The sequence below is a fragment of the Lynx canadensis genome, chromosome B4 (genome assembly GCF_007474595.2).
Source record: "Lynx canadensis isolate LIC74 chromosome B4, mLynCan4.pri.v2, whole genome shotgun sequence".
Lineage (NCBI taxonomy): Eukaryota > Metazoa > Chordata > Mammalia > Carnivora > Felidae > Lynx > Lynx canadensis.
In genome coordinates this window covers 93,875,671-93,947,759 of record NC_044309.1, presented here as the reverse complement: position 1 = coordinate 93,947,759, position 72,089 = coordinate 93,875,671, and the positions used below count along the sequence as shown (strand labels likewise).

Here is a 72,089-nt window from a genome sequence, read left to right as displayed (position 1 = left end):
TGCTATTCCCTGACATTTGCAGAGTGCTTTTGTATTAGCAGAGCATTTTCAAGTACAGAAACCATTTGGGTCACATTACTACCCCAAGGAATAGGCAGGGCAGGATTTATTTCTCTCTTTTTACTGCTGAAGAGACTAAGCCTCAGGAAAGTTGAGTCCTTGGTCCAGGGTCATTCCACTGGAAAGAGCAGAGTTGGTTTGAGGATCCTTCCAATTCCTTGACTGCACTGTTTTCTCCCCGGTTCTTTTGCGCTGTTCTCTCCAGATGATAATTTGAATTATTTTGGTAACATTGTGTTATAATTCTAAAGGTGGACATGCCAAGCACCAGAGTGGGCTGACAGAAAAGAATCCTGGAGCAGGTGTGCCTTTGGTGTCCTTAAATCAACTAGAAAGATTTTCTGGTCCACCTTCAAGTAGAGCCAATGCTGTCAGAATCAAAATCATTATCAACTGATAGATATAAGGCTGATTGGACTAATTAATACAGCCCATGGGCCAGTGTTTATGGGCAACTGGGCTGCTTTCTGTCCCTTCAAGGGCTGCTGCCTGCTCCTTCTCCTACAAGCTGGCTGTCAGGAGCCAACTGTCCCTCTCGTACACCCCCCTCCACTGAAGAGTCAGCCGCCAGATGGTACCACTCTTTCCTCCCCTCTCCCCATAAACAAAATTGCTAGGGTGATCATAGACCTTATTCTCCAAAGCAGAGCAATTTTGAGAGAAGACGAGGGCACTCTTAATAATTAAGCCAGGGTAGCGTGTAGACCAAGATTGTCCTGGATAAACCCTACCTATCGCCACCAAGTAAGTTGTTAAAACCTTTTTAAAAACACAACTGGCTGAATTAAAATTTGGTTTTTCTTTCTTGGTGTGCTTCTGATAAAGGTGCCAGTACATACAACCATATCTTCACAGGACACAAAAAGAAAATATTCCTGAGAGCTTGCATGCTGTGGAATGCATGAGAAAGCTAGTTAAGGAAACTTGTGAATTCTTTGGAAATGTAAAAAAAAAATAAAGTAAAATAAAATAAAATCCCTCCACAATGCCCTTCCCTGGTCCTCTGTAAGGGTGTAAAATTTAAATGTTCTGTAACAGTGTCTTACCAGGTAGTAATCTGTACTGGCCACAGTTACCCATAGGAGAGTATTTAACTCTCACGAGAACCCTGTGGAGCAGCGTAATCCGAGGCGCACTGACAGATTACTGCTTTGTTGAAGCATCCTCCCGGAGCAGATACTGCCGCCCATCCTAGCAACAAAATCCTTACTCATAGAGCGTTTGCTTTGTGTTTTAATACTGTAAAATAGCATACACTCATTGTGCATGAAAATATATTGAAAAACACAGACAAGTTAAAAGCAGGGAAACATCATTCAAAATCCTCACCTAGTAACTATTATTAGCATTCTGTATATTTATTTCCAGATATTTATATAAGTATTTACATACTTAAATTATATTACATGTATTTCTCCATGTCATTATACATTATTTATGATCCTTTCAAATAACTGCACCGTAATCCATCATGTAAAGAACATCTTGTTCACTTAACTATTCCCAGTTTATACAGGGGGGCATTTAGGTTGTTTCCCACTTCTTATAAATAACGCCACAATGAATACTTTATACTAAAAGCTTTTTCTATGCTTCATGTTATTTCTTGAGGCTAGATTCCAGAAACAAATTATCTTAAAATACACAAACATATTTAAGATTCTTATTATATGTTATGAAAGCCTTCTAACAGGCTTTCATCCGGTTTATATACCCATCAATAATAAATATGGCCCTCACCGGTACAGAATATATTCGTATGCAAAGCATGATATATGCCTTTTGTTTTGCATTTCTTTGGTATCTAGAGAGGCTTAGCTGTTTCCTATATGCTGGCTAACTAATTGCATTTCCTATTCCATGAATTGTTTGTTTACATCATCTATACAGCAGAATTTTTACTGATGTGACAAATTAGAAATATGTATAGTGTATGTTAAAAAGCTCTGTACGTTCAGACTTGATAAAAATAGAAAGATCCACTGAGAATTATTATACGAATTACGGAATTAGAAAAAGATACAATTTTCTATAGAGAGAATTCAAGACTTAAGTATATAAGCAACAAAATAGTGATATTCAGTGAGATCCTGATGTTAATGTCCATCTTCATCAAGAACTGACAGGGGCGCCTGGGTGGCGCAGTCGGTTAAGCGTCCGACTTCAGCCAGGTCACGATCTCGCGGTCCGTGAGTTCGAGCCCCGCGTCGGGCTCCGGGCTGATGGCTCGGAGCCTGGAGCCTGTTTCCGATTCTGTGTCTCCCTCTCACTCTGTCCCTCTCCCGTTCATGCTCTGTCTCTCTCTGTCCCAAAAATAAATAAACATTGAAAAAAAAATTAAAAAAAAAAAAAAAAAAAAAAAAACGACAAAACTCTGAGCCAGGGAGGCAGTGAAGACGATGCCATCAGTTCTAGTCGCCATGTGTCAAATTCTGTATTCACTGTCTCAGTTCTCTGCCTTCCTCCGTGTTTGAATACTTAATCATTTCATGCCTCCTGCTGTAGAATCTGAAGCAGCTGTTATTGTCATCTTTCCAGATAAGAAAACGAGTTCAGAGAGGCATGTAACTTACGCAAGGCCACACAGTAAGGAGTCAAACACTTTCTGATTCTAAACCTCATGCTCTTTTCACTAACACGCTCCTACCCAAAGTCGGATGCTTAAAGGCATTCGAGGGGGTGCCTGGGTGGCTCAGGGTTAAGCATCCGGCTTTGGCTCAGGTCATGATCTTACGATTCATGGGTTCAAGCCCCATGTTGGGCTCTGTGCTGACAGCTCAGAGCCTGGAGCCTGCTTCAGATTCTATGTCTCCCTCTCTCTCTGTTCCTCCCCTGCTCATGCTCTGTTTCTCTCTCTCAAAAATAAAATAAACATTAAAAAAAATTAACAAAGGCATTCAAGAAAACAAAAAAGCAAGGGACCTGGAAAATTTATTACAATAGCAGCTGTAAGTGTCAGAGATGCCCCAGCCAGACTACACTGAGCATTAGTAACATAAAAACATTCATTTCAGGCTCTAGATTATACTTTTCAGGTTTTATACAAAATTCCTCCCTATCCACAGCCTGGTTCTTTTAGATACTGGCTCACCTGCAAGGCAGTATGGCACTGTGGATAAGAGTACAGGCTCTGAACCCACCTGCCTGAATGTGAATCCCAGCTTTGCCATTTGCCACACTGTAACCTTGGAACATTACTCAAATGCCCAGTGACCTCAGGTTCCGTGGGTGTAAAAAACAGGGAGGAGATGGTAATAACAGGACTTAACAGAGGTCTAGGGAAGAGCAAGTGTAGCAATGCATGCAAATCACTTAAAGTGATGCCCAGCACACAGAAAATAGTCAATTAATGTCGGTTGTTGCCATCATTATATGTATTAATTCCTTAAACTCATTACAACCCTGTGATCCTACTGTGATCTCCCATCTACTGTTGAGAAAACAGAAAAACTATACCAATTATAAAAAACATAGCATCAATACCATTCAAATCTAAAAAAGGATCCCTGGCTAGAGGTGCGAGTCAGATTTGAAAAACACAGTATAAGGTATTTTCGCATTAGTGAAGTATACACAACGTTAAGGGAAACAAGTTACATTTCACATCAAAAATAAAATTAACATTAGATACTAACATAAAGCTTTTTTTGTCAACACTGAATGTGCAAAAAAAAAAAGTTTAAAAATTGAATGTGCAAGAAATATTGCAGAGATTTTTAAAGCACTTTTCTTAGAAGGCTTAAGAAAAAGACTGTCACTGACTGTCCTAGAGCAGTGACAGGGATGCTGATAGATGTAGTAATCATCCTCCGTTGTCCTATTTCAACTCTACTTATCCCTATTCTCAATAAGCTTGAATGCTTGGTTTCAGATGCCTGTGACTCACAGTTGTGAATAATAAATGTATTAAAAACATACTTTTTGCATCAACATATATTTTCACCTTGAATGAAAAGCACACACACCCAAAACACGTTTGTTTTTTTTTTAATCAGTCTTTATCCTGAGAACAACCATGCATCAAAATCCTAGGGGAAGTCAATATAACAAAATATTTTTATGAATGCTGTCCTTAAGAAATACACTGGGGGAAATGGTTACACTCCTTTCCTTCCTCCTCTTTCAAATAGAAGGGAAAACCTTAGCTGATGGATGGGCTTCTGACATGTCCTGGGAACCCCCGGCCTGACTCAGGAGGGCAGGTAAACTAGGAGAACGGAAGATGGGTTGCAAATGTAAAGTCCTAGAAGAACTTACCAATGAATGGCAATCCTCATGTGAGAAGCCTAGAGAAAGAGGAGATGCTAGTCAGTGAAGAAATAGGGAAAATACAGACAACAGAAAAAAGGAGAGGAATGGATCAAGATGAGGACTGGAATGGCATGGCTGCTCTAGCTGATAGGTGAGATTCACGGATTTCAAAAGGAAATCAAGCTACTGAAGAGATCCCTGGGCTGAGGTAAAGTTAAATGAAATGGGTTATTTCTAAGGGCACTGCGACTATTAAGTCCAAGCCAAGAGGTATAAAGTATGGCACAAAAAAACAAAAACAAAACTTTTCTTTGTGTTTACAAGATTTACACACTCCGCTGACAGCAAGCAATCTAGTTATCTATTTAAGTCTACTTATATGTAAACTTGACTTGTGGTTTCTCCTGCTTTTCATCTACTGGAGTGATTTCATAGCAAAGACATCTATATCTGCAAACGTGCAGAAGTAAATGTTATCATCAAACAGCATAGCTGCACTGCTGGTTGTAACCTGTGTTATTTCTTGAACCATTTGGCTTCCTTGATTCACTTTAGCCATCCTGGAGATTGTTGACTTTCAGGTCAGTATTGAGTCTCCCTGAGAAGTAAAATAAATATTGTGTAGAGACAAGGGAAGAACATTCAGATGCGTGGCGCTCGAGATGGGCCATATAAAGAGAGCAAGTTTGCTAACCCAACTCAGACGGAATGGTTCTTTCCTCCTGACCACTACCCTCAGTCACACGGACCCCCTAAAGTTCCCTGAGTGTGTGTTATGTCACACCTTTGTGTTAGCTGCCCAATTAGAGCAGGTTGTAATCTCTCCCCACCTGACAATGCTGTGCTTTTATGCCTGACAGCCCTTCTAGACAGTGAATCCCTTGAAGGAAAGGATGGAGTCTTACTCATCTTCGTATCTCTTAGCTCCCGGCACCAAGCCTGGCACATAGCTATTACTCAGTATCTATTTGTTGAATGAGGGAATCATTCAAATACATTTCTTTTTTACCTATGCAACTTTTTTTTTAGGAAACTTTCTTAAAGCCTGTAAGGTAAGATGGAACGCATGGTTTTATGTTCAAAATCACATTGGCCCCTGTGGCAGTCAATGGAAATTTATTTAATCTGATCATTTGTTATGTTACCAAACCTCCAGAGTTAGACACAGACTGGAGGGTAGACCCAATTAAGAAAGACAGAGACCATATGAGAACTTTGTACAACAAACAATAAATTAATAGAAATAAAATGAAAGGTTATTAAAATTCACATCTTGGAATAAAGACAGTCTCTTCAGCAAGTGGTGCTGGGAAAACTGGACAGCGACATGCAGAAGAATGAATCTGGACCACTTTCTTACACCATACACAAAAATAAACTCAAAATGGATGAAAGACCTAAATGTAAGACAGAAAGCCATCAAAATCCTCGAGGAGAAAGCAGGCAAAAACCTCTTTGATCTTGGCCACAGCAACTTCTTACTCAACACGTCCCTAGAGGCAAGGGAAACAAAAGCAAAAATGAACTACTGGGACCTCATCAAAATAAAAAGCTTCTGCACAGCGAAGGAAACAATCAGCAAAACTAAAAGGCAACCGACAGAATGGGAGAAGATATTTGCAAACGACATATCAGATAAAGGGTTAGTATCCAAAATCTGTAAAGAACTTATCAAACACCCAAAAAACAAATAATCCAGTGAAGAAATGGGCAAAAGACATGAATAGACACTTCTCCAAGGAAGACATCCAGATAGCCAACCGACACATGAAAAAATGTTCAACATCACTCATCATTAGGGAAATACAAATCAAAACCACAATGAGATACCACCTTACACCTGTCAGAATGGCTAACATTAACAACTCAGGCAACAACAGTTGTTGGCGAGGAGATGTTGGAGAAAGAGGATCTCGTCCGCATTGCTGGTGGGAATGCAAACTGGTGCAGCCACTCTGGAAAATAGTATGGAGGTTCCTCAGAAAACTAAAAATAGAACTACCCTACGACCCAGCAATTACACTACTAGGCATTTATCCACAGGATACAGGTGTGCTGTTTCAAAGGGACACATGCACCCGCATGTTTAGAGCAGCACTATCAACAATAGCCAAAGTGTGGAAAGAGCCCAAATGTCCATCGATGGATGAATGAATAAAGAAGGTGTGGCATATATATACAATGGAGTATTACTCGGCAATCAAAAAGAATGAAATCTTGCCATTTGCAACTACGTGGATGGAACTGGAGGGTATTATGCTAAGTGAAATTAGTCAGAGCAAGACAAAAATCATATGACTTCACTTATATGAGGACTTTAAGAGACAAAACAGATGAACATAAGGGAAGGGAAACAAAACTAATATAAAAACAGGGAGGGGGACAAAACAGAAGAGACTCATAAATATGGAGAACAAACTGAGGGTTGCTGGAGGGGTTGTGGGAGGGGGGATGGGCTAGATAGTTAAGGGGCATTAAGGAATCTACTCCTGAAATCATTGTTTCACTCTATGCTAACTAATTTGAATGTAAATTTTAAAAAATAAAAAATAAAATTAAAAAAATTAATTAATTTTTAAAAAGGAAAAAAAAAGAAAATTCACATCTTGGAATTAACCCTAAAGTAGGTATTCTTAACACGAGGACATGAATCTTTAGCAAGCATCCTTAGTGAGGATGAACTTCAAAGGGCGTATCTAGGAACCACACAAAAAAGTCAAAGTCAGAATGAGGTATATGAATATGTGTATTTTGCAAAGGAGGTGGTCCGTACATAGCTTTCATTAGATTCTCAAAGGTGTCCACGATCTAAAAATAATACAATCCATTAATGCAGAGACACTTGCAGAAACATGAAAAGAAATATGCACAAGGATGTTTGTCACAGCGTTGTTTGAAAGTGAAAAATCAGAAACAATCTAAATGGACTTCAATAAGAGAGTGTTGAACACATACATAAAATATACGTGATGTGCAGCATGCATATCACAGCACATCGTTCCGTGAAAGACCAGATTACCACACAGTGTGTATTATATGGTCTCACTTATGGAAAATAATGTGCATGTGTATCTAGGCACAGAGTGTGTCTGGAAAGACAGTCACCAAATGTATTATTGTTGATTGGTGGAATTTAGGATGCTTTTGTCCTTCCTTTTCACTATTCTGAATTGTTTGAATTTTTACAATGGGCATGTTGTCAGTTTAACAAAATGATAATACCATTTTCAAGAACCGGATGGGCTATTTAGAGAAATGTAAGGAAGGCGGAATCGTCATTGACCACTACTGGAAACCTGGAAATTATTAGCCTTAAAGTTGACATCCAAGAGATCAGTGCTGCTCCTCAAGTGGACAGCAGAGTAAGATAAATCATAAGGCTGACCTGGCACAAGAGTTCCTCCATCTGAGTTTAAGAGTGTTTAAAGGCGGGCACCTGGGCAGCTCAGTCCGTTAAGCGTCTGTCTCCTGATTTCAGCTCAGGTCATGATCTCGCAATTGATCTCACAATGAGATGTTAGCTGTTAGCGCAGAGCCTTCTTGAGATTCTCTCTCCCTCTGTCACTCGGGCTCTCGCTCTCTCTCAAAAAAGAAAAAAAAAGTGTCCAAGGAAGTGACAATTGTTCGTGGAAACTTCTGGCTCCATCTAGCTCACCATGAACTGGTTTTTCTGTGAAGACACAAGAACTCTGTGCAAGTATAAAACCATGTACTAAGAAGTAGAAATAATTGCATATTATCACTTGTGGTTGTGTTAGTCAGCCTGGTATGTGGCACGACCAGTTCCTGGAACAGCTCAAGCTACTCATCATCTGAATCAGAATCAGATTAGAATCTTTTTTTTTTTTTTTTGCAATGTTTTTAACAGCTTTTTCGAGGTATATTTGACACAATTTTATTTATTTAAAAAATTTTTTTTAAATGTTTATTTTTAACAGAGAGAGAGAGAAAGAGCGAGAGCAGGGGGAGGAGCAGAGAGAGAGAGGGAGACACAGAATCCAAAGCAGGCTCCAGGCTCTGAGTTGTCAGCACGGAGACCGATGGGGGCTTGAACTCACAAACTCCGAGATCATGACCTGAGCCAAAGTCAGACACTTAACTGACTGAATCACCTGCGTGCCCCTATTTTTTTATTAAAAATATTTTTCTAATTCCAATATAATTAATATACAGTGTTGTATCAGTTTTAGGCATACAATATCGTGATTCAACAATTCTATACATCACTCATGCTCATCATGGCAAATGTACTCTTAATCCCCCTCACCTATTCCACCCATTCCCCCCACCTTCCATCTGGTAACAATCAGTTTCTTCTCTATAGTTAAAAGTCTGATGTTTTTGTTTGTCTCCAGAACCTTCTTTCCTCCTAAATGGGCAAAGACCTGCTTTCCACCTTGGGTTTGAAATGTGAAATGTTTGCTTATAAGATGCAAACCCTTCTCAGAGGGACAATGTATGAATGCACATTTCTGTGAGTAACCGCTGCCCCTTTCCATAGTTCTTCATTGAAACTCTCTGGTTGGTTGTCACAGGTATGTGCCTCAAAAGCTATGCATTTTCAAAATGTCCCTTGGTCTGGTGCCCTCAAAATTTCACATCTTGGAATAATGCATCACAGTGGTATTTGAGATGCCTGAGAGGAACGCTTTCCTTTCATCAAGTAGGAGAACATTTATGAAAAGGAAAGCACATTAATTTTAGGAGAGAATACATATATATAAGGAAGTTGTGGGTCTAAAAACTGATTCACTTAAAACTCTTCATGCCCTTTTACCCCCTCAAAACCCTCATGTATACCAGACGTATGTATGAAACCATACCTCTGCTTTAGTCTACCTCATTTATTCATAGATACGGAAACTGAAGTGCAGTGTAGGGCCCAAATCAAGACTGAACGTAGGTGTTTTAATTTGCAAACCAATAGGTTTTCAGCCCGACTATACTGCCTTTTATTGTGACATGGGAAAAATTTTCCCTCTCACTGAGGCTTATTTTTCCCATCTGCAAAACAAGAGATACACTAGCTGATCTCAGTACTTGGTGCCTTTCCATTTTTTTCCCTCCAGATCCCCTTTCCAAACTTCTGTACTCTGTTATGAATCTCTAGAGGTGGAAATGTTTAAATTGACCTCCAGCTTCTGGATGGGTGCAGCCAGTGGGAGGCCCTGGCAGGAGCTGAGACGGCAGAGGAGGAGTAAGGCTGGGCCATTTATTCACCTGGAAATCTCAGATGGGTATTGTGGGCTGGTTGTGTCCTGCCCCTGAAGGCACCCACAAATCCTCTCCAGCGTTCTTTTCATTCAGCTATCCTCTCTGGGTTCCACCAACTTCTCCTTTCCCTCTCTCATTCAGGTATAGGGGTGGTGACATTTTTCCAGATCATTCCACATCATTCCACATCATTTTTCCAGATCATCCCATCCCACTGAATCCCCCCGCCCCACCATTTTCCTATTTCAGTGAAATATTTTCCCTAGGAAGGGAGAGGGACCAGAGGCAACTTAATTTAATAATCCCAATTTTCTTCCTTAATCCCTTAAATTTTTTTGAAAGGGCAAATGATGTCACTCTACACATATTTTCAAAATCTTGGCTCAGCTATATGTGACGGCAAGCAAAATAAACAAAAAGGTTTTGAGTGAGAAAGACTTTTTTGTTTTTAACTTATTCTGAAAAATTTTAGATTTAGAGGTAAGTTGCACCAATAGTACAGAGTTCCCATATTCCCTTCACTGGGTTTCCCCTAATGTTAACATCTTACCTAAGCACAGTGGTCAAAACCAGAAAGTGAGCACTGACACAATACTATTAATTAGTCTGCAGACCTTACCCAAATTTAACCAAGTTGTCCCACTCATGTCCTTTTTTCTGGTCCAGGATCCAGTTGTCATGTTTCCTTAGTCTTCTCCAGTTTATGACCATTTCTCAATCATTCTTTGTCTCTCATATCCTAGACACTGTCAAAGAGCGCTGGTCAGTTATTTTGTAGAATAGCCTTCCATTGATCATTTGTCTGATGTCTTCCTGTGATTAAATTGAGGTTATGCATTTGAGGTAAGAATACAGTGTAAGTGAGGGTGAGCTTTCTCAGCACCTCATCTCAAGGGTTCTGATGCCAATGACTTCTTACTGGAGAAGTTGACTTTCATCGCTTGGTTATACAGTTTGGCCATGTGTAATCTCTATAAAGTTACTATTTATCCTTTTGTAACTAAAACTATCTTGGGAGGAGGTACTTTGAGACTATGCAAATATCCTATTTCTCAACATTCTTACCTTCACTGCTTTTAAGTGCCCATGAACTATTCTAATCTTTGCCTTTTGGTGATTTTCTATTCCTATCATTCCTTTATTATTATTATTACTATTATTATTATTAAAGAAGAGCTGTTTCTTCTCTCCATTTGTTTATTTATTTATATCAGTATGGACTCAGGGGCGTTAATTTCACTTTCTACATCATAATCCATTACTATCATTATTTATTTTTTAGCTCAACTTGTCCCAGCTTTCATTGGAAACTCCTTCAAGTTGGTTCCTGTATCATTTTTACACACATCATCATTTTTAGTGCTTCCATACTTTCCAGTACCTTAAGATATTCCTAATTCATCTTATATTTTCCCTGGAATCAATCATTTCTCAAAGAAACCCATTACTTATTCAATCCTAGTATACATATAGAGTAGTTCCAGAATTGCTAACCCATACCCTTGAGGAAAAAAATTTGCTAACTAGAGTATAATATTTACAGACAGTTCTGTCTTTAGCCTTACATTACACAGTCCAGAGTTGGTTTGTTCTTCACCAACTTCTTTTGTATGGTTACGATAATAATCAGTAATACATTTACATCCATTTGTTACTCTCTTTGTATTCTAATTTGGGCTCCCCCTCCCCCCCCCCACCTCCTGGTTTATTTTAATTCTTTATTTTGGGGATATGTGAAACATTACTATGCTTCTAAGAGTCAGAGCCATACAAAACTACAAAATGGAATATCAGGTAAATGGCATTCTCCCAACCCTGCTACCCCATTCCTGCCTGCCTCCTCGTTCTTCCCACCCGACTCCCACTCAATCCTGAGTAACCAATTTCATGAGGTTTAATCCTTCTTGTATTTCTTTTGCATAAAGGAATAGATACATGTATATTTTATCTCACCTTTTATCTTTCATGAAAGGAGGCATACTACAGGAACTCTTTCTTTTATTATTGAAGTACAATTCACATAATATAAAACTATCCATTTTAAAGGGTACAGTTTGGGGGGCACTTGGGTAGCTCAGTAGGCTGAACGTCCGATTTTGGCTCAGGTCATGATCTCAAAGTTCATGGGTTCAAGCCTCACATCAGGCTCTGTGAAGACAGAGCCTGGAGCCTACTTCAGATTCTGGGTCTTCCTCTCTCTGCCCTCCCCCGCTCTCTCTGTCTCTCTCTCTCTCTCAAAAATAAAACCAAGATGAAAAAAATAATTAAGTGTAAAGTTTGAGGTGCCTGGGTGGTTCAGTTGTCTGACTCTTGATTTCAGCTAGGTTCATGATCTCACAGTTCATGGGATCAAGCCCCGTGTCCGACTCTGTGCTGGCAGTGCAGAGCCTGCTTGGGATTCTCTCTCTCTCCCTCTCTCTCTGATCCTCCCTCACACGTGCACACATGCTCCCTTTCTTGCTCTCTCTCTCTCTCTCAAAACTAAATAAATAAACAAACATTTAACATAAAATAAAAAAAATAAGGTGTACAACTCACTGGTGTTTAGCATATTCACATGTTGTACAGCTACCGTCTCTGTTTAGTTCCACAATATTTTCATTGCCCCTCAAAGAACACTCATACCCATTGAGAAGGTACTCCCCAGTCCTCCTTCTCCACAGCCACTGCCAGTGACTAATCTGTTTTCTGTCTCAGTGGATTTACCTATTCTGGATATTTAATCTAAATGGAATCACACAGTAGGTGTGAACTTTGTATCTGACTTCTTTCACTTAACATAATATATTTGAGGTTCATCCAGATCATAGCATGTGTCAGTACTTCACTTCTCTTTTTGGCTAAAAAGTGTTCCATTGCATGGATATACTGCATTGTGTTTATCTGTCTGTCAGCTGATGAACATTTGGGTTGTTTCCACCTTTTCGCTATTGCGAATGGTGCTGCCATGAACATTCATGTACAAATATTGGTTTGAATATCTGTTTTCAATATTTTGAATACACCTAGGAGTAGAGTTGCTGGGTCCTAAGGGTAATTTCATGCCTAACTTTTGGACAGTTTCATGCCAAACTGTTTTCCAGAGCAGCTGCATCATTTCACGTTCCCGCCAGCAATGTACAAGGGTCCCAGTCTCTCCACATCCTTGCCAACACATCCTAGTGGGTGTGAAGTGTATCTCAATGTGGTTTTGATGTGCATTTTCCTAATGACTAATGATGTAAATATCTTTCTTCCATGTGCTTATTTGCTATAGCTACTCTTTTGCATTTGCTTTTTTCACCCAATGCATCCTGGAAGTCACTCCATATCAATTTATAAAGATCATTCTTATTCCTTTTTGCATGCGTGTAGTATTCCATTTTTTGGATGACCATAGTGTATTCAACCACTTGCCTATGTGAAAGCATTTAGGTTCTTTCCAACATTTTGCAGCTACAAATAATGCTTTAATTAATTTCCTGGTACATATGCATTTTTGCATTGTTGGAGGAATACATCAGGGTGGATTCTTGGAAATGGGATTACCGGGTCAAAGGTAAGTTAATATATAATTTTGTAGCAAAAGAACAGAAGAAGCTAGCAAAGAACAATTCTAGTTCTCATAAATAGTCTAATGATAAATATAATAAAATTAAACTTTTTTAATTTTTTTTCCTTTTTTAAGTTTTTTTTAATGTTTATTTTTGAGAGAGAGACAGAGACAGAGCACGAGTTGGGGAGGGCCAGAGAGAGAGGGAGACACAGAATCCGAAGCATGTTCCAGGCTCCAAGCTGTCAGCACAGAGCCCAACACAGGACTTGAACTCATGAACTGCGAGATCATGACTTGAGCTGAAGTCGAATACTTAATCAATTGAGCCACCCAGATGCCCCAACAAAATTAAACTTTTTTTAAAAGGGTTGCAGAAGGGAAGCCCACGAGAAAGAAGCACCCACCTAGTTGTACCACGAGGAAAAGGAAACTATATATAGCTTACCTTTTTCTTTAGTCCTCTTACAGCAAGATAATACTGTGCTAAGGAAGAATCTGTAGTCTTGTCCACACACAAACAGACTTCATTTTCCTAAAGGCAAGATTTATGTTTTTATAGGATGCCATGAGGTCTGGTAGAGGCTGAGTTCTATGAGTTGGCTTTTATGCAACTCATTTTTGTGTTTTTAATTTAGTCTAATCATGAGTCTATGTGAAAAACAGATGAGAGTGAACATGAGTCATCCCCAAGCTATCAGAGTATGTAGAGGGTGGTAAGGAATGAAGACAGGAGATATACTTAATTCTCAATTTAACTCCATTTTTGTGTCACAGAAATATTGAAATATATCAGAATATGCTCTGAAATACCACCTTATCAGTGGATCTGAATATCGACACCCCTCATATTCTATTACTCTGATATTGGATTTAGTCATTATAATTACCCTAAAGGACTTTTGTAATTTAATCTTCACCAAGAATCCTATCCCCTATCCCAGAAGGGCATTCAAAGTCAAAAACCTCAAGGCACCTTATGAGCCACAAGAATGATATCACCACCACCAAGACCATCATCAAAGAACATTTACTGTATTCATCCTTTCATTACACTGCTATTTTAATGGCTGTGCAATGCATTTGTCACCAGCAAGGTGAGTGCTCAGTCCCATGCCTGGAACAAAATGATGCTATGGAAGAAGTCAGTAGGAAGTAGAAGGAATCAATTTATTTCTGCCTCTTTCCTTATTGTTATTTAATGGACAGTGGTATCCTAGTCTGAATCTCCTTGAGGTCAGTAAAAGAAAAGAAAAAAGAAAAGAAAAGAAATAGATAAAAGGTAGGCAGATGGGTGCCTGAAAGAGGCCATTCACACCCCGATTCTCTAAATTCCTGAGTTATTTAGCTAAGGATAGAGAAACCCAGGAGAGAGGTGACCACACAATGCAGGTGTAGCTTCCCACAGTACAGAGAGAATGCAAAGTCGGTACTCAGAGGTCCCTAAGTGGTGTCAGTCTTTAGTTTTCTGGTGCGCTGTAAAAGTGCTGCAGAAAAAATACTGAGTCTTTTCATTTTCATTCTATAAAAACCATTTATATGAAAAAGATGGGCTAAAATCTGAGTGAAAATGTATGTTCTCTTACTCATTTCACTAATATTTATTGAGTACCTATTAGATGCCAGACACTTTTCTGGGCATTAGATATAAAGCAAGTTACAAAATAATGGAATCTGTTCTCATGAAATTTACATGACAGAAAGTGGAAATCCCTCTAGTCTTTTTAGATTTATTCATTCAATAAATATTTATTGAACTAGGCATTGGATGCACTTTGTTCTCATCAGTGAACAAAACAGATGGCCCTCTGCCCTCATGAAACTTCCAATTTAGTACAAATACGTAGACAGTAAACACAATAAATGTGTGAATTAGATGGTATATTTAAAGGAGATAAATGGCATGGATAAAAAAACAAAAGGATAAGGGGGGGTCAGGAGGGCAATGGAGAGAGAGGTGTGCTGGGTCAGTATTCAATTTTAAGTAGGATTATCAGATCATTGAGAAAATATTTGAGCAAAGATTTGAAAGAATGAGGGAGACAACCGCTCAAATATCTGGAGGAAGGGCATTTCAGGCAGAAAGACGAGCCATTCCTAAACATTAGAATGGAACAATGCTGGATATGTTGGGGGAAGGAAAGGAGAGAGTAATAGGAAATGAGACCAGAGAGGAAATGGGGCAAGTCATGAAGACCTTGTGGACCACTGAAGGACTTGGGCTTTTACTGTGAGAAACAGGGAGCCATAGACGGGCTTTGGGCAGAGGAATGACACCACTCACCTGACTTACTTTTAGTATGAGCACTCCGCCTTTTTGTCAGATATTGAAGGGAGCAAGTGGAAATCAAGGACGCCTGCTGGGAAGCTGCTAGAATAAGCTGGGAGAGTGATGATAGTGGCTCTGGGGAGGTGGGAAGGAAGGAGACAAGGATGTGAGAAGAGAATGAAATAACAGATTCTGAGTATATTTGGACAGTGGAGAATTTGTGGATGGATTTGTGGAAGACTGGACAGCGGTACGAAAGAAAAAGAGGAGATGAAAGTGACTCCTAGGTTTTTTATCTTTTGGAAGGAAGGAATTTTCATCAACGGAGATGAAAGGTTGCAGGGGGAGCATGTTTTGGGGAAAAGATCAGGGGCCCAGTTTGAGGCCTTTAGGGTTTGGGATATTGTTGAGAATATTAAGGATATTCTGGAGTTGGGTGTAAGATCTGGGCTGGAGGAATAAAATTTAAGATAAGATTTTTTATTGCATATGATTAAATATGAAAATATGGATGGTATTTTAAAAATAACAAAATTATATGGAGCACAAACTGAAGTTCCTTCTTCATTCTCTTACTCCAAACCCACTACTCTCCCCACGGTAGCCATTAAGGAGCAATCCACCTTATGGGAGAAGCAGAACCAACAACTGGTTTTCATATGCACACGCATTTTACCGCAGATAAAAGGGTGTCTTAGACGTATCCAGATATTTATGCATAGAATTTTTCTACTTACCTGTATCTTCCCTTTACCCGCATGATTTACCACATGATTTCCAGATGGCCATTGCAGTGGTGAAGTAACAATTTCTCAGCAGTTTGGAACAAACAACATACTTGGATTTGCGTGTTTTTTTCATGTAAAACGAAACTGTTTTTGAATTGGTTCTATGTTGCAGGGGTTTTTTTCTTCAGCAATCAGGAATGTACCTGAGCTAAGCGGTACCATCCATTTAAGAAATATCATTGATTAGAAAGCACAGGATACACTTTAAGTACCATAGCAAGAATTCTCTAGACTCTGAGCTTTCATCCCTAAAATAGAACAAAGTATCTGTACCGCCCATTAGAAAAAGGTAACCTTCAGAATTTGAACTAATGCATTTCTGTTTTGCTGAGTTGGCAATTACTCTGTGTAAGGAAAGTAATGATGACTCCTCAAATATCCAGTCACTTATGAGCTTAGAGCTTCATCTGTAATAAAATTCAATAGTCTTTCTCATCCTAGAAGTTCTCTATTTGTCCCCTGAACTCAAAAAGAAAATAATTAATTAATCCCACTTGGATTTGATTTTTTCGGCAGAGTTCTATCACCAACAACATATATCAGAAATCTCCATTCATCTGGACAGACACAAGACTTGTCCCACTCAGCTGCTCGTTTCGCAGCTATGGCATCAATCATGGCAGCCAGTACATAGGGGAAAAATAAGAAAGAGTAAGGCAGGTGTTCCCAAGAGGCTTACAGTACCACTGAGCCAATAAAAAATTGTCTGTAGGGAAAAATATCACCGTGAGTGGTTCTCAAACCAACTGAACCAAGGTATTCTGATGTGGGGGAAAAATGAATGAATGAATATTCTCAACTGGAAGTTTACCGTATGAATTTTTCTTGGGCCTTGGCACTGACTACCGTCTTTTTTCTAGAGAGATCCAACATATAGCAAAATGAGTAAGTGCCAGAAGAATCATTATTAACAGAATTATTAACAGAAAAACTGAAGATTAGCTAATCAAACATAATTCAACAACTTGACTGTTGATGCACACATGAGCTCCTCTTTGTGATTTTACTTTGCATCCATTTTTTTCTAATCAGAAGTTTTTATTTGCAGGATAAACATCTTAAAGTTACATGGTGCCCTACAAAGAACTGTGTCATTTGAACAAATCCGAAATATTATGTAGTTCTCATTCTTCATGAGCAAGCGGGCTCAATGAACAAAGCAAGCATCCTATCAGACTTCTCTTTCCTCCTTTGGCTCCCCCTTCAGTCCGCCCTCCTTTTTCTCCCCCCAGTGGTAGTTTTCCTCTGGACTTTATCTCACCATCCTTCTGCATTGCACTCACCCACCACCCCACTACCAACAGCCACAATAACTCCAAACTGGTTCCCTCTCTATAGTCCCTGCACACTCAAATACATCACACACTCTTCTCACAGACTCCCCTTTCTACAACACAGATTTTTTTCAAGCCCTTTTCCTGTGCAAAAACATTTATGATTCATTGTTCTCCATTTAGTAATGTCCAAAAATCTGAGAGTCGGAATAAAATTCTCCAAAATACAACAATTTCTGGTCTTGGAATATTTATTTGGAAGTATTCTCTGCACCCAACGTGGGGCTCAAAATCACAACCCCAAGATCAAGAGTCGCATGCTCTTCCGACTGAGCAAAACTTGGAACTTATTTGAATGCAAAGTTTTGTGTGCACATGACCATGTTCAACCAAGCACTCAAAAGAAATTTAGCAAAGATTCCTCACATCAATGATACAAGTAAAAGAGTTTAAAATGAATGTGGGGCTTTTTCATTTTTTTTTAACGTTTTATTATTTATTTTTGAGAGAGAGAGTGAGAATGGGGAAGGGCAAAGAGAGAGGGAGACGTAGAATCTGAATCAGGCTCCAGGCTCTGAGCTGTCAGCACAGAGACTGACACACGGCTCAGACCCACGAACCGTGAGATCATGACCTCAGCCAAAGTTGGCCGCTTAACCAACTGAGCCACCTAGGTGCCCCTATATGTTGTTTTAATTATTAATAAGCATATGTTACTTTCAGAATCTGGAATATGTCTATTTTAAACAAGAGACTTTAAAGTTTTCTTCAAAAAAATCATATAAACAGTTAACTTTGCAATTTGTTTGGATATTTTGAAATAAGCTATAGTGGCTTGTCCCCTCTAATGAGTTCATTTCTGAATGGCATCTTTTGGTATGTGTTAGAAATAGCCGCCAGACTCAGAGCCCAATAATGAGAGTTTGTTCATTTAGTCTAGTCATTATTGACTAACTTGCATTTAGAATGCGTTCTCAACCATTAATTAGTCATTCCTTAAAAGAGCCTCATGGGAAATATGAACATCATTAACCTTGTTTAAAAGTGAGACCGGCCAACAGTGCCCCAAAGATGAGGCAGACTCCCCAGTTATGCAGTCGTGATTGCTGGGAATCATGCCACGTTTCAGGGCCAACCACACATCCAACAGGAGACACAAACGCGAGAGGTTTTTTTTTTTAATGTTTATTTATTTTGAGAGGCGGGGAGGGGCAGAGAGAAAGGGAGAGAGAGAATCCCAAGGAGGCTCTGCACTGTCAGCACTGAGCCCAACTCAGGGCTCTCATGAACCGTGAAATCATGGCCTGAACCTGAATCAGGAGTTGGTTGCTTAACTGACTGAGCCACCCAGTAGCCCCCAAAAGTGAGAATTTTTAAAACTACCTCCCACGTTTCTATTTCATAAGCACTTGGGTTTAGATTTGCTCAAACTCTATAACGTTGATTAGTCTTGCAAACCTTTATAAATGCAATGTCAGGTCTATCCAGCCACTTTTCATGGCAACCAAATAGAAAATATGTGCTTTCAAAATGTTCACAAATTTAAATAAATAAATAAATAAATAAATAAATAAATAAATAAAATGTTCATAAATTCCCCCAAATGTACTGACAGAAGTATCATAGTGACAAGGTGATAATCAAACGACAGATGCATATTGAATATCCATTATACACAGGGCTTCATGCTGGAACTATGAACAGGGATGGGGACAAGAAATCAGACACTATAACTCTTTGCTCTAAGGTGCTTATAGTTTGATAAAGAAACCAGGCAAATGCATATAAAACTTAAGACTGCTGTAAAAAAAAAAAAAAACACCTTTTAAATGTATATATTCTCAATTTTAGAATGAGTGTCTTTTTACTCTTCTTTTCTCACAAAAATATATGGGGTTTTTTGGTAGTCATTTTAGTTAAGCTTAAGTTGCAATGCTGGGTGCACACATTACTTTAGAAGATTGCAAAGTCCCCAGGAATTGACCCTGAAATTATTTATTTCATTATCTAAAGAATACCAATGAACTCTCTCTTTCAAGAAGGAAACTATGGAAGTCATTTTGAATAATTTACAATTTTTCCTAGCTGACATGGAAGGATAACAAACGTAATGAATGAATCAGGGTGTTATTTTCCACTACACTAAGACATCACACATAATAATTTTCTATGCTCTGCTAAAATGCGTGCACACACGTGTGCCCACACGCACACTGAAACACGTATGCTTGTTGCTTTTAATGGGAGAGCATTCTCAATACCTCTCAAATGAAAGAAAATTCTTATCTGCCCCAGTTTATGGCTTCACAACAACTCCTTCTTCATTTTAAGCACACACAGACTGTCCTAATTCCCTTTTTTGACCAGTGGAGCCTCTTCAGAACCTTGTAGGGGAAAATGGATCTCTCTTCCTTGATCCCAGGGTAGAATCAAAATGAAAATAACGTACTTCAATGGCCCAATCTCCTTCACGTCACCTCCGACTTCTCATTCAAAGGGGTACTTTGGGCGGCAGGTGGAGTTATAATTATAGATGAGGAAAAAGCTACATCAGCAGCTGTTGCTTCTGTTTGTTCCCGGCTATAACTGTCATCAGTGGGCAAATTGGCATAAACAGGCCTCCACAAGTGGAAAAACATTTAACTCCTGTACTTGTCACCCTCTGGGTCTTCTCGGCGGCCAGGGAAGGAAAGAAAATCTGACTGTGCATGAGTGAAGAGCGGAGCCGAACGCAACACCGACCTGAAGGCACCTCTTCAGGGGGAGCCTGAAATTGGAAGATTTTCTTTCCCGTCGGAGACTTGAAACCAAAGAAATAGGTTAGTGCACAGAGAGTATATCTATGCATTTTAATTCTGATCTTTACTCTGTCTGATCTTAATTTTTCTGATAGCTGAAATAGAAGGGTGGATGGTTAAACGAAAAAAAAGTTGAGGACTGTTATTTAAAATGATGCTGCCCACGAGAACAAATTATAAAATGTGCTTAATTTATTAGGCTCCTCTCTCCCAGTTTTGACTGTACTCACATTACACAGATAGACAAGGTAAAATGGAAAAATGAAACTGGCTGTGGCATGATTCCCGTCCTCTCGTAATGCCACTTACTTATGCCAAAAGTCCTGGTTTCTTTACTAAAATCAGTGATGCTGAAGGCTTAAGTTTGTGAATATAGTGCCAGAGTTTTATTTCTTTAGGGAAACCAGGCAAATTAGAATTGGATTGTTTTCCCACCTCTGAAGAAAGACAGAACATCTTCCCATTTAGATAAAATGTGGGTTGCAGGCTACTTTATATGAGAAATCTGCCCACTTCCACCTCAGACCTCCATAATTTCCATCTAAGTAGCTCTGGAAGACACCCCTCAGAGATTCTTTTGAAACAAGAAAGATTTCCGAGAAATTTCATTTTCTCTGTATATGCTCCATGTTAGAAAGTGGTGGTGCAGGATTTTCAAACAAAGATTAGTTTGGGGCCGTCTCAGAACCTGAATGTTTGATGTCTTGTTGAAAAGCAATGAATGCCAGAGAACTCACTGAAACGAGGCATAGGGGTCCAATTCTCATTCTACCCGTATCTGTGGAACAGATCCACGTGGAGAGAGCCCTAAATAATGGCCTTATTTTGGTCGGCTCCAAACAGAAAGTGAACCTCCCTAAGCCTTTTACGCATGACTTCCAAAGGGAAGTGCACCTTCTGTATACTATCCCTGTGGCCCTGCCTTTTGAAACGTACAGAGTCAACCGTGCACTTGCAGCTCCGCTAGAGAGATACCTACATCCAACTAAAACCACCAAAAGTGACCCATCAATTAAATTCTCTTAAGAGTCTTGCTTCTTTTCAACAATATCTCCTGAGTTCTCAGAAGAGAGCCATTAAGTTCCCCTTACGAAATTTAAGAGTGAAATAAACACTTCTTTACATACTGTAGCAAATAAAGACCCAAACAGTAAGTATGGCCAGTGCCTTTGAAAATGTCAATTAATATAGCGTATCAGTACCCTGAATCTTCCCGTGGGTTAGGAAAATAACATGACAGGTGATTCTACAACATATTTCATATATCATATTCATTCGTTCGTTCAAATATTACTAAGTCATGACTATAAAACCTGAAAATAATATTTATAAATTAAGCCGGGTTCTAATAATACTCTTTCCAGAGACTACTCTCCTCCCCTTTTCTACTAAAAGATTTAACATGGAGATGTTGGTTATCTCCAAATTCCAAATGGTTTAAACAGAGAAAGGCAAAATGGGGAGATGGTTGACTGGTGACCGGCTTGGGTTTCTTTGAGACACAGATTTATGTTCCATCTTAAGCACTGCTTTTTACTTGTGTTTTGTCTTCTTGCTCTTCTAGAAAAAAATAGAAAAGCTATCCGAGATGACTGTCACGTACTCCAGTAAAGTAGCAAATGCGACTTTTTTTGGATTTCATAGGTTACTCCTCAAGTGGAGAGGCAGCATCTACAAACTACTGTACAGGGAATTTATTGTCTTTGCTGTTTTTTACACGGCAATAAGTTTGGTGTACAGGTACCTTCCTTTGCATGTCTCCTTAAACGGCCATCAAATATCATGTAAGAATACAGTCTCAAAAATCTGAGCCTTGGGTTGCCGCTGACTTTTGCCTTATGTAATCTCCTCTTTTGCATGATCCTCTCTTGCATTCTTCATCTCAGGGTATTTTAATCCACACTTAACCCATGCTTAGGGATCTCAAGTAGACTCTATCATGTCCAGGTGGCCCTCATGCCAGCCCCATGTGAATTGATCACAATGTGATACCAGGCACCCTGCCAGGATTTTGCCGGAGGCATAAAATGGCAGATTTATTACTTAACTCCTCACTCAGTGGTGATTTTGAGTGGCAAAGGCCACGAACAAATAATCATCGGTGCCTCTCTCAGCTATGTCATTGATAGTTTGAATTTGTGACTTGGCAGCTTATAGCCACTACCTACATAATTGACATGTCCGTGAAGGGTGTCTATCAGGTGACTTTCCTTTCTTTTGCCTGGAATGACGAGATCTCATCCAGGGTGATGCCGAGGCCTGAAAACGAATTTATTTTATTTTTACCCTCTGAGTGCGGGGTACATTATGTTCACAACAGAAGATGTTTATTCTTTATACCATCACAACCTAAGCCCGTCAGACCAACAGAAAATTTGAGCAAAATCATATTGAGGAAATACTTCTGTGATTAAAATTATAGTCTAAATAAAATGTTACCAGTAGTGCAAATGGGAAGCTTTATGAGGTTTTTTTTTTTAACTAATTTTATTTTCTTTTATTTTTATTTATTTATTTTTAAATACTTTATTGCCAAGTTAGCTAACATACAGCGTGTACAGTGTAGTCCTGGCTTTGGGAGTAGATTTCCTGTGGTTCATCGCTTACATACAACATCCAGTGTTCGTCCCAACAAGTGCCCTCCGCAATGCCCGTCTCCCATTTTCCCCTCCTTCACAACCATCACCCGCATCAACCCTCAGTTTGTTCTCTGTACTTAAGAGTCTCTTACGGTTTGCCTCCCCCTCTGTTTGTAACTTATTTTTCCTTCCCTTTCCCTGCGGTCCTCTGTTAAGTTTCTCAAATTCCACGTAGGAGTGAAAACATGTGATATCTGTGTTTAGTTTTTTTTTAATTAAAACTTATTGCATACATTTCTACTCTGGGGGAATTTAAAACTTAAAATAGAAAAGCTAAAGGTTTTTGAGGCTGTATTTCCACCTTTTCTATGTACTTCAGTTTGTTCTTTCTCTCCCACATACTGATGAACGACTTCGTATTATCATTGCTCTTACCGACCTTCTTCTTTGCAGCCACAGGACTCCCTTTGACCAAGAGAGATAGCAATTTGGCCAGCTGATAATTGTCAAAAATAGAATAGGAAGGGCTATTTTGCTGCATATCAAAATATCTGTAAAGGGACATCAGGGGTTTTATTTAAAAACCTCTAATAATTTTTCAGATGTGTCTTATAAGTACAACGTTATTTTGACAATGTATTTTTGTATCACCTAATGCTTCAGAATACGAAATAGTGGAAGACACATGACGTTTCAGAAGAATTGTCTCATTAGTTTATTTTTACTAATGTGAGTTTATTGCTGCTACTGCTGCAATAGCACTCTGAATAGCACTCAGAGCAGCTGCGTCGTGGCCAGAAATCCTCCATGGGGCCTCCACTCTTGCTTCAATATCTTGCTTATACCCCACAAAATTGTATGCACGTGTTTTTGCTAAAGACCAAAGAGTGCTTACATTTATAACAATGATCAATCGTGCAAGTCATTCTTCATTTTTGTAAAGTTCAGCTATAAAATCTCGTCGAAATATATTCTTAATCTTGATTGAAGGTATACCAACCACTATAGGTTGAATTTATCAAGAAAGTCAAACATACCTGTAGAAAATTATAGCATCATTCTCATGTCTACTAATCATGCTAAGTTTTAAAATTCTATTCTAAGCAAATAATGATACTTAGCAAAAATCATGAGACAAAACCAGACTTCATTACTTTTGAGTATACCTCTTTTTATTTTGGGATGAATTCGACAAAAATCACCATTTTAGTACTTTTTAGCTAGTAAACTTTCTACGGAGCTATTAGCTAAATATTTTTTCCTTTGGCCAGTTGTTAATAATAACCACCACTTTATTATCGAAAAAGTATGACACTGTATGTTCAGTGGTTTTATATATGATATATTCTTTAATCCTCATAACATTCCTAACACATAGGCTTTATTGTCCCCATTTACAAGTGAGAAAACTGAGGCTCAGAGAGATTTAAAAATATGTTCCAAGTCCAAATTTGTAAGTGGCAGATCTGGGATTCAAACCTGGCTTTGTCTGACCTTAAGGTCTGTGCTTTCTGCCTTTAAATCCTCTTGGACCATTTCTATTTGAGTGTCGGAAACTGTTATGGCTGTGACTTGTCATTGGCATGACCTTGACAGGCCTGTGCAGCTGAATAAGAATAAGCTGAATAAGAATTTCTGAAACCTCCTCAAAGCTGAGGCAGGAACTCCAAGCCCATCCTGCACCCCAAACTCCTTTGTCACTACCAGCTCTTCATGCGCAATCTGATTGGTGGCTCGCTGTTACCCCATCATCCCTCTGCTTCCTCTATCAAAATTCTACTGACTCAAACAGGGCTTTTGACATATGTTGTAATGGATCTTTCCCAGGGATTTCTTCCTCCCTTGGAACAGCTGTACCATTCATTTATGCAAATTTCTTTGCATTGCTTCTCCTTGTAGATCTCGACCATTACGATTACCCTGCCTTGGGACGTCTCTCCTGACTGCAAATCCCCTCCCTGTAACATAAATATCAATAATAGCTCCATTAAATGAACTTAGGTTTAGCCTAAGTTCATACCAGAAAATGGGTTTTGGTGAGATGCGTAATATAAATTTTGATATTTGTATTATGCAAACACAAACCCACCAAATGCAGGAATAAAAATTTTTACTCCTTGTTATGTGTTATTTTATATTTTAAATAATTGCGGGTTTTAAAATAAATGGTTATAATAGCCTTTGAAGTACAACACATATAATCAAGAATGTGCTAAGTAGCATACTCGTAAGATCAAGATGTCAAGGTTAGGGTTATAATTTAATCCTCATAATTACTTAACAACTGTAGTTCACTTAATCAAGACACCCTTTTTTTAAGTATACCTGATGAATAATGGAAAATTGGACTCTTTAATGAGTTATTTTGCTCTAAATCCAATGTATTCATCATATAAAAGTTTAAAATACAAAGTATTTAAAAATAAAAGTTAAACATATAAGTAAATGGAAGTTAATAAATCCCACTGTCTAATGGCCAATAACATTTATGTACTGAAAACATTGGTACTTGAAACATTCAGCAATTAAAAAGCTTTTGAGATCTATCAGCTTAGGTAGAAAAAAGCATTATCGCTTCTTAAAAAAAATTACAATTATTTGTGCTTAATTGTTTGCACTGAATATCACTTGCAAAGCAGGTGCAGAAGTATAATATCATAAAGGGCTGTGCATTTTATTTTTGCTCCAGATTGTTACTTACAGGAGCCCAAAAACGTTACTTTGAAAAATTATCAATTTACTGTGACAGATATGCTGAACAAATTCCAGTAACCTTTGTGCTTGGTAAGTATAGGTCACACGCAGAACGCAGCCACACTGTCTCTGTTCGGATGACATCAATGACTCTGCATGGGAGTGTTTCCAAGCTGAGAGGCATGCCTGAAAAGCCGCTGCTTGCAATAGAACCAGAATCATCCATAAAGTTTGCCCTCAGGGCTGCTTTCGCTAAATTAACACCAAACAAGTTTGAGGTAATAATTTGCTATCAGACAATCAAGCTTTCTCTACACTAACTGCCCATTTTTGCCATCAATATTTGAATTCTAATACCCACTTACTGGGTGCTATGACATTGCCAGGCACAAATTACATTTTTATTTTTTTTTGGAGGGCAAAGTCATAAGTATGGATAACAACATATTTTTACACCCCGATCCCTAAAGAGGCTGAAATTCTGCTAAAAGCATCAGTGTCAACAACATATCTGCTATAAGAAATTGCTTTATAGCTTCCTGTTATTTTACAGGGTTTTATGTTACTCTGGTAGTGAACCGATGGTGGAATCAGTTTGTGAACCTGCCCTGGCCAGACAGGCTGATGTTCCTCATCTCCAGCAGTGTTCACGGAAGCGATGAACACGGGCGCCTGCTCAGAAGGACCCTGATGCGCTATGTGAATCTCACGTCCCTGCTCATCTTCCGCTCGGTGAGCACGGCTGTGTACAAAAGGTTCCCTACGATGGACCATGTGGTTGAAGCAGGTATTGTGAATGACTCTTCCCTCCACGGACTCCTCTCATCCTAGATGGGAACCTTCAAAATTCCTTTGAAAATGTCTTTTATTTATTCATTCACTCAAGGAACATTTATTGATTACCTACTATGTGCCAGACAGTCTTAAGAGGCAACGATGAATAAGACATAGTTACTGCTCTGGAGAAGTTTGCCAGGGCGGCGAAGGAGGGGAAGCAGCAGTCAACCTTAAATTAAGTGGCAGAGAGTCACTGGCCTTTACATAAATATGCCAGAGTAAAAAGTATCATATTTATTAAAATCATCTTTAATATTGTATGATCTTTTCTTTTTTTTAACGTTTACTTATTTTTGAGAGACAGAGACAGAGCATGAGTGGGGGAGGGGCAGAAAGAGAGGGAGACACAGATCCCAAGCAGGCTCCAGACTCTGAGCTGTCAGCACAAAGCCCGACTCGGGACTCGAACCCACAAACTGTGAGATCGTGATCTGAGGCAAAATAGGAGGCTTACCGGATTGAGCCACCCAGGCGCCCCTATTACCTGATCTTTTCTAGCACTTTATGGTTTATCCATTTTCATAAATATTATTTCATTTGGATCCAAAAAAAAAAAAAAACCCCAAAAACAAGACACGAGAAAGGTAGGAAACAGATTCAGAGGGGTTATAACTGGAGCACCTGGGTGGCTCAGTCAGTTAAGCCTCGCACTTAGGCTCCGGCCATGATCTCGTAATTTGTGAGTTCAAGCCCCATGTTGGGCTCTGTGCTGACAGCTCAGAGCCTGGAGCCTGCTTCGGATTCTGTGTCTCCCTCTCTCTCTGCTCCCCCACCTCCTAGCTCATGCTCTGTCTCTCAAAAATAAATAAACACTAAAAAAATTTCTTTAAAAAAGAGAGAAAAAAGAGAGGTTGTTACCGGCCCTGAACCATTAGTAGAGGAGCCAGCATTATGATACAGGCTCAAAACTCCTAAGGTGAATGCTTTTCTCCAAACAGAAGTAGATTCTAGCGGGAACCAGGAAGGTGAGTTGTCATCCAGGCCGTGCGGGTATGTCGTCTCTCTCATGCCTCAGAGTAGATGCAGGTGTTCTCCCTGGTCCTCCGGGACACAGTGCGCTGAGAACAAGTCATGGTGGAAGGATGGTTCTCTTCGGTGTGTTAATATTTAGGAGAGAAGCGGTTAAAGCGGCCTTCGATGTGAAGCGCATTAAATGAGATCATTGCTGGCACACACTGAATAAAAATTGGTGGTTGTGCTGGGCCGTTGTTAGCAATCTGCCAGTTTGTTGGACTATAGTAGTGAATACGTAGACCATATAAAAACCGTGAGACGACCCTGCCTTTATACTGAGGACAGTCTCAAATTAGGTTGCCGTATCCCGTCTCCTTTTCTGAAATGTCCTTGAAAACGGATTTTTAAAAAAGAATGGTATTTGGGATTTTTTTTTTGAGGCCTTTTTGGCCTGGATTTGGTTTTGCCTCCTTAGATAAACAATATAGGTAGTGACTCAGAACAAAGAAGGAATTCAAATCCTTACTCCACCACTTACTAACTGCATGGCCTGCGTGATTTACTTAACGTTTTATGTTCAGTTTCCTCATCCATAAAACGCGCTGATGAGAACTTACAATACCACCCCACTCATATACCTCACAGGCTTCTGTGAGGATTAAATAAATTAATATTTGCACAGCGTTCCGAACGGTACCTGGCACGTGGTAAGGACGCTCTTGCTATCAAGAATGAAATCACCTAGCACAATGGCATAACGTCACCCTTCGCTCATTTTTGAAGACTCACTTGATGTGACATCCCGGGTCTTCTGGATCTGCTATGACCAGGTGGTCATGGAGGAGAGTAGAGGACGGTGTTGCGGTACAGGGTAAGACGTGAGAAAATAGTGCGGTCTGGGGTGTAGGCTAAGGATTCAGATGAAGGATACAAATGGCCTGGCATACACACAGGTCTGTGATGATATAAAGCCAGGAGGGACTTTTAAAGAATTACCTGTCACCCCTCCTCCGAATTTAAAAGCTGAATACTGTTTCAGAATGACCTAGTTGAAAATGCCACGTGATGAGTTAATTTTCTTACCCTGATGTCCTGAGGATCAAAAGCAGTAAGAGTTTCCACCTCTGAAGAAAGTCCTAAAAATGAGCAAGAAGGGTTTGACCTGTTCCAAATTGACGAGTGACAGCTGAAGTTTACTTCAATGCATAAAGATGGTGTGTCGCTGGTCCCGACGCCTCCTTGGGGGAGAAGACAGTGTGTTCAGACAGGAATCAGGCCGCCCGGCCCAACTCTCAAAGCAAATCCCTTCCAGCGTCACCTTCATATTCAAAGCACAGCAGGAGGAAGCCAGGATGGCTGGCGATGAAGAGGCCTCTGGGGCCTCTGGTCACAGCTGAGCTCAAAGAAGGCCGAGTCGTGCACGGTTCTGAGGGGCGAGTTGATATGGAGGACGAATAGAATGATGTGATTTCATTTCCTGTACGTGTATCTTTCATAATGCCAAGGCTTACCCCTTGTCAAACTTGTGCAAATGCCTGTTTTGCACCTGTGTTTCCCCTCTGCCCCTTTCCAAGGCGTTTGGAATATTGGACTCCTCTCTCCCCACCACCCACATCCGCGACCATTCTAAGCGAATCTGGAAGTATTCAACTCCTTGATGTGCATTTAGACAAGTGTGTCCCAACGTGTAGTCTGCAGACCCACAGGCACTTTACATCTTGAATTCCTTGAGTTGTTTATTTAAAATGCATATTTCTGGGCCCTACCTCAGACCTGCTGGATCAGAACCATTGGCTGTAAAGCTCAGCAAACCTGCACTTAACCAGGCTCCTAACGCTGCTGTGTTAAACGCTGAAGTTTGAAAAGAGTGGAGTCTTTTCTGGGATGCTTATTTTTTTTAACCCCTTTTTCTCACCCCTGGGGTAAAAGGCTTTGGCATCCACTGAGTAATTCATTACTAATAGCAAAGTAGCAACAACTAAGAGAAGGGGGGAATTTGTGGTTTTGACCACACGAGAGGCTCCAGAATTGGAGAGGGGCATCGCCACCAGTCTGTTCGGAGGCTGCCATCCAGGGCGCTTGAATCAGACCTGCATGGCCATAGTGGGCATCATTCTGACTTCAATCTCTCGCTCGGTTTATGTGGAGCCTCTGAAGGAGGAGAGAACCAATGGAGCCAGGAGGGGGCTAAAGCCTTTGCAGGTGCCTCTGGGGTCCTGGACCTCACAGTGGACACGTCCCCACTGTTCTCATAAGTAGTTTTTTTCTCAAGAAGCAGAAAAGGCAGCTTGGGCCCCCAGGAACATAAAGTCTGTGCATCAGGCAGCGAGGCAGAGGGTCCAAGCCACTGCCCTCGAAGCTGGGGGACACGCCCCAGAGGCGGGGTCCTTCCTGACCGCCCCATGGCCCACCCCACGACTGGGCGCCCTCTCTGCCGACTGGCAGCACTGACTCACCAGACTTCTTGCTCCTTTCCCCAGCAGAGAGGGCTGACTCAGTCTGCACATGGGGCTAGTGTCCAAGCTCCGACCACTGGACACACGCCTCCGCCACTGTCTGACTGTCCTTGGCCTGTGCCAACGTTTCTGGGAAGAACAGGAAGTTCAGGGATGGCGGAAAATGTCTGGCAGATGTCCTGAGCCACAGCCAGGACACCTGCTCCGCCTAAGGGCAGACGGGGCTGGTGAGTGGAGCACAGGGGCCCCCCGAGGAGTGGGGGCAAAGGCTGGAGGCACTGTGGAGGACACAAAATACCTACTTCTTGCCAGGTGACTTTCCTACATAGAATCACCTGTGAGAAAAAAGTACATGTTCTCAAACCTCAGTGCACATTAGATACTGTTCAAAATCAATATTGCCAAAAATGCAGATCCCAAGACACCACCCCCAGAGATTTTGACTCAGTAGACCTGGGGTGGTGTCCAGGACTGAATGTATTTAACCTGCTCCTAGAGACTTTGAGGCAAGGGGTCCCCAGATCACATTCTGAGCAAAACAGGCTTTAAGGCCATCGGAGTTTCCTTCTAACCTTTTCTTTGCCTTGCTTCAGGAAGGGTCCCTGCCACAAAGATTCAGGGCTGGCCAGGAGGAACTGAGTGAGAGGGCAGAGAGAAGGAAGATCAGCATGTCCTTCTGAAGCACCTGGCAACCCCTAGACCAGAGCTGGATGGGCTGGGGCTCTCACCTGCTAGTCCCTAAACTTTCCTTGCTTTGAAGTTGGACAGTCAAGTTACATTAGCCTGGAAAATCAGAAGGACCAAACGCATGCTACCGGGGTAATGCATATGCTCTGATGCTACAGGTTAAATTTGTCAAATTAAAAATAAAATAGTTTTATTTCTGCTCACATGAAAATAGAAATAACAATTGAGTGCAAAATAGTATCAGTTACGCTAAAAATTCCCTGAACTGGCCTGTCATCAGTTATTTACCAGAGGAGCTGTGACAGAAGAGTCTCTCTTATTTTGTCTATTGGCAACAAACCTGTCCTGGAAAATTCCAGTCATTCCAATCACCAACCCTGGAAGATGTCACTCATTCTAAGTCAAGTCAGGTGCACAATTCCAGACCTTCACCGAGTCAAGTGATGGCCTTAATTGGGTGTTTATGTTATGGCTTGAGACTGAACTGAAACATTTTATCTGGCGTTTCATGGTGACCAGGAAAAAAAAAATATTTCCCTTCAAAATTACTCACCAGAAGCACAAAAATAGGTAATGGGAAATTATATGCATTCCTCTAAAAGAAATGTTACTAAAGCTGTTGTTACATCTGTCTTGCATTTGCTTATTTAAAAAAGATCTATTGAGTGTATATTATATGCCAGGCGCTGTGCTGAGCACGGGAACACAGCGAGAAGCAAGAATAGGTATGGTCCCTGTCCTCAAGAATCCGTAAAAATTACTATAAATCTTTTCTCACACGAATCGTTTTCAGAGACAAGCACAAATATATTTACGGCTAAACTTTATATCTCTGCATTGTATCTCTATTTCTCTAAAATAGTTTCCTTCTGTGTTTGGTGGCCAGTAAAAGTGGTCAGAAAAGAGTAAAATTTGAGGAAAGGGCACTCTTCAGTTTTCTTAAAGCCCTGGAATCTTAACATGATATTCCTCAAGCTTCTTCTACAATGAGGAGACCCCACCAGCAATTTTAGCAACACTTACAGTTAACAGACATTAATACAACTAACCAAGCTCTCAATTGTCAAGTGGCTGTTAAGATACAAGTTCTGCCTTTAGATGCACTGATTGGAAGGCTAGCCCCATACTTAGCTCACGTAAGCTGTGATCTTCTCTCACTAAGTAAAATCAAATAGATGTTGTATAATATTGACTTTCTGCCCTGTGGTCTGCTGTTCAATTCTTCCAGAGGCATTCCCTGGCACTGGGGCTCCTTGGTCTCTGTAAAATCTCCAGCTGCTCCGTGCGACACAGAGATGATCAAGGAGACGGTGGTATTCACGGGTTGTGCCAGTTTTCACTCTCTTGGCTGAACTTTTACAGGCTGAGTCAGTTACCCCTGTAGTCTCACATGATGTGCCCAGAACAGACAGAATGTCATCCTGTGAGTGAAACTTGGCTCACCTATGCACACTTGCTGTATATAGGAGAGAGAGTACACGGTAGAACTAGCCCTACTTGAGTTAATGCCACGATGGGTAGTCTCAGCTGGTCAGTGTTTGAAGGTTACACACAGTTCTAAGAATTGAATCAAAGCAGCCACTCAATGTTACTCAAACTTTCACTGAATTATCAAAAGTACTTAATTTTTTTTAGATGTTTTTAGTGTTTATTTATTTTTTGACAGAGAGAGAGACAGAGTGCAAGTGAGGGAGAGGCAAGAGAGAGGGAGACACAGAATCCAAAGCAGGCTCCAGGCCCTGAGCTGTCAGCTCAGAGCCCGACATGGGGCTCGAACCCACAAATCGCGAGAACATGACCTGAACCACAGTCGGACGCTTAACCGACTGAGCCACCCAGGCGCCCTCAAAGGTACTTTAAATTTAAATTACAGGTTCCCAGACAGCTGACGGAATCAGAATATCTGGGGCTTACGACCTAGGAGTCTCCATTTTGAGCAAGCTCCCGGAAGCACTGCAGGATGTTTGACTTGGGCCAAGAATGCTAAAACGGCCAGCTTGCTGTGTATTCTGTGCACAAGGGTGAATGATCCTAAATTTTGTCAGAAGCCGAAATCACTAGGGTTTTTTAAAAAATACTGATGCCTGGCTCCCACCCCCAGACATTAGGATTCAATAGATGTCTGATGAAACCTGGGCATCAGGAGTTTTTAAAGCTCTCCAGACCGTTCTAATATGCAGCAAAGTTTAGGAACCACTGCACTAGAGCATATATATCTATTAACTCCTCCAGCTTCACCTGCAGTCCGCCTCGAATCTATTCGTTCAGGGCAAATGTAATTCTGGGCCACCTAGATGGGTAAGCAGTTAAAAGCACTGATTTGGGCTATGTTATTTCCTGTGTGTCATGTGTAGAAGGCAGTGAACTACCAAATGGGATACTAATGTGGGGCCAGGGATATGGCTGAGTAGAGATGTTTTTCCCACATCAGAAAAAGAGAGGAGGTTCTATCTCTCTGTTCAGTATTACTCCCCCAGAAACTGATTTTACTCAACCAAATCCTATTTCAAGCTTTTCAAACTCTGGGCTATAACTCATTATTGGGTTCTTAAATCATTTCGATGGCTTGCTAGCAGCATTTTTAATGGAATGGAATAGAATAGAACAGAGACGAACACTAAATATTAAAGAGCACATTATGTGAAAGAACCAATAATTTTTTGGGGGAACCATACATATCTTACCGTGGTTCATGGTAAAAAAAAATAAAAACAAAAATAAAAAAATTCTGACATTCTGCCCAGGACAGTGGTTTCACAATGTGATTCCATCTCTCTCCCTCAATCTCATTTTACCTCCCTTTGATTTTCCCAGTTGACAAGGATTTCTAAACCCCTACCATTGAGTTTAAAGGAGAGCTATAGTTGAATCCGATGGCTTCATGCCATTCATTTAGAAAGTACAGTACAGAGATGAAAATGAGCCAGGCACGTTGCAATCTTCCTGAAAAAGCCATCTCTCTGGGAAGGGCTCAGATGCTGAACGCACAACTTTCTCTTACAGAAAGAACTGGCAACAAACCCATTCTGCCTCCAAGTTTTGAGATGCAGTGCTTTTAGCTCTTCCGCTAATAGAGGCTCATTTGCACACTCTGCTTTAACAGCTAAAGACACCTGCCTTGGCTTCAGCTGAGGCAAAATAGACCAATCATACAGCAGGCAAAATCCGTAAAGACTGGCATATTATTAGTGGACACAATTAGGCCTTTGGCTTGAGGGCTGTAACATTTTGCCTTAAAGTAGCAGGTCTCACTTACTCCATCAAACCACAATTCAAGTCGCAAGTAAACACTGTGTGTGCGTGTGTGTGTGTGTGTGTGTGTGTGTGTGTGTGTGTTACCCTGGTTTGAAATATTAAGGACGTTTCCTGGGATAAGCAGTATGGCAATTGCCGAACAGAGCTGAACTGGCCAGAAAGCCAGAAGGAAAAGAGAGCAAGGAAGTTCTGGGCAGATACAACAGCAAGATGAAATAGTAACGCCAGGGGTGTGGACAGGGCCCGAGGGAGCATGGCATGAAGACTGACATATCAAGGTCATGGGGTTGTGTGAGGACCAGCCAGTTAACAGTGCTACCAAACTGTGGCCAATCAGTGCCTGTGTTTCACATAGTCCTAGAGATGAGGATTATGACCACATTCTGAAAAAGATCACTGGCCTGTGGTGATAATGACCTGACGTGATGAGGACAACCTTGCATTTCATAATAAATGTTCTTTCAATTGATTTAACCAACAATCTATAGATTTCCTTTTAATTGCCCGATACCTTGATTTTCAAAGAGAGGGTTTACTTTAGATGAGATGTGTGACCCTGCAGGGAATAACAAAAATCACCCTGCCTGTGCGCTCTTGCAGGACGCGTCAGTGTCTCGTCATTCATCTTTGGTATTCTTCATCGTCATTAGTGTCTTGTCATTCATCTTTCACAGAGCCTAGCAAAGCACTCAGTATGTTTGGGCTAAAAATTAAAAACCACCAGCTTTCCTTGCTCTACATGTCCCCTCCCAATTGGTGGATGTGCTGTATGGGGGAGGACCTAACTCTAGCTTTAGTGCACGCGCTGAATAAACCCTCACTCGGCATACTGCATTCTGCTAAGCCAAAAAAAGAACTCACCAGCACAATTTGATCCATACTCCTGAATAAAAAATAACCAGAGGTAAAGTTATTCTTGGGTCAAATGACAGCGATTGCAGCCAAGATATAAATGGGGTAATTTTTGAAAATTGCAGTAGAAATCCCCAGAATAAAACTGCTAGACAATTGACATGAAATCTCCAAGAACAGGATTCTAGGTAAAGGGTGGCCCGTTGCCTCAAATCTTTAAGCACAGAGCCAGGACAGGTCAAGTTTATTAACTTCTCGTAATAAGGTTTACTCACGCTCTGCAAGTCTTTAAAAAGAAAAAAAAAAAAAGCAGATTGTCTGGATCATGCAAAAACTTGAGACGCACTGAGAAATGAGAAGAGAATGATCAGGCTCATTGTTATCTTTGACATCCGGAGAAAGTCCAATTCCTCAGGGATGGGCAGAACCACCACCCCCCCTTCTAAGCTAACATAAATAACCTGAGTATTATCTAAAATGAGTCTCGTGTTGGTAAATATTGGCTTTGTAGTTGATACTCTGTTTACTTCAAATACTGAACAAATAGTATCTTCATTCGGTGGGGCAGTGATTTTCAAATATTGCTGTGTGCTAGAATTTCCGGCGGAGCTTGGTACATGTGTGACTGCCTGTATCTAATTCCATTAAGTCAATCAGGAAGATTTTACATGGATGCTGATGCCCGGATTCACTGTAGACCAATAGAATCAGAATCTCCAGGGATAAGGCCAAGACATTGGTATTTGCTAAAAGTACCCACATGAGACTCTAGGGTGAAGACCTGGGTTGAGAACTTCAGCACTACTGAGTCCGATTTAGTAGTAAAGGGTGGAGCCTCACCCTTTCCACGTGTAATAGATGTCACAAGTGACTCAGGTACCCGTGATCTGTGGGCCTTATTCTCAAAAACACTGACCTAGACCTAAGTATTTCCAAAGCTCCATGAACCAGAGCACATCTCACTTCTCCTTTGACTTCTTTTCTGTTATAGTAACACCTCTGAAATAAAACTACATGGTAAAGAGGGCGGATTAGTTGAAGCGGGATAATCAGATTCATAGATTGATTACAGATCATTAAAGATATTACCTGTGTTACACTGGGGCAAAAGTGATTTTCATCTGAATGTGTTAGAATTTCATAAGCAAACGATTACATTCCTCCTGAGACAAAAGTAACTCAAAATCAATATCTAGCAAAACTCAGTTTTTGAAAAAAGCATTAGTTCAGAAAACATTATTTGTACTAAATCATAATTAACATTGAAAAGTCCACTTAAAAAGTCAAAGGAGTAAGTACAAGGATAGTCATGGCATCATTGTTTTTGATAACAAAAAAATTTAAACAATGTAAAGGTCTACTCAAAAGAGGACTAGTTAAAATATCGTATAGAATTAACTAGAATGCAGCCATCAAAAACAATGATGCCACTCTCGATACGTTAACAAAAAAAAGATCTCCAAGATATAAACAAAAAATAGAAGCAAAGGGCAGATATGCATGTAGTAGAAAGCCATTCGCGTTCTTAAAAATTAAGCCTGTATAACTGGAAAGATGCACAATAAATTCATTATAGTGATTCCTTCAGAGAGGGAAACTGTGTGGCTGGGAAAATGAGACTTACTTTTCCTATTAATATTCTTTTGGCCCTTTTGGATTTCTGTACCATTTGAGTGATTCAATCAAATTTTTAAAAAAAATAAAAAGTCAAGTGCAAACTGTAAGCTTTTAAAGTATATATTTGTATGAATGAACCCTGGTACATAGTAGATATTCAGTAAATGTCTATTTCTTAAATAAACCTACTTAATTTCTCCTCTCAACTTTTTCAAATCTCTTCTTTCCTCGGTGTGCAGGTTGAAGGTGGGGTGGATAGCTAAAATTTCATAATATATTATGCCTTTGCACTTATGGAGTGCTAAGTATGTGCTAAGCATTATGCTAAGCTCTCGACATGTTTCCATCAACTCAGGTAATTCTACAACATCCCTGGGAAGTAGATATTATCATCTTCCTTTGGCACTTGGGAAAACTGAGGCTCAGAAAGGTCGCTGGGAGCTCAGGCAAACTGTGTTATACACACACATAAATAAAGATTATAAAAATTATACTTTTAAGGTATATGCAAACCGCTGTGGGGACTATGAAGACAGTATGCTCTTGGCCCTTCCAACGGATCTTGGCAGGCAAAACCTTTATGTATGGCATTACTACAATATAAGGCAACAGAGAGCACAGTGTGGGGAGCTTTGAAGGGGAGAAATTCCCGGGGAAGTAGAAGAAAGAAATCAAGGAAGGCTTCACAGAAGGGGTCCTGGTTGATCAGGACTGTGCAAGGAGTGAGCAGTCAGGAGGAAAATTATGTGATTCACGGGTTCCATGCTATACTAAGTGCGTTGTATGTGGTAACACCTTTTACTTTTTTAATCCTAACATTTCTAAGTATCCTTGTTCCCAATTTTAGATGAATAAACCAAAACCTAGAGAAGAAACTTTCCCCAGATGTTCTAGTCCACATTTAATGTCACCTTACTTTCTACTGGCCATCTCTATGAGGGATTACCAACATGTCTTGCCTTATGTATTACTGATATAAAACTTGTGTGTGTGCACTCGCACAAACGCATTCCTTATCTCTAATACAAGCATAAACTACTTGAGGCAAGAACCATCATTTTATATATTTTTAATATTCCCCTCATTGTATGCTCACATACTAAGCATGAAAGTATTTATGGTAATGTATTAGTACTAAGCTAATTCTGTAAAATTGAGCTATCTTTATTTTGTGCTAAAGGTTTTATGACGGCAGATGAAAGAAAATTATTTGACCACCTCAAATCTCCTCATCTGAAATATTGGGTTCCATTCATCTGGTTTGGAAATCTTGCAGCTAAAGCCCGGAAGGAAGGGAGAATCAGAGACAGTGTTGATCTGCAATCACTGATGACTGTAAGTGCGTCACAAACCACCCATAAGAGATGCTAATCAGAAACCAACAGGGACCTGGATGTAGCAGGCCAGACCAGGATGTGTCTGCTTTGTTCATGACTGGTTCCAAAGGAACCAGAAAGACTGGGCTAGTATTAGAACCCTTAACATGCAGGACAGGGGTAGTATACAGGTTTTGACTCAGGTTGATTGGGAGTGGTTTCTTAGAAATTCTGTCTAAACAGAATTTGCCTTTGTCATGGGCTCTGTAACAAAGTGTCCCTTAATTGATTAGCAACATCTGTCAAGGGCTCTGAATGACCTGGTGTCCACAAGGCATATTTATCACCCCCCAGGATCCTAGAGTAAAATCTGGAGTAGAAATAAACCTGCCCAATCAGTTCCCCCAAACTAGAAGTTCCTGAGGTTAAGCCAACTTGTCAGATGCTCCAGGAAGCAAAATTATGTTTTCATTAAACGAAATAACCATGAATTCATCTGAGAAACAGATTTACGGAAGGGCTAGATAGATATGCCCTATGACAGTCTCCTGCCTGGATTAGACCAAAAGGAGTGAATGATATAAAAATAGCTCCCAAATTAACATAACTCTTTTTCCCAGGCTTATATAGTAATTTATGTGTGATAAAGGAGAAATCAGTAGATTCAAGTCCTTTCCATTCCAGACAGATATTTTCTGCCAATATAAGTGTGCTAAAGTCCTCATTTGTGGGGGAGAAAGGTTTAGGAAGTACTTCTTTTTTCCCCAAACTCTACAGCAAGCATGTTTCCAAAAGAAGTAGAGAAACAAACAAACAAACAAATCTGCTCTCCACATAAATTTACCAAAATGGATAGAAATTACTTATTTAAAATACTAACCCCTGCCTTCCCATCAACACTTTGGACCAATATACATGTTGGAAATCATGGATTCAATAGAGTAGGCGATAGTTCTATAAAGTCCTGATTTATTTTAATATTTTTTTTTAAAATATCCATCAGTCTCCATCCTTTTTGCACTGTTGAAGGGCGTTGATTGTCATTTTCAGGATTTTCCTTTTGGAATAGCCTTCAGAACCAATTACCAACCAGCCTTACAAAGTCAGCCTTGTCCTTTTACAGACATGTTCATAAAAGACATGGCCACGTTATGAATCCCAGGAAATATTTATTGCCACACGCATCATTTAGCAAACCATGTTTTATCTGTTTCTGGCTTAGGAAATGAACAGATACCGCTCTTGGTGCAGCCTCTTATTTGGTTATGACTGGGTTGGGATTCCGCTGGTTTACACCCAGGTATAAAATACTTTGCATGTGTGTTGTTTGTCCCCCCCCCCCCCAAGTTAGTTAGTTATTTATTTTGAAAGAGAGAGAGAGAGTGTGTGCAAGTGGGGAAGGGCAGAGAGAGAGAGAGAGAGGGAGAGAGAGAGTGGGACGGGCAGAGAGAGAGGGAGAGAGAGAATCCCAAACAGGCTCTGTACTGTCAGTGCAGAGCCCAATGCGGGGCTTGAACTCATGAACCATGAGATCATGACCTGAGCTGAGACCAGGAATTGGATGCTTAATCGACTGAGCCACCCAGGTGCCCCTGCATGTGGTTTTTAGCTACTTGCCCCCTTAGGCACTCTGGCCTGCTGTGGGGGTCCAGCGCTGTGTTCTCACTCAGACTTCTCTCCGTTGCAGGTTGTCACTCTGGCTGTCTACACCTTCTTCTTTGCCTGCCTGATTGGACGCCAGTTTTTGGATCCCACCAAAGGCTACGCGGGGCATGACTTAGATCTTTACATTCCAATCTTCACTCTCCTACAGTTCTTCTTCTATGCAGGATGGCTCAAGGTAGCCCACCGTCTGTGTGCCTGAGACCTGCTCTGTAATCTGTCATGTTCTGTCCTTTGCACCCTGGTCCTTTACTGAGTCACTCGCTCACGAGCGAGTCAAAGGTAGATTTAAGGTTTAATCACTCAGAGATGTTATTACTTGTAAACTAGAGATTCAAGTGATGTGGTGAGTACCATATTGCAGCAATCTAAGCAAAGACGTTGCAATAATACTCTTTTACGGCCAGTAATTTAAGTCTTTGTGTGCTCCCATTAGGATTATAATAATGTAATTAAAGTAATAACTGTGACTTCACTGATATTTTATGCCACAATAAGCAAGTAGGCAGAGTAAAAGAGAGTAAATAAGAAGCCTTGTGTATCAGAGTTAAGTATTCGTATTATATTATTATCTTGGTTCTGTTCAACTCTGTAAATAGTTAACTGTGATTCTCCGCAGTCCCACTAGCTGTCCCCCATTAAACGCATCCCATTTTCAAAACCAGAACCGAGACTCAGAAAATGATTCAACAGAATCAAAACCAGAAACACCAGGATTTGTGACGACATTTGGTTTGCCAGGAAATTAAAAACAGGTCAGAGCAGTGAGGAGGACTTGTCCAGTCATGGGTGCAGAACTGTACCTGCTCCAACCCCCACCCCTCCCTGCACCCCTTACCCTTCCCTGGATGCACAGGTAAATACCAGAGCCGGAGCCTGGTAGTGAATGGAACACACACACACACACACACACGCGCGCGCGCGCACACACACACACACACACACACACACACACACACACACAAAGACAATGGCTAAATCAAGGTAAATGAAATCCAATGACAGTTTGAAGATGAATAAAATCGAATTTTCAAACTTTTGACCTTTTGGCCAGCCACACGTTGACATGCACCGTGGAGGCCTTCCAGGCGGTGGCAACATTTTCCCTGCCAGTGCCTTTACCTTCACTGGTTTGAATCTTAACCAGGAACAATAAATACGTCATTTCAAAAAGTAAAAGCATGTCCTTTATAAATGGGAAAACCATTTTCAACCAGGTGATGGTAATTCTTAATTATTTTTACGCATTTAAGACAGAGAAAGAGCAAGAGAGACTAATAGCTCTCCTCTCCCATTAGTGAAAAAAGTAGACTCTAGTTTTATAAACAATAAACCACTACAAATGGCCCAGGTGCCCAATCATGCTAGTCTTTTATTGCCCTTTCCCCTGAGTTGTGCTAAGCTTCTTATTCTTTGCTTTGTGTCTACGTGAGGTGTTGGACGAGCCTGTTAGGAACAGTTAGCAGTTCCTGCCTTGGGAAATGCCCTCTAAGATATTTTGGGATGAGCACCAGGTGTTGTATGTAAACGCTGAATCACGGGAATCTACTCCCAAACCGAAAAGCACACTGTAGGTTAGCCAACTTGACAATAAATTATATTTTAAATTTTTTTTTCAACGTTTATTTATTTTTGGGACAGAGAGAGACAGAGCATGAACGGGGGAGGGGCAGAGAGAGAGGGAGACACAGAATCGGAAACAGGCTCCAGGCTCTGAGCCATCAGCCCAGAGCCTGACGCGGGGCTCGAACTCCCGGACCGCGAGATGGTGACCTGGCTGAAGTCGGACGCTTAACCGACTGCGCCACCCAGGCGCCCCTATATTTTAAAAAATAATAAATAAAATATTAACATTCCTTTCCTTTATAAAATATTTTTAAAGGCAAAATATGAAAATACCACATTAGCTCCTTTAAGAGATAGACAGTCCTAGGAGAAGTGTTTTCCCACTCAATGGATTATATCTCAACTTCTAAGCAGCTGTTTTATCTTGTCCATTCCAATATTTATAAATATTTTCAAAGTGTAAAAATCCCATCTTAACCTTATAAACAGTATATTAGTTACCTGCTGGAAATGAAGCCTCCAAAAGAGTAAAGGATTTTTTTTGAGAAAATCAATTCTGAAACATAGGTATCATTTTGAAAGTTAAATGTAGACTCTCATACTATATGCAGGACTGATCCCATAAAAGTGAAATTCTGGTTATAACAAGAATATTTTCCAGGCCTCTTCAGGGGCCCACTTAGGGAAAATCTCAGGCAAGGAAGGATAGACAGGCCCTGGAAAGGACTTTGACGTGGATGTCGCTGTGAGGCTGACTGACTCCGGGCTCAGGCCCTGCCCAGTCTGGGGAACTGGGGCGACGTATCTCTCTAAGTTGACGGTTCTCAACTCCATCCACATACTAAAATCTCCCGGGAGTTTCACCAGGTGCTGATATCTCAGCTCAACCTCACACCCATTTAATTAGAATCCCTAAGGGAGGAACCCAGGCATCAAGTTCTTTTAAAGCCTTCCTGGTGACTTTGATCTTCATCCAAGGTTGAGAACAACTGCTCTAAGTGGTTAGTGGTTAGACTTAAGTCCTAAAAAATAAGTAGGCAGAATTTCTACAAAATGGTCTCAGAACATAGAAATTCAACTGATCAATGGCGTCTTTATTTTATACACTTTTTTCCCATTTAGACCGAATGTAAAATCTCTCTCTCTCTCTCTCTCTCTCTCTCTCACACACACACACACACACACTAGATAATAAAAAGCAAGAGATTCAAGAGATTTAAAAAGAATAAAGGAGTCATATTTGACATATAAATCTCTTATCAAGAAGGCTATTCAATGCCAGAACATGGTTAAGATCATTTCATATTGACCAACTATTAGAAAATATATGGTAAGACGCTGCCTCAACTTTTCATAGTGGGGAAAACTGACCCACCGGATAAAAGTAAATCCTTTAGAGTAAAACAAAGTGAGACAAATTCCAGCTTCATGACCCCCAGCTCTCTGACTTTTCATTCAACAGTTGGATCCAATAATTGTGAAAACTCCTTGACTTATTTTCTTTCATTGTGCTCTACATCTCTGCTGTTTTCCCTTCCTCATGGTTACATTTTGTCTCATCACTTGGGCCCTTGTAAGTTCCTTAAACCCCCAGGCTACGTCGCCCTGGAAGTGCCGCAAACGGTGCCTTGCACCTTATCTGTGCTCCTTCGACATTCACGGGTTTGATTTGTACCCGACATCAATCATTTGGCTCCTACATGGCACAACTTCTCCTGAAGGGCCTGTGCTGTCACCACCTGAACAGACAGGTCCGCTGGAGAGCAAACCCACGCAGGTGCCTCGCTCGTGGTCTGAGAGCAGTGTCGCTTGCAGGTAAACATCAGTGTCTGTGGAGCCACCCACTCCCCTCTGGGCTTCATATTATGAAAGTGGCAAAGGGCATCACCTCCGTCACCTTTGGCTTGCATTCCTAGTTTTCACAAGCATCACGATGGACCTATTCTATGTTCTCCACTGCAGGTAGCTGAGCAGCTTATCAACCCTTTTGGAGAAGATGATGATGATTTCGAAACCAACTGGTGCATTGACAGAAATCTGCAGGTTAGAGGAGCTCTTCCTTCCTTTACAAACATGAATAATGAATCATTTGTGACGTTTCAGATCTGAACAGACTCTGACGGCAGGCCCCTGAACTTCAGAGCTGCAGCCACAAAAGAAAGAGGTTTGGCTCTCCAGTATCTTGCCTCAGCTCCTTTTGGAACTTCACAGGTCCTGGGTCTCAGTTGCAGTGAAGTTTAGTCCCTTGTAAATAGAATTTATTTTTATTTTTATTTAAATCCAAGTTAGTTAACATATAGCATAGTTTGGGAGAACTTAGTGTTTCATCACTTACATACAACACCCAGTGCTCATCATAAGTGCCTTCCTTAATGCCCATCACCCATTTAGCCCCCCCCCACTCACCTCCCCTCCAGCAACCCCAGTTTGTTCTCCGTATTTAAGAGTCTCTTATGGTTTGCCTCCCTCTCTGTTTTTATCTTATTTTTCCTCCCCTTCCCCTAAGTAGAATTTCAAGCCAGTTTTCTTTGTAAGTTTATTAACTTTACACAGCCTCTTCCATCATACTGCAGAGCAATGTTTTAATTCATTCTTTAATCTGGTTTCTGTGGCCACCCAAGTGAGATTAGCAGGGACAGACAATGGCAGCCAGAAGTGATCTGGTGTGAGTTCCCAAATCCATGCCATGAAGTTCCCTGCAGTCAGATGTCCAAGCAGCTGGACACTGGAAACGTGGGCCATACCAGCCTATGTCTCAAATCTGACAGAACTAAACCTAATGGACCCCAGGACCCTTATCCCCAAAGCATTATTCCAGAGAGGTTTTTCTTAAAGAATCAGCATGAGAGAATTTTCCTTCCAGGCAGGACTCTCTTCAGACCATTCTCTGTCCTCACAGATAAGGAAAGAACTTCAACTTGGCTACTTGCTTCAGGCCCTTGCTCAGTTCTTAAGCAGGTTCAAATGTTTCACTATGTTTCACTGTTGGTTCACAAACTGGCCGCATACCTAGAGGGCTGGGAGAGATGGAAGAAAGAAGCCACTCCAGACTGGTAGGTGGCAGGTCTAATAAGCAAGGGAACTGACCTACAAGGCTTGTTTGGGGCAGCCACAAGACAAGTAGATCTCCATGCCCACCTGCCAGAATTGTAAAAGTTTATACCAAGGCCTTAACTGGGTTCAGTCACACTTTCAGTCCAGATGGTCTCAATAATACACTGCACTCTCAAGGCTGTGTCCTTGAAATGGCTCCACTGTGAGAACAGTGAGCAGAATGTACATTCCCATGACAGGGGAGGGGTGGGGGTAAAGGGCCTCCTGTAGCCTGGGTTCAGCTCTGAGGTCAGCAGAGGTTACATCCTCTCCATGACCTCCTCCAACAATCACATTGTCAATCTATCAAGGAGGAAGTATAATGGTTAGGACACTTGCTCTTTGTAAAGATCGGATTTGCAGGTTAATAATTTATTCATGCATTAGTTTGTCAAAGTCAAGGAGAGAGACCACTATATAGCCCCAACCAGGGGCACCTGGGTGGCTCAGTCAGTTGGGCGTCTGACTTCAGCTCAGGTCATGATCTCATAGTCTGTGAGCTCGAGCCCCGTGTCCGGCTCTGTGCTGACAGCTCAGAGCCTGGAGCCTGCTTCGGATTCTGTGTCTCCCTCTCTCTCTGCTCCTCCCCTGCTCATGCTCTGTCTCTCTCTGTCTCAAAAATAAATAAATAAATAATTAAAAAAAAATTTTAAATGTTTAAAAAATATATATATATACGTATATATATATATATATCCCCAACCAGTATAGACCTGCTGATATACGTATCCAAACAAACAAATAATCAGGGCACATAAGAAATGATATCAATTACAGGGTGCCAGGGTGGCTTAGTCGGTTAAGAGTCCAACTCTTGATCTCAGCTCAGGTCTTGATCTCAGGGTTGTGAGTTCAAGCCCCATATTGGGCTCCACACTGGGCTTAAAGCCTACTTTAAAAAAAAAAAAAAAAAAAAGAGGGCTCCTGTGTGGCTTAGTCGGTTAAGCATCTGACTTCAGCTCAGGTCATGATTGTGCGGTTTGTGGGTTCAAGCCCCTCTGGCTGTCAATGCAGAGCCCACTTTGGATCCTCTGTCTCCCTCTCTCTCTACTCCTCCCCCTCTCGTGTTCTCTCTCTCAAAAATAAATAAACATTAAAAATGATTTTAAAAAGAAATGATATCAAGTATAAGTATGTTTATGGAATCAACGGAATGGGATATTGAGAATCTTCTCCTACCTATGATATCTGGAATTATGAGGTTGCTGTAAGGATAGCCACTAGACAATACGGTAACTTTGAACCAAGAAGGAAAAGGAGTCTCTCCTGCCTCCTAGTAAAATGTAGCTAGCTCCATTCTGGGCATGTGGCTTGATAAACCAAGTCTGGGCAGTTTTATAGCCCCACTTAACCCCCATTGCCAAGTGCCCTCACGCAATAAACATGTGCAAGTCTCTGCAACGGTCCTGGTTACAGCAAATATGAACAACGGACATTTGTGTATTTACTCTCTCAGACTGCTCTATCCTGCTGCAAATCCCATCCACCCATTGGAGCTTACTCTCTGTCTTTATACAATCCACATCCAAATTATTCTAACAATAAAACAATGATTTTAGGTCTCTCTTTTAGCTGTGGATGAAATGCACATGAGCTTACCCAAGATGAAGAAGGACATTTACTGGGATGATTCTGCTGCTCGACCACCTTATACACTGGCAGCCGCTGACTACTGCATACCCTCCTTTCTGGGGTCAACAGTCGAAATGGGGTGAGTGCATTTTTTTTAATCATCAATATTTAGAAAATAAGTTGGTCACTGTTCTGATTTTTTATGCTCTGGTCTTGAACTCACTTTCACGACAACTCTCAATTGGTAACATCTTATTTCAGATTTTCAGGTATAATTAATATGCCCGAGGAAGTTTGAGAGCAAAGAGACTATAGCTTCCGGTTTAAATGTGGTGTGTGTGTACATGCAGGCATGTGTATTTGGGGGTAATTTGCATTTCACCTTGTTTTTATACCACAGAAAACTTTTCCAAAAGTTGTGAAATTATCCTCTTTTCTCCTTCCGATTTGAAAAGTAGTTTATTCAATTATATAATCATTTATTACTTAAGACGTTCATAACTGAATGTATTTCTAACAAGTGTTTATGAGGCATATACCACATGCAGGCACTGTGTTAGACTACTTGGAGACAAGCAAATCCTAAGGAATGAGATAAGTTTTCTCTAAGATTTTAATTCAACTATGTTTAGTAGACAAGTCAGTCTCTGTTCTGTGGTTTTAACATAACAATCTGTCCCTATGTACTTAGCTTTAAATAAATGGGCTGAGGCCTGAAGTAACACATGCACACTTCTCGAGTAATTTTATTAAATCTGATAATGTATTTGATTTTGGAGAAATGTGTGAATGTGGGGGAAGTTTAAGTATTTTTGCTCAAGGCAGCTGCCACAGTTTCCAAGTAACTTAAAGAGAAGACCGTGGACAAATTTAGAAAAATAAGGAGAACCCCCTTAAAAAAGAGGAAAACTTTTGCAGGATTTTTCTTACAACTTGTGACAAAACTGTGGTTTGCTGTTGACACCAGCTCTCGGCAGATTTGTGAGGCAAGTTCACGTCCTGTAGTTGCTACCTGGGGACCTTCTTTCCTCTCTCCCACGGTGTTCAGCCCTCCTGTTTCCCAGCCACAAGGATATCCAGCTTCAGCCCTATTCCCACAAGGCTTCACTCTTGGCTGAATGTCTCTTGATCCTAACAGGTCTTCAAGACCCAAAGGAAAAGATGACCAAGTAGAATTTCAGGAGTGGGGTCAAATGATGAGATGATTTAGGAGCCAGGAGATTTGCCTGTTGTCTTCAAAGCACACCTGAGAGAAGGTTGCACACCCCAGGCTAGGCTTGCCTTGGCTTCCAGACGGCCCGACAAGCCTGGATCCTCCTGTGCGCATCCCAACCCCAGCTGGTTGCTCAGTCTCCACAAAGAGCAATTCACTGTTGTTCGCCCTTCTCGGCAGTTTGTGGTGGCAGTTTCGTGGGTTTTGAAATCCTTCTCGATTTTGAAAATTAATAGATGCTTTTCTGTGGATTTGTTCTTGGATAACTCAACAGGCTTTAACCTTTCTCTCCCTTCCCATCACTGATTAATGCACAGAATTGAAGGTCTAATTTGTAAGAGAAAAGAGACTAGCACATTTGATAGGGCTGGAGAATCATTGTGGTATCACTGTTGGGACTATAAGTGCCCTTGTGCTCCATATCTATCATCCAGTTAGTTGTTTTTGCAGGATGGTTACAATGATAGTTTTTGTTTGGTCTCAAGATTTTCATTTTGGTCTACATATTCATCCCAAGCATCATAATATTACATTCTTCTGTGTCCATGTTCTTTAGAAATTATTAAAATGCCTATTTCGGGGCGCCTGGGTGGCGCAGTCGGTTAAGCATCCGACTTCAGCCAGGTCACGATCTCGCGGTCCGGGAGTTCGAGCCCCGCGTCGGGCTCTGGGCTGATGGCTCGGAGCCTGGAGCCTGTCTCCGATTCTGTGTCTCCCTCTCTCTCTGCCCCTCCCCCGTTCATGCTCTGTCTCTCTCTGTCCCAAAAATAAATAAACATTGAAAAAAAATTTGATAAAAAAATAAAAATAAAAAAAAATAAAATATCTATTTCTATTTCTAAATATAGAGACACAGAATTAGGGATCTATAAGACCTCGAAGAAAATATCTACCCCAAACAATTATTGAGAATATTAAATGAGATTGGAAACATCAAAACACTCTAGATGTAACCATAGAGCATTGTTAATATTGACTCATGTAAGTACCCTGTTTGTGGATGTCAAAATGATTAAACATTAAAGAAAGATTAAACAAATCTAAGCCATTTTTCATATTAAGCTAGCACTGGAAATTTGGAACAGAGAAAAAATTCTTGAGAGAAAACTGGGAGATGTGATATTTAAGAATGCAGCAAAAAGTTTTTAGTTATCAGAGAGAATTCCTCTAATTAAGACAGCCTATTTACTAGCATGATGGGAACGGCCACAGGCAAAGGCCAGAGTCTATTAGGGGAGGTTTCTGGGAGGCATTTAATTGGACTCTGGAACCAAATGATCAAAGAAACAATTAGGCAAAAGTTCACTTGATCTTGATTTTCTGCATGAATGAGGACCATTCAAAGGGAACCTCACAGTCCAGGAAAAGTTGCTACAGGAATGCAGGCTTTTGGAGTATTCACAGAAATGCCCACTGTTGATTCTTTCCAGGACTGTGCTGTTACACAAGTTGTTTCCGCTCACCTGTGTTGGAAAACCAACTCCAGCTAACTTAAGCAAAAAGGGGTTTCTTGGGTCACATCTGGAGACTAGCCTAGCTTTGGGTGTGGCTAATTTCAGAGGCTCAAAATATGTCACCGGGACTCACTATTGCCCTCTCTATCTCTTCAGTTCAGCTTTTCTCTCCACTGGCTCAGGTTTCAGACAGGCAAAACAGCAAGATGGCAGCCAGCAGCTTTACAACCTATCCTCTCAGCAAATCCTGTGGAAAGAACATGACTCTTAAAACTAAAGTACTGAATTAACTGGCTGGGCTTGGCGAACGTGCCCATTCTTGAACAGGGAAGCACGATATTTTGATTAGCTGAGGCCTGTTCACATGTCCATCTTTGGACCAAGGGGCATGTGTCAGCCCCAAGCAACCATAGGGAGGAGGTGATGTCTTAAGAAAATTAGAATGGTACTACTAGGAATAGGTGAATGGTTTGCTAGGCTGAAAGCAATGATTGTCCTCTAAACTCATAAAAGATCACTCCCTAAGAATTTCACTGTTCACTCACCAAATACAAAGTTAGTATCAAGTGAGCCATCTGACGAAGGCTCAGGGGAAAAGGGAAGGTAAAAGTAAGGATTACTGTAGCACAGGTGATTTTGTTGATGATGACTGAGTCAATGAGCCCTGTGCATTAGGATAAAGACCGGGGTGTCAAAGTAGTATGGATTCAAGTGTTTCAGAAAAGTGTTTGCTGCTTGATGAGCATATAAAATCCTTTCCTGGTTGAGTAAGTTTTTAATTTTCTTATTCTATTTAGGATGTACGTTCCTAGCATATTTAATTCAGAAATCAAATTTCCCTTACCTTTTCACATCAACGTTTCAAGCTTATGATCACAATTCCCATGACCCAGAAATGCTAAAATCAAGGCAATGCCCTTCAATAACTGAACAAAAGTATTATCCAAGAGAAACCTGAGAAATTACTCTGCCTCCTATTTTCTTTTACATTCGGGGGACTACTCATTTCCACATAAAAAGGAAACTCCTTAGGAGGGCCTGAGTGGCTCAGTTGGTGAAGCATCCAACTTCAGACTCAGGTCAGGATCTTGTAGTTCACCAGTTTGAGCCCCCCTATCGGGCTCTCTGCTCTCAGTAGGAAGCCTACTGTCCCCTCAAATCTGCCCGTCCCCTACTCTGCCCCTCCTCCACAGCGCGCGGGCTCACGTGCATGCTCTCTCTCTCTCCCCCCCCCCAAAGTAAATAAAAATTTAAGAGAAAAAAGAAAACTCCTTAGAGACGATTCTTCTGTTCTCTATATTCAGGGACATATTCAAAATATTGCCATATTTTCTACACATTTACCAAATGTACATTAGCGAAATAAAGTAAGATTTTCCCCATATTTTATCTCAAATACAAATTTAAAATATCACGTTTTTCCTCGTATCTTCACATATAGAATGAACTCATCCATTTATTCAGGCAAATTTTCTTTCAGGGCCTGGTATACGATAGGTTCTATTTCAAATGCTAGGCATAGGCAAAAAAACAAAAACAAAAACAAAACAAATACCTCTTCAGCTCACTGACACAAGGAGACATGTTCTGGTACCATGTGGTAAACCCAGCAATGGAGAAACGCTCAGTCTTAAGGGAATAAAAGAAAGGTATGTTTCACCCAGCATGGTGAATGAGAGACGGCTTCTTGGAGCTGAGGAGTCCAATGTGCATCTTTAAGACTAAATTAGGAGCTAGCACACAAATAGGAGGAGGAGATTCAGCAAAGGGTAAATTCCAAGCCAATATGCACAAACAGCAAGGAATGACAGTGTATTTAAAGTAACAGTTTTTTTTTTTTAATTTCAGCTTTATTGAAGTATAATCTACATAAAAATTATGAGGTATTGAAAGTATACATTGCGGTGATCTGCTGTTTTAATTAAGGTGTCTTTTCATCATCCTTACTGTTGGAGACACTATTAACCAAGATGAAGAGGTCACCCACAAGCAGAGGGAAGAGTTTTCCATAAGATGCGTGTGAAGAAAACACGCCCAAGCCCTGAAATGCAAATGACTCTTCTTTGGACAATAGCAAACACTTACACGTAACATACCAAACTTTACCAAAACAAACCTAGAATGTTTAAACTCAAGCCAGCATTGCTGAAAACAAATTTCTTTTTTTTTTATGTTTATTCATTTTGGGAGAGAAAAAGTACAAGTGGGAGGGGAGCAGAGAGACAGACGGAGACAGAGAATCCCAAGCAGGCTCTGCACAAATTAGTGCAGAGCCTGACATGGGGCTCAAACCCACAAACCACGAGGTCATGACCTGAGCCGAAATCCAAAGTCGGATGCTTAACCGACCGAGCCACCCAGGTGCCCCAAATTTGTTTTTATTTTTATTTATTTATTTAATTTTTTTTTTACGTTTTATTTATTTTTGAGACAGGGAGAGACAGAGCATGAACGGGGGAGGGTCAGAGAGAGAGGGAGACACAGAATCTGAAACAGGCTCTAGGTTCCGAGCAGTCAGCACAGAGCCCGACGCGGGGCTCGAACTCACAGACAGTGAGATCGTGACCTGAGCCGAAGTCGGACGCTTAACCGACTGAGCCACCCAGGCGCCCCCCAAATTTGTTTTTAAAACAAACAAAAAGTGGGGCGCCTGGGTGGCTCAGTCGGTTAAGCGTCCGACTTCGGCTCAGGTCACGATCTCACGGTTCATGGGTTCAAGCCCTGCGTCCAGCTCTGCTGACAGCTCAGAGCCTGGAGCCTGCTTCAGATTCTGTGTCTCTCTCTCTCTGACCCTCCCCTGTTCATGCTCTGAATCTCTCTGTCTCAAAAATAAATAAACATTAAAAAACAAACAAACAAACAAACAAACAAAAAGTAAGATCCAGGGCTAGCCCACCACAGCTAGCCAGAGGTAGAATGCTATTCACATGACAGCACCATGGGTCGCTCCAAAACTCTTGTTCTTTTTTAAATACTTAGGATTATCCATTTGCACAAATGTATAAGTCTCTGAGGAATGGAACACAGGAAATTAACGTCCTAAAGTCTCATAACTCCCTTTAATCCCATCTCGAAAATCAAAACCCCCAAGAGCGAAGAAGCAATAACCCCTTAAGGGCATTGGGAAAACCCCACTGAAACATCTATCCATAGCAGCTAAAGGATTCCAAATCCTGGAGAAGAGAGGCAGTAGCTGCTTATGAAATGGATCACTGACATGTGCACACATGGAAGTGTGCCCGCTCTAAGGGTCCTGCTGATGTAAAAGAGTGCTCTCAGCCTGTGGACTTGCTGCGATACCCTTTAATGAACACCGCTTTACTGGGCTTTCTGCTGTCATTCAAATATGTCGCAACTTCCTCACACTTAGAGTGGTCTTAAGGAATGGATCTATGAAGTCAGTTAAGGATGCACTTAGCACAGAGGAGAAAGATACAGATTTTTGCAAGCGTTCCTTCTGGTTAGGAGCAGAGGGATTTATTTAAGATTTATTTGGTGCTATTAAACTGTAAACACGCAGAAATAATGACTTTTACTCATCCATCTTCATTCCAAAGTCTCTCCGAATGTGTAGAAATAATATAATAACTTTTTTGCAATTGTACGTATGTATTTAATGTGTACAAAACATTCGGGTTGCGTAGCACAGTCAGAAGTCTTCTTGGCAGTATTAGTTCAAATATACCAAAATATGTATTTAACAAGCATGTCCTTTATTAAATTGTGGTTAAATATACCTCTAGATGGATGTTTTAGTAAGTTATCCTCTCTTAGCTAACTATATTCAAATATTATAGCTTTTACAAGAAAATACATAGTCTGATACATACTATTGCATGCGTGTGTTATAAACTACCAAAAATATCTCAAAATTCTGAATCACTAACTTCGACAAAAATGTATTCTTGGAACATTGATTTTCACTTAATGTACCAGAAAGGAAGGAGAAACGGAGCCTCCCAAGGAGATGATTGTGCGTTACTAACTTTAAAATTCTAGAACCTTCTCAGGGATTCTTTCATATGCCCTCATAGGCTCACCATTGGCACTCGATTTTCACCTTCTAAAAGACATGACAGGTATAGATGACTTAATGTCCTTTTCTCACAAAACTCCCACAGGATACAACAACTTTGAAACGTGGGGGACTTTAAGTGAACCCCCATTTGGGGCCACAACTTATTTTTGCATCAGCCAGCGGAGGGCCCATGAGCATAACCAGAGTAGTAATAGGAGTCTAGATATGCCCGTTCTTTTACCAGATTTGCTGTAATCCTTGGCCCAAACTAGCAGAGAGGCAAGAGAGTGGCAGCAGGAGGGTCACCAGCCCTGGGAGCCCCTATTGTGAGCTAAGCAAACCCTCCGTGATGCTCCCCTACTCCAAAGTGTCCCCCAGCAAGGGAGTCAGGAAGGGGTGCTGGGTGGATACAACCTCTGTCCGCTGGGTTTTCCTCCCAGTGCTTGGCCCCCACCTCCCAGCTCAGCACGAGTTACCTTTCCCATCTTATAAATCCTAGGCTACGGCTCTGACAAGATTCTGCAGAGCAGAAGGTTAAAAATAACAGCACTTGCCTCTAATGGGTTTGAAGAGTACATTTTGCTCTGCTGTGAATAAATGTTCCTCTACACGGGCTCTGCCCAGATAGATTTTCAGGCAAATCATCAGCTCCCTCCAAGGCGGCTGCCTGACTTTGAGGAACACTAGCAATTTGAAAATAATAAATCTGACCTGAGAAGTAGAGTTCATCATATTAAATATCAATTTCCTAAATTCCTCATTTCAATTTTGTTAAAATGGCCTAAATTAATTGAATTTAAAGTGTCAAAATACCACTTCTTAAAAATTTTTATTTATTTTTGAGAGACAGAGACAGAGACAGAGCATGAGCAGGGGAGGGACAGAGAGAGGGAGACACAGAATCCAAAGCAGGCTTCAGGCTCCCAGCTGTCAGCACAGAGCCCAATGTGGAGCTCGAACTCACAAACTGTGAGATCATGACCTGAGCCAAAGTCAGACGCTGTCAGACTGAGCCACGCAGATGCCCCTCAAAATAGCACTTTAAACGTTGGCACAACAGCAAACAAAATGGCCACCGTGAGGTGAAGATGTTGACTGACCTTACCGAGGTAAACATCCTATAATATACACATATGTCAAACCATCACATTGGACACATTAAACTTAAAGAATGTTATATGTCAGTTATATATCAATAAACCTGGGGGGAGGAGGTTAAAAAAAAAAGGTGGCCCAGAGAAAGAAAGGCAAGCATTATCCAGTTTTATCCTTTAATCTTGTGAAGCTCTGTATTTATTTACCTGATCACACACATGAGAAAGCTTTGTGAAAAGCTTGCTTCGGGAAAAAAAAAATGCATTAGATCTCTCAAGTTAATGGGGCTGTTTTGGTCTTTCCATATGAGACACACGCCATGAATTCTGAAAGTCACTGCCGTCTCCAGCAGTCCTGTCCCCTCTTATTATGGCAACAGGAGGTGACAAGTGTTCTTCTGTGCCCTGAGCAGCCCAAGCGTCTTTTCAAAAGCCCTGAAATCGCTGCTGCCTGTGCCCTCAGAAATCTGTCACTGGCAAGGGAGACTGTGGGGCTGATGGTTCACTGGGTGCCCAATAGATATTTTGAAAGTGTGGGTTGTTGGTCTTTTATAACAGTTGCGATTGAAATAACATATCCCAATCCTGACGCCAGTGCGACCTGGAGGATGCCGCCTGCTCTCCCTCCTAGACTCGGCTACAACCAACTAGCCCGCCTGGCTTAACATAACCTGTTCTCTCTCCCACACCTACCCTTCTCCACCCTTTCAAAATAATGCCCAATACATAGCACAACCTTCCTCATTCTCATCTCTTCCGTATTGAGGATTTACATTGTGCAATAAATGTTAACTGCAGGATTTGGCAATGTCTGCAAGAAAGCCACCTGATCGGCCCCATCTTCCTTCTCCCAAATAATCAGCTTTCTCCTGTCCTTATGCTTCCTCTCCATTCACTCAGTGCCCTCGTCTAACCATTAAGTGACTGTGAGAGTCATCCCTTCTAAGGTGTTCATTGTCAGATGGCAGCACCAAGGTGTAGTGACACTTTTTTAAGTATATTTTGAGAGAGACAGAGAGAGTGCAAGCTGGGGAGGTGCAGATAATCCCAAGCAGACTCTGTGATGTCAACGTAGAGCCCGACGCGGGGCTCGAACAAACGAAACCACGAGACCTGAACCGAAATCAAGAATCAGACACTTAACCAACTGAGCCACCCAAGTGCCCCCGGGTAGTGACATTTTTAAAATACGCTCTCGGAGGAGAAAAGGGATTAACTTTCAGGCAGACGCTATCATTTCCTCCAAGCAGGTGCGAGAAGTCAACAATGACTTGGAAATCACCTCTGAAAGTCTGCCAGTCATTGACAGAGTCCTTTTCGTATTGCCTACTCTTCAAAGCTTTTCCACATCTATTACTCTTTTGAACTCCCCCACAGCCTCTAAGGCAGGTAGAGGAAGTATTGTTGTCACTAGTTTTCAAGTATGATGCTGAGTCACAGAAAGGTTAAGTGGCTCTCCTAAGGTCACACAGCTAGTTAGAATCAGCCCAGGCAGCAGAAATCCTGGCTCTGCGAGCTCCCGAATAAATCATTTTCCTCACCACAGAGGCAATTCTCAAATTCCATCTTCTGGACAATAATGGCTGCATGGCACTTTCCATGAATGTCCTCCTAGCTCTAATTACTTGCCTAAGTCCAAGCGAATTCCAGAACCTTTTTCAGCTGACCTTCTCTAATGTATGGCAATATAATGAGCGCGCTTATATTCTACCATATAATGTTTCTGCTATACTTGTTTTGGAGTGTTTTAAGTGGTGTGATATTTGGACCCCAGGATTGTACTAACCTTGTACTAAAAGTACACTTTAAAAACCAAATAAGGAGGAGAAGAAAGTCTGAAAGGACCTAAAAGGTACATCCAAGTCACCCAACTTGGGAAATGGAGCATCTTTCAATGTAGTCTGTTCTGTGTGCTCTAAGCTTTAAACCATTTTGTTCTCAAACCACGGTTTCTGATGTCCTATTGGGAACCGTGACTTTCAGAGAAAGGAGATAGGGATTGTGTGCTGGCAGTGAAACATTCCCTCACGGACACATTTGGAAGAAAGGTAATTGGGTTCATCATGTGGGGGCGGGGAGCTTCACGACTGCTCTTTGACAACATAAACACCCAAAAGGCTTCCTTCACCACTTCAGCATGACATTCATAAAACTGCCCCTCCCCCCCAGAGCACAGGCCACCAAGTGTTCCTCCAAAGACCCACCAATAGGTCTTTCTGACTAATAGCGTAGAAAGTTCCCATTCATGTTTCTTACCCAAAGCATTTCTGGACGACAACATTCATCAATGTTGCTGTCCACGTAGTTCTTCCAGAACTACCACAAAATAGCACAAGTCTACCTATGCCCTTTGTTCGCAAAGGCAGCCCATAGTTGCCCCCTGCCTTTGGGATAAAGTCCAAATCCCTCGACCTGGTACATAAGACTCTAACACAATCCAAGGCTACCCTTTCAGCTTTATGCCTGACATTATTCTGTGCTTGTACAACTCAAGTTTTTCCCATCTTCACACACAAACACCCTAAAGTTTCCCCCGACTTACTTGTTCAAGTCACTTCTTCCATTGGAATGCTCTGCCCATTTGATTCCTTCTCGATGTCAAAAAGTCAGCTCAAAAACTTACTTTGTCCCAATTTAGCTAATTATATACGTGCCTTCTCCCTCCTTTTAAACTGTGTTATACAGTTCTTGATGCAACAGATTTACTCATAGTAGATGCTCAATAAATTTAGTTGGGTAAGTGGATAATTCTCATGCGTCCACGACAGAGTCTCATGAGGCAGGAAGGTACAATAGGGTGTACTGGCAGCCCTGCCCGGTGTCAGTTGGTGAACCAGTAGAACATTAGCAAGAGCCCTGGCCTTTTTGCAGTTTGCTCTTTGTAACTGGTCTGTTTTTCTCTAATTTGTGATGCAGGGCCTTAATCTTCTTGCCCCCATTGAATATACATGTCCATCATCAGCATAGTTAGAAAATTTTGTCCTTAGGATTTACAAAGTTTTGAAGTAATGATAGTATAAACATGTTTCCTAGAAGATTTTTTTTTAAACATTTATTTTTGAGAAAGAGAGAGACAGAGTGTAAGCGGGAGAGAGGCAGAGACACAGAATCTGAAGCAGGCTCCAGGCTCCGAGCTGTCAACACAGAGCCTGACGCGGAGCTCGAACTCGCAACCCATGAGATCATACAGAACCTGAGCGGAAGTCAGACGCTTAACTGACTGAGAGCCACCCAGGCGCCCCTGGAAGATTTTATCATTCTTACAAGGCAATGTGGTTTAGAAGTAGTTGAGGAAGAGAAATCACAAATAAGAAGTCAAGATCTCAAATGGAGGACAGAGGCTCGCCCTATAAAGAGAGATTGGCAGCCCTACTTTGGATTCCCAGGACACATCCAGCGTGGCGATCTTAGTGAACAACTGCGCTTGTCGCTCCTCTGGTGTGACTGGAGATCTGACCTAATGAAACTCGGCGAGCTGGGTCACCGGGGCCGCTGAGACATGAGTCTGCATTTCTCAAGTTGGCGTAACCGAATCGGAGCCATGCACGGCCGAGGTGGGCCAGAGGCTATCTGGTAGCCAAGGGCACTGCTGGGGCTTTAGAATAACAGCACAAGGTTGTAATCGGACGCCATCCCGGGACACTTAGCCAGTTAATCATCTCGATCAGCCATCTTTTATTCATAAACATGGAGGAATGATGTTCTCTTTGCTGCTCACTTTACCCTTTCAGGTTACACCAACATCCTGCTGCCCCGACACTCCCCTCTGTGTCACACAAAGCGCACCTGGCATTGTGAAGGCATCTTGTCACCAGGGCTGTCGATAGGAACATTGGAACCAGGGTGGACCAAGCACTGTTGCTCCCGGAGCTGGTGTGAGCATTTGCGGTTTAAAGGCAAGGCTTTAAGTAGCTCCTCTTTGAACCCCATCAAGACCACAAATCCACCGACACATGAGACAACCATGTAATGTGAGGCGGGAGCAGGCCTTGCGACCCCATAGCCCTCGCTGTTATCCCAATTATCCATTTTATTTCAGCCTTGAAGGAGAAGGTTCAAAAGGCTAGGGTTATTCGTTTTATGTCTCAAATGTTGAAAGTTCAACATTACCAAATCTATCAAACTTCATCACAGGGGAGCCCAGCTACGTCGAGAGACCACACACCGCCCTCCTTGATGGATGTGTGGTCCCATTTCTCCTTCTGTAACCCTAGATGAGTGGACCAGGGATGTTAACAAATTACCTGTGGGCAAGGATTGTGTTTTACTCATTATTCTGCACCCTCTCCCCCCCCCCCCCCCCTCAGGCTCTACCTCACCACTTGACATCCAGGTAGCAGACTTTATATAAAAGGGACTAAGAACAAAGGCTTTGGAGTCAGATTTCTGGGTTTGGCCCTCAATGGCTACACTGTCTTTAGCAATCTCTCTGGGCCCCAGTTTCCCCATCTGTAAAATCTGAATAATAATAGTACCAACTCACACAATGAATACGATAATTAACTGCATTAAGGCATGGGAGGTCCTTAAATAAATGTAAATGTGAGCTGTTTTTGCATTGTCTTGAATTTGGCTATGATGCATTATTGGGGGGGGGGGGGGGTTTACAGATCCTTAGTTCATGACCTTGGTTCACCTGCAATAAAGGAGAAAGAATACACACTGTATCTTCTTTTTAAGGTCTACGTCTGTAGATGAGTGATTTTCAAAGTGTGGTGTGGGGAACTCTGGGAATCCCCAAAAACCAAAACCCCAAGACCCAAGTCCTTAAGGTCAAAATTATTTTTGTAACAACACTAAAATGTTATTCACCTTTTCATTCTCATTCTTCCCTGACTTTCTGGAAAAGTGGGATTTTCCAGAAGCTACATGCTATGTGATGATGTCATCACTTAACATTTCATGGTATGAGTGCTTGTACATTCTTATGTGTGCAATTTTTTTATATTCCTCCGTTATTTCTGACACAGTAAGTAGCAATAGCTGTAACCCACATAAACAAATCTTTTCGGGGTACTCGATCATTTGTAAGAGTTTAAAAAGGTCCTGTGACCAAAAGGTTGGAGAATCTCTGCCAGACAATCTCAAGTTAAAGTCTCCCCCATTTCAAAATCTGTAATGTGAAAATACAAAACTCAGTCCTGATCTCTGAGACTCTGCCCACAGAGCTGGGGCCCTGAAACTGCTCTGCCTACATTTTGCCATTGTGTGTTTCAGACTGTCCGGGTCGGATCTCCCTGGTGAGGAGTGGCTGTGGAGTTTCGAGAAGCACGGCCAGCGCCATTCCATGATTAGAAGAGTCAAGAGGTTCCTGAGTGCCCACGAACACCCCGCCAGCCCCAGGAGGAGAAGCTATGGCAGGCAGGCCAGCGACAGCTCCATGTTCTTCCCCCCAAGTGGCGACGTCAGCCCAGCCAGAGATCTGCTGGATGTGCCCTCGAGAAGCCCCCACCATGCCTCACCCGCCCAAAGGCAACCCTGCTCCCCAGAGGGGAACCCCAAGGCGTACTCCAGCCTGGGGGAGCTGTCCACGATCAGGGAGACCAGCCGGACAAGCACTTTGCAGAGCCTGACTCCACAGTCGAGCGTGAGGGTCTCCCCCACCAAAATGCCGCAGGTCCCCGAGGTACTGATCACAGTGACCGAGGCACCAGTGCCCACATCACGTGACTCCACTGCCTCCATCCAGAGCGCAGAGTTTACCGGGGTTGAGCCAAGCAGGACTGGACAGCAGGAGGTGCCTGTGGGATTGATTGCATTCCCCTCAGAGAAAGGGACACCTCCTAGGGACCCCAGTCCTCAGACTAGTTCAGCCAAAGATGAGAGAAACATCCTCACGTTAGCCTCTGGGGAAGACCCTAATGATAATGACAAGTTCCCCAAACGGTGGAGCCTCCCCGGTTTCCTGGCATCCAGCCACGCCTCCCTGACAGGCCTAAGTCCAGATCCCATCAGTTCTGAGCCCGTTCTTTCACTTGACACAGAAACATCCTCAGAGACCAGAGGAATCAACATTGTGGCTGGCTCGCGAGCCTCTCCTGATGTGCTATACTTACTGGAAAACCTGGACACCAAGGAAACAGACATCGTAGATTTTAATAATGAGCAAGCTGAGGCATCACCCAACGGAATACCAGAAAGGTCTAGGACCTGGTTCTAGCCTAGATTCTTACTTTCCCAGAAGTTCAGCATTAGTTCCAGAACATACCTAAGGACTGGTCAACTTTTTAAAAAGCCATCACACTGTATAAGCTACTTTTTAAACTGAAGGGCATTATGATCCTGAGTGTCTGAGAACTGAGAAAATCAAACACATTCACATCATCCATTACAAGGTGACTTTCATAAAAGTTACACAGACCACAGTGACATATCTTAACCAAATAAGGAATCTTAAATATATATATATATATATATATATATATATATATATATGACTTATAATTCATAGATTGCTAGCTTTGTAGATAGATAGTCCAGTCTCCTGATTTTGCCTATAGGGAGACAAAGGAGTCTCTCCTCCCCTCCTTTTTCTTTTCTTCTGCGCTTCAATTATAAACAGAGGGAGCTGGGTCACACAATGCCTCAAAAGCCCCTTCCTAATTCCGACTCTTTGAGGCTTTCTGTCTCACTCCTTTCTAGAATTATTATCACTTCTTGATTCGTAAGCTCTATCAGCATCACAACCTCCATCTCCCTTCAATTTCCTTTTCTCTGTTTTCTTTTTATTCTCTCATCCCTTCATCCTTCCCTTCTACTCCGTCCCTCCTTTCAAGTGGTAATATTTTCTCTTGCTATCTCTGCTGCTTACTTCTTGCCACAGTTTTCAAACCATGAGGTGTTGGCAATGCCTCCTACGGGGCGATCAAAGATGTCTGACACATGCCAGCCTCCTAGTGGAAGGGGTGTGGGAGCTGATGGCACCCCACCACACCCTCGGCCGCCGTTGCTGTTCTTTCCATATCCACTCTTTGGTCTTGAACATTGGAGAAAAATTGGAAGGACAAGGAACACGAATAACCAAATGATATGGAACCAAAGAATAACAAGGCTTGAGTGTGTTTAACTTGAACTCTTAAAGCAAAAATCCCAATCATGTCCCAATCTGGGTCCAGTTACCACGTCTTCCAGGTTGTTTGGCATGAGGTAGGATCTCGGAGCTGGGAGGTTAAGGGGGTCCAGGACTGCACAATGCGGATGGGATGTTGACCACCTCCCTCCAAAGGGTTGTGGGGGTTGCAATTGGCTGGGGCCTCCAACTTTGTCTGGAAGGCCATATCTTAGGAGTACTGCTGTCACTATTTCTGTTGAATGATGAGGCTCGACTACATATGACTTACGAAATAAAGTAACCCTAGTTGCTACCCTTTATCAAGTGCTCAAGTCCAGGCAGCAGTGCGTAAAGTTCACAGAGAATCTCACTAATCCTCACAGGAATCCTATGGGTCAATATACTATTCTCACCACCTTATTCTAGTTTATTTTTAAAATTTATTTATTGATTGATTTTGAGAGAGAGAGAGTGAGCAAGCAGGGGAGGGGCAGAGAGGGAGAGAGAAAATCCCAAGCAAGTTCTGCACCGTCAGCATGGAGCCCGATGTGGGGCTTGAACTCACGAACCATGAAATGACCTGAGCCAAAACCAAGAGTCAGAGGCTTAACCAACTGAGCCACCCAGGCATGCCATGTTCTCTCCATTTTAAACACGAAGAAAACAGAGCCTTTGGAAAAGTAAAGTAGCGTGACTAAAATCACATAGCCAGAAAGTGACAGAGCTTGGATTCAAACCCAAGTTTATTTGACTCAAGAGCCCACACTCTTACCCTGGGTGCTCCCTCACTGTGCTGTGCCATGCGTAAGGTGCTGGATCTACCAGCAGTTTGCCCAGAATTCTGGAGGATGCCCCACGTAAGCCAGACCTGAGCTTCTCCAGCCTTGGCAACCCCTCCGGGTCCTCCCTGCTTGAGTCTACCTGGTCTTTTTTGCATGCACACAGGAGGGTGTCATCCCTCTTCGAGCCCAGCCATGATCCTCTCCATTTTTCTGACAGAGGAAAGTTGGCAGAACCCCTCCTTACCCCTCCCCACTCTTCCCAACATGCAGTGTTATCATTAGCACATTTTTGCAAGACGTTGCATCCAACTGGGCCACCCCAGCTGCATGACAGTAGTGACATTTACATTAACTGGTTTTTCTCAAAAGACTAAAAGGAAATAATATTGAAAGAAACACTATACATTGATGCTTCTCTATGTTGCTTGAGAGCATTAGTACCTAGGAAGGGACCAACATTCCCAAAGCGTTAAGTATGGACTAGAGCATCAAGCCCCGACATAACACCGCTGAGAGGCAGGAACCCTAACCCTCCCCCAGCCTCTTAATGCTATTTTCTTGGCTGTTGCAACTTAAGTCCCTCTATTCTCTTCTCTTTGGCTTTAGCTATTGCTCAAATTCAAATAAATTTCCACTTCGCTGCTTTTGAAATATAATCAATTTTTGTTCATAAATCCAAGGTGATAAATTATACACAAACAGAATCATAGGTTTCATGGAGGACTAGAAGAGTGTTCGTTCGTCTCTGCTTCCATCCATCCCTTATGCACCTTTGTCCAGAGAATTATTGAATCTCCTCAATATTTCATCAGACTCTGAGGTGGCCTTCCATTTCTTCCTGGCACTGGAAACTGAGTAATGACTCATTCAATGAGCCCGTGTAGTTGAATTCAGCTACAGATTCAAGCCAGCAACTGCCCAGATCAGATGAAGAAATCCTCTATTCATTCTAAAATGAGTTTTTACCCAAGACAGACCAACATTGCAAAAACAAAATTATTTCTTCTCTGGGACCTGATTTCATTGCCTGCTTAGCCCCTTTTCTCCTGAGCTCTGGAAACTTCTACCCCCTGCATTAATGGTCACATGGCCTGGCGGCTTAGTCTTTTTGGTTTGTCCCTTCCAAGAACAGGCTCGTGCATTAGATGTAATCCCCCAGCCAGAGAGTACAGTGAGGCCAAACCCCATCTTCTGCCTTCTTTCTCTGCTCTCTGGACATAGCTGTGCCCTGATGCCTGCCCACAGGACAGTGAAGGTAAAGGCCCGTGAGCTTTTTCTCTGTCGTCCAAGAATTTAGGCATGATTGGCCCTCCACGAAACAAGGAGAGCTGTTCTCTCCCCTCTTGAATCGTCCTGTGTACTTCATGGCTCACGGCCTCTACCACTCCAGGCGGTCACTTTTAGCCATGGAGAAAGCACCTTTTAAATGGAATGGAGAAATGTAAAATTTACCATTCATTTGAAGACTCACACATCATCTTTTTCAGTGTGTTCCCCCTCTAGCTTCTTCCTTCTTCAGAGAAACTGATTCCGTGCTCAATCATTTTTCCAAAATCTTCGTGTCATAACGTCTACTCTCTGAGAACCCGCCGAGCCCCAGCAGCCAGCCATGTGGTGTAACGGAATGAGGAATGCCAAACTGGCGTGTGACTTCTGCCTGTGTAGCTTTATGAACTTGAATGAGCCCCATCCCTCTGAATTGCATAGTCTCAGCTGGGAATTGGGCTTTTCTCTGCCTCATCTCACTGGCCCTTGTGAGGGACTGACGGGGGTTACGAGAAAAGGCTGGGAGCCCAGGCAGCGATGTCTGGTTGATGGGCACGGCTGGACTCGATGCCCCCACCATTCTGCAGAAGAAAGGACTTGTTCCTTTCCACTTTAGCCATTCACTTGTCAAGATCCCTTTATTCAAAAGGATTCTAATCTCTTTCATTCAAGAAAGCTTATCATTTCTCTTTTGGCTTCATTTTTTTTTTCTTTCATATGCTTCCCAGCATCTCCCACATCTTCCTTGTCACCAGTGTTTCCTGTCATTCCTTCACTCCTGACCCTACATCCCCAGGCCTCACCACCATGGCAACAAGTGCCTCTCCCTCCCCAGTGTGTGTACCAATCCCCTCAATCAAAACGTGGAACTAGATGGGCGCCTGGGTGGCTCAGTCAGTTAAGCGTCTGACTTTGGCTCAGGTCGTGATCTTACAGCTTGTGGGTTTGAGCCCTGTGTCGGGCTCTGTGCTGACAGCTCGGAGCCTGGAGCCTTCTTCGGATTCTGTGTCTCCCTCTCTCTGCCCCTCCCCATTTACAATCTGTCTCTCTCCTTGTCTCTCAAAAATAAATAAACATTAAAAAAAAGTTCTTTCCCACAAAACGTGGAACTAGAGAACAATTAATTGCTTCTGTTCTTTCCACTATAATCCTAGGGGATTTAGCACCCCTGGTTTGAAGTCAGAGGACCATCTTACGGCATCTAACCTCCCTAAACCTGTTCTTATATCAGTTAATTTTGGAATAAGCATGACAACTGTACTCCTAAGCAAGAGCCAAATTCGAATCTGATTCCACCTGCCCTTCCCTCATCACAATCATCATTTACACGATCCACAATAAACATTTTCTAAAGTGGTGTGGTATTAACAGTAATAACCAAGGATTTTCCTCGTTTCCTCTTATCCGACCATCTCACAGAGAGCCTCAATCCTTTCATGTGTGTTCTGTTTTTCTTAGTTCTATGAACCCTAATTTTTAGGACGGTCTTCACCACTGAAATGGCCACTGAGTCAAAAGAATCAATTCAAGAATGCCAGCCTTGTTCTCTTATTGCAAATCATGGAAAACCCAGGAGAAGGATCCCAACCCTGGCACAGCTTGAGAGACGTGATCCCAACATTTACCTCTTTCCAGCCTCCCTTTGCACCTCTGCCGAGCGTGGCCATCATCCCTGGCCAAGGCAAACAGATGACAGGAACAATGACCCTGGAAAGTAGGGCACAAGAACCACATTTTCCCTAATTACTCAAGTAGCTCAGACCAGGGATTCTGTTTTTGTGTTGTTTTGTTTTGTTTCTGGATTAAGGAAGTAGACCCAGATCTTTCTGCCACAGGCAGATTTGGCCAGATGGCTACCTGGAACCATCTTCTTGGAGCTTCTGGTTTTAAACATTTACCTAACAGAGTCAGCCAAGGGAAGGCTACATCATGTATCCTGAAACAAATAAGAACCTTTCTAAAATACATTTGATACAGAAATGCTGATGTGTCCCCCGGGTTCTTTGTCCAGGCTAGTGTTTCTCAACCAGAGGTGATTTTGCACCCAGGAGATATTTGGCAATGTCTTGAGATGTTTTGGGTTGTCACAGTGTGGGGGGGGGGGGGGGCGCTACTGGCATCTAGTGGGCAGAGGCCAGGGATGTTTCTAAACATCCTACAGAGCACAGGATGGCCCTCCATGACAACTATCGGGCCCCAAATACTTAGGTTAGGAACCCTGATTTAGGCCAATAGGAAGATTAAAACGAAACAAACACCAAGGAGATTAATGAAGAGAGACGAAGAAGAAATAGAACTAGAAGAGATCAGATGAACCCAGCCACTGGCTAAATTCCTATTCTGTGCACAAGCTTCACCCCTTCTCCTTGATGCAGAAGGATCTGATATGTCAACTCCCAAAACACTGCGGGCAAACCTTGAGGTCCGCCCTTAGAGAATTCCTTAGAAGGCTCCTACCAGTAAGAGTAGCTAAATGCCACGGCTAGCCTGACAGTGTGGCTCACAGAAAGGGTGACAGTAATATATTCTACCAAATATCACACAGGAACCTGTGCCAGTAAACTGCTAGGTAATGGAGAGAGATCTGCTGTAGCTTCAGCCTTTATATATGTCTCACTCAGGACCAAACAAATAAACCATATCTTCTAGAGAAATAACTTGGCATTTTATTTTGTAGAGAAGGGACATTTTAGAAGAAAGTTGTTACAGTGGGTAGGATGTCTACCTCCTTCCCACAGACCACACAACCTCATGGATTTCCCAGCACCTCCAGGAGAATAATATCCGGGAATTGGTAAAGTCCTGGATGAGGTCACCACTTGGACTTTTATTTATAGTCATTCATGAGACATTAGGCAACTCCTGAGTGTCAGATAGTCAGCCTAAGCTTAGTGGTGGCACTTAGGACCCTGTGCCTCCCACATCATCTGTCACTGTCTTCTGTGGCTGTAGGGGAATAACACTTGGCTTGTTTGTATGTTTATATGTTGCCTTTCATCCCCAATCCTATTCGCCTCCCAACTATTTTTTTCGAGAATTCTTTTTTTAAAGTTTATTTATTTAGAGGGAGAAAGAGAGAGTGCCAACAGGAAGGGGCAGAGAGACGGGGAGAGAGAGAATCCCGAGCGGGCTCCGTGCTGTCACCACAGAGCCCTGTGTGGGGCTCAGTCTCACCAACTGTGGAATCATGACCTGAGCTGAAGTCAAGAGTCAGCCACTCAACCAACTGAGCCATGCAGGAACGCCCTCAGCAACTATTTTCACGTGTTTAATGTAAAGCCCTTTGTTTGTAAACATTCTTCCACGATGTGTATTTGGGTGCAAGTGTTTTCAACTTATGTAAATGTTTTTTTATTATAGGTCTCGTCTGTTTGCTCACCTCAGTACAATGTTTTTAAGATCCTCCCTTCCAAGTTCCCCTGTGTAACACCTCTCATCCGTTGCTTCTAACACCCACGTGTTCTAAGATGTCTTATAGTATTCATCCGTTCCCCTCTCGCCTCCACCCCCTCCATAGTAAGCTCCTTCAGACGCTTCCTTTATGGCCCCCATGGAGCATCTTATATCCAGGAGCAGAGTCACTGGGTCACGGAGCTTGGATATACTTAACCTGACTATGTACTGCCAGACGCGCTCCAGAATCACAGCGCTGACTGGTCGCCCACAGCACACTTTCTCCACCACCACCTTCCTGCCCCAGGCTTGGCACCACCTAGTTTTTGGATTTTTCCAGTCTAACAAGTGTGAAGTGACCCCTGCTTGCTGTTGAATTGACATTTCCTTGCCAATTAAACAGTATTGATCGCTGTATGATATTTATCTGATTTACTAATGACATTAAACATCCCTTCATATAATTCTTAATTCTTTTGGGACTTCTCGTCTGAACTGCCTTGAGAGAAAGAGAAAGGAAAGAAAAGAATCCAAACTAGACCCGAAGTTAAGAGACCTGGAAATCTCCATCAAATGTGACCATAACCTTAGCTGTGTGGTCTCTTAGCTGTGTTCAAGTAACTTGATTACTTGACTTCAGTTTGCTCGGCTCTAAAATTAATGGTTAGGGGTGCCTGGGCTCAGTCAGTTAAGCATCTGACAGCTCAGAACCTGGAGGCTGCTTAGGATTCTGTGTCTCCCTCTCTCTCTGCCCTCCCCTGCTCATGCACGTATGTGTGTGCACTCTCTCTCTCAAAATAAATACACATTAAAAAAATAATAATAAATAAATCAAATTAATGGTTAGATGAAGTGATTTAAGGTCTCATTCAAATGCTGGTTCTAATAACATTTCTGGAGATTCTATACATGGGGGAGAAAGGAAGAAATAGTTATGATGGATATTGAGAGTGGCAAAAAGAAACAAACGGCAGAAAGGAACAAAACGGGCGGTGGGACAAGGAAAGAGAGAGTGGACACCCATCGGGTCCTGGGGTAAGCCAAGTGTTTAACATCTATCACGTCAGCGGATCCTCAGGAAGCACTGTTACCCATTCATTACATGGGAGGAGACAGAGACGTTAAATAACTTGCTGAAGGTTACCCAACGGTTAAAATTTCAATCTTGGATTTCAACCCAGGTCTCTTGGGCTCATTGCTGATTCTACTCTTCCACACTGCATCTGAAAAACAACAAACTAGGATAGGATAGAAATTTCTGTATTCAGAACACAACAGATTAGCAGTCAATTGCCATAACTACTCAACCAGCTCTGTTGATTTCGCTTTCAAAGTCTGGTGGGGACTCCCAGGAAGCCAAGGTTGATTGAATACCTGTTATGTTTCAGTGTTATGGGAGGCGCTGGACATACATGATCCCATCTGATTCTCTTAATAAACTATGAGGTGTCACGATGCCCATTTTACACCTAAAGACACTGAGGTTCGGGAAGGTGAAATAGTGTATCCATGTCACAGAGCTGATAATTGGCAGAGCTGGGGTTCAGAATCAGGTCTGCACATAAACTAGGAGGCAGAGGTTTCATTTCCCTGAGGAATAGCCCAAACCTAAAGCCTATTTCTCCATAAACAGCTTTCTTGCAGGTAAACGTGTTCTCTTCATGATCCCTGTCTTCAACTGGGAACAATTTAAGCCCCTGAGTTTAATAGAAGATTGGGTATAATATAGGATTGTCCTTTGTCATTAGTTAAAACTGGTGTCGGTGCCTGAAACAAGTCTGTGGATCTGTGCAAGACACCAATTTCTTCTCCTTTGCGCACAGGTGAGCTGTGTAGGTGTATCCTTGAGAATGATGGAATCGTATGCAGTGTGTGTGACATATATGAATTCAACTATGTGAGTTTGACCAAAGAAAGAGAAGCACTTGTGTATATGTGTAAATAAAAGACCCTCTGGGACGCCTGGGTGGCTCAGTCGGTTGAGCTCCTGACTCTTGATTTCGGCTCAGGTCATGATCCTAGGGTCGTGGGATCAAGTCCCACATCAGACTCTGTGCGGATCGTGAAGCCTGCTTAAGATTCTCTCTCTCTCCTGCTCTGGCCCTCTCCCCCACTCCCTCCCTCCTTCTCTCTCTCTCTCTCTCTCTCTCTCTCTGAAATAAAAAGAAGAGACCCTCCTCACTTCCCCCCTCCCCCAGGGAACATATACCTCAGCGTGAGTAGGAGATGGAAGATGAGAATTCCATTCAACCAGCCTCAGTTCCAAGGAGAGTGAGTCTGGCATTTAAAGGCACAACAGTAGAACTCCTTAAACAGCTTGGCTCCTAAACACAAGCCAAACATCATCTGCTGTTCAACTGAAAAACTTCCAATGACTTTCAGCATCCGGGCACATAGGCTTCCTGAGAAAGATAGAATAAAGTGCCCCACGCGGTACCTCCCTAAGAGATTCTCAGTGGTCATTTCTACCCCACCAGTTTTCTCATTGGGTGCTGAGTTTAGGGCCGAACCTCCGCATAAGCTCGCTGTGATATGTTCATTACCCAAGGATTTACACTGGGGCATCCCGGAAGCACAATGGGGACAGAGTGCAAGGGTAGAAGTATGTACAACAATTTTATTGTCTGAGCCAGAGGTAGATGTAGAACTTTGGGCCGCAGTGGCAAGCTGGTGGCCTGGATCTGACTTCCTGATAGCTCTTACTCATCTAGGATTCTCCAGTTTACCACAGTCTCCACATCTCCCTATTGCCCCACACTGAGCCTGCTTCACTCAGTTGTTGTCTATTTGGCCCCGGTGGGTATCTTCAGTTGGCAATATTTTACTAAAGCATCAGCGGCTCCATGGGGACCTCCACCACCGTGAGTTCCCTAAACTGTGCAAACACGGAAAGAATAAGAAGGTACAAAGCCAATGATGTCAGGTCATCTTTCTCGTCACTGCTATAAACTCCGGCCCCATGCTAGCACTCAGACATCGTAAACCTGTATTCGTTCCTCTTTCTGACCTGCTTCTCTGGGTGAACTGTACACTCAGAATTCTCCCTGGCTCAATGACAGTGCGAATCATTTGAGACGCAGGGACCCTGCCACTAGCCAACCGTGCCTGACCGGGCCCCGTTGGCTCAGGCCTTGCAGGAATGTCCCATCCAGACAACCCAGGAACAGCATGTCATTTCTGTGTCGTTCCCACTGGGCAAACTCTAGCCTCTCCACGCGGGTCTGCGCGGCCACAGCTGCCATTCGTAGTCCCCGGCAGGCTGGCTGTCTCCTGCCACGGGCAGAGGCCGCCTGGAGCCCTCCTGCTATTTCCAGCTATTGACCTCAGTCTGAGGTCAGCTCCTGAGCAAGCTGCATGGAACACGGAATAATGGGGGCAGCTCCACAGAGAGGGGAGATAAAAGGTTCACCCCTATAAGGAAAAGGGCAGGTCGGTGAGTAGAAGAATAGGCAGCTAAGCCCTAGTTGGTAAATTCTCTTGGTGTGGGGAAGAGATGGCTGAGAAAGTTGATTTAAAAGACCAAAAGTTGATTTAAAAAAAAAAAAAAAAAAAGTTGGGGGGGGACACCTGGGTGGCTTAGTCAGTTAGCGTCCGACTTTGGCTCAGGTCATGATCTCACAGTTTGTGGGTTCGAGCCCTGCGTTGGGCTCTGCACTGACAGCTCAGAGCCTAGCGCCTCCTTTGGATTCTGTGTCTCCCTCTCTCTCTGTCCCTGCCCCATTTGTTCTCTCTCTCAAAAATAAATAAAAATATTAAAAAAAAAAAAAAAAAAAACGGAGGCACCTGCGTGGCTCAGTCAGTTAAGTGTTCAACTTTGGCTCAGGTCTTGATCTCGAAGTTACTGAGTTCAAGACCCACGTTAGGCCCTGTGCTGAGAGCTCAGAGCCTGAAGCCTACTTCAGATTCTGTGTCTCGCTCTCTCTCTGCGCCTCCCCAACTCGTGGTCTGTCTCTCTCGAAAATAAACATTAAAATTAAAAAAAAAAAAAAACTGTACATCAGGAGAAATACCAAATAAAAGAGACAAGAATGCACCTATGTCTACGAGTTCTCTCCCCGATGAGCACTAGCTTTGTGTTCAGCTAATACCGAGTCCAGAGTCACTTTCCTCAGAATATACTTCAAGGGACACTCCTCCCTTGGCAGGGAGCCCTGTGGAGACTGAGAACAAGAAGTAGGAAGCCCAACACCAGATTAGAAAGGAGCCTTTCCCTCTGTCCCGCCAGCATTTGGGGTTGGGGTCAGGCCCCCAGCCACCAGGGCACTTCTCAGCAGCTGCCCCACCTCCGTTACCTGGGGCCAACAGGGTTGACGCCACCCCCCTGCACACCTTTTGCAAAGCCCACTCTGTTGTCACCCACCAAACGCACAGTGCGCTTCTGCTGAGATCCAGAGCTGGCCCGAGCTGGTGGTGGCGTGTAGAACGTGAAAGCTGCTGGTTACGGTCCCGTCCCTCAGGGCCTTCGGGGCATCCAAAGGAGCAGATGGGGATCCTGTGGGCCTCACAGCTGCCCAGGCTCCACCACACGGGGCTCCAGCTTTTTCGATGTGTTTTTCAGCAGATAGCTCCCACTTCCGCTGGTCAATGGGGAAGGTTGCGCAAGACAAATCTATAGTCTTCTGCAATCCACAGTGTACCAGGGACACGGAAGGCACGGTGAGCTCCTGCTTTTACTTCATGTTCCATTCATAAAACTAAACTCCAAATGTGGCCTCATCAACTTTTGTCAAGAAGAGAACATAGGGGCGCCTGGGTGGGTCAGTCAGTTAAGCCTCCAACTTCAGCTCAGGTCACGATCTCGGGGTTCATGAGTTCGAGCCCCATGTTGCGTTCTGTGCTGACAGCTCGGAGCCTGGAGCCTGCTTCAGATTCTGTGTCTCTCTCTCCCTGCCCCTGCCCCGCTTGTGCTCTGTCTCTCTCTCTCTGTCTCTGTCTCTCTCTCAAAAATAAATTTAAAAAATAAAATTTTTTTAAAAAGAAGAGAATATAAAGGGTATGAATGTGAACTTCTGGATTCAGACTGTGTGGGTTCAAATCCTGAATCAACCACTGCTTGTGCAAAGTTACTTAACCTTTCTGTGATTTGGTTTCCTCAGAGATAGAATGGGGATAATCGTAATGCCCAGTATTGTTAGCATTACATGAGCTAATACATACACAACTCCTAGTATATCATCTGTCATCTAGCAAGCACTTGGTAAATGTTTGCTACCATTATTGTATCATCACAGGATTAAATAATACGGGGATTAAGAGCTGGGGGACCAGGTCCTATTCAGGCTCAAGTGCTTCCTAGCTGTGTGACCTAAGTCAAGTTACCTGACCCGTTTTAGCCTCTATTTCAGCAGTGATAAAATGGCATTAATGCCCATACCTTCCTCACTGGGCTGTTTTAGAAATTAAATGAAATAGTGGGTATAAAGCAATTCACACAAGGCCTGATGCAAAGTTATGGCTCCATAAATGTTAACTGTAGTTTATTATTTAATGAAGAAGGCCTGATTTTCGAACAAAAATAAGATTTGAGGCTGTATAATATTTCTTCCTAAAAAGTATAAAAATGACTCCTCTCCTGAATCAAAGATCTGGAGATAATTCCTTAAACTTCCTGCCTTAAAAACTGAGTTGAGAAAAAAGCATATTGCAAACTCCACTTGCAGAGGCAAAGGCCCACAAGGGGACCAAAGGGGGGGGGGGGGGGGTTCTCAAGCAGCACTGCCCCAACCTGCCTCCGGGTGGCAGCATTTTAGCATGTTGAACTTCCCGGAAGTCCCTGGTCAGACCATCCAATTTCATCCACCCAAACCAAGGGTCATCATGATGTTTATCCCTGAGGGCTGCTGGAGATTTGCAGACACACTAGAAATTGCCTCTGGGAGAGGAAGTTTGGGACACAGACAGGACTGGGGAGTAACCAGGGCCATGACTAGGGTGTGCAGGCCTCCTCTCTGTATAAACAATTTGAGTCACCCCAAATCGGCATGTCCTTTCTAGACACTGAATTTTGTGCCGAAAGAGGAAGCAGCAGCAGAAAAACAAAACTACACTCACCCCAGGAGTGATCCACTGGCCAGGCAGGTCCCTCCTGAGACCAGGGCCTGGCCACAGGGCACAGGACACCTTCATTAGTCTTAGGACCCCCTGCTCAGATGGCATGGCCAGCTTCACCCTCACCCCAGCCCCAGCACCGGGGAGGGACTTAAACATGAGAAACCAGAGGAAGGCATTCCAAAGCATGGAAGGGCTTGGGGTGGGAACAAGACTTCCTAGGGGCAGGGATCCCCGGGTCTAAGGTGATGAAGGGGAAAATAAAGGAAGTATGGGGTGGTGCAAGAGAAAAGGGGAAAAAGCAAAAATGAAGCAGGGTATCCCACATAATCCCCCAGGCCCGCTCAGTAACCCTTAGGCTGCATACCTCCTCCTTTTTCTGAATGGCAGGCCAAATGCTCCCTCCTGTAACCCAAAGACATTACCAGATAGGAACTAAGGACA

General features: G+C 42.3%; 1 protein-coding gene across 2 annotated transcripts; it reads left to right on the top strand.

Annotated features, from left to right (window-relative positions):
* The first annotated feature begins 21,774 nt into the window (after window positions 1-21,774).
* On the top strand, window positions 21,775-59,265 carry BEST3 (bestrophin 3). Of its 2 annotated transcripts, XM_030321702.1 has the most exons (9): window positions 21,775-21,926; window positions 25,455-25,549; window positions 26,013-26,246; window positions 37,298-37,452; window positions 38,656-38,733; window positions 39,121-39,273; window positions 42,624-42,704; window positions 45,314-45,465; window positions 58,323-59,265. In XM_030321702.1, exons 1-9 carry the CDS (start codon window positions 21,775-21,777, stop codon window positions 59,263-59,265), a joined length of 2,043 nt encoding a protein of 680 aa, XP_030177562.1. The 2 variants fall into 2 exon arrangements, with proteins under 2 accessions (XP_030177562.1, XP_030177563.1); XM_030321703.1 differs by lacking the exons at window positions 21,775-21,926; window positions 25,455-25,549; window positions 37,298-37,452; ... (3 more) ...; window positions 45,314-45,465; window positions 58,323-59,265 and adding an exon at window positions 33,397-33,452 and having other exon boundaries at window positions 26,084-26,246.
* The last annotated feature ends 12,824 nt before the right edge of the window (window positions 59,266-72,089 follow it).

Coding starts and splice junctions, on each gene's coding strand:
- BEST3 (XM_030321702.1), top strand. CDS start 21,775: ATGACTGTCACGTACTCCAGTAAAGTAGCAAATGCGACTTTTTTTGGA. Junction 38,734..39,120: donor TTCCGCTGGTTTACACCCAG/GTATAAAATACT, acceptor TCTCCGTTGCAG/GTTGTCACTCTGGCTGTCTA. Junction 45,466..58,322: donor GGGTCAACAGTCGAAATGGG/GTGAGTGCATTT, acceptor TGTGTGTTTCAG/ACTGTCCGGGTCGGATCTCC.